The sequence below is a fragment of the Strongylocentrotus purpuratus genome, unplaced genomic scaffold (genome assembly GCF_000002235.5).
Source record: "Strongylocentrotus purpuratus isolate Spur 01 unplaced genomic scaffold, Spur_5.0 spur5_scaffold_12, whole genome shotgun sequence".
In the NCBI taxonomy this organism is placed as follows: Eukaryota; Metazoa; Echinodermata; class Echinoidea; order Camarodonta; family Strongylocentrotidae; genus Strongylocentrotus; species Strongylocentrotus purpuratus.
Window position 1 is genome coordinate 26156475 of NW_022145597.1, and position 55307 is coordinate 26211781.

At 37.3% G+C, this 55307-nt stretch overlaps 2 protein-coding genes across 3 annotated transcripts; both read right to left on the reverse strand.

Annotated features, from left to right (window-relative positions):
- Nucleotides 1-2632: 2632 nt before the first annotated feature.
- On the reverse strand, nucleotides 2633-17029 carry LOC100889064. Its single transcript, XM_003724326.3, has 11 exons — nucleotides 16772-17029; nucleotides 9733-12408; nucleotides 8693-8885; nucleotides 8143-8241; nucleotides 7403-7932; nucleotides 6865-6928; nucleotides 6179-6252; nucleotides 5050-5216; nucleotides 4192-4343; nucleotides 3653-3762; nucleotides 2633-2778 (listed from the first exon to the last, which is right to left on the reverse strand). The coding sequence occupies exons 2-10, from the start codon at nucleotides 12346-12348 to the stop codon at nucleotides 3674-3676; spliced, it is 3984 nt and encodes a 1327-aa protein (XP_003724374.2). The 5' UTR covers nucleotides 12349-12408; nucleotides 16772-17029; the 3' UTR covers nucleotides 2633-2778; nucleotides 3653-3673.
- Nucleotides 17030-20150: 3121 nt separating this feature from the next.
- Nucleotides 20151-33262, reverse strand: LOC115922729. Of its 2 annotated transcripts, XM_030982223.1 has the most exons (9): nucleotides 32338-33262; nucleotides 29430-29539; nucleotides 25883-26110; nucleotides 25127-25357; nucleotides 24112-24247; nucleotides 23726-23925; nucleotides 23256-23421; nucleotides 22575-22693; nucleotides 20151-21864 (listed from the first exon to the last, which is right to left on the reverse strand). In XM_030982223.1, exons 1-9 carry the CDS (start codon nucleotides 32471-32473, stop codon nucleotides 21550-21552), a joined length of 1641 nt encoding a protein of 546 aa, XP_030838083.1. In that variant the 5' UTR covers nucleotides 32474-33262; the 3' UTR covers nucleotides 20151-21549. The 2 variants fall into 2 exon arrangements, with proteins under 2 accessions (XP_030838083.1, XP_030838084.1); XM_030982224.1 differs by lacking the exon at nucleotides 32338-33262 and having other exon boundaries at nucleotides 26836-31984.
- Between the last annotated feature and the right edge of the window lie 22045 nt (nucleotides 33263-55307).

The window sequence follows — 55307 nt, forward strand, 5'->3', positions numbered from 1 at the left end:
GTACAATTTATGTTACAAATTGATGTTTGCTTTCGCTTGATACATAGATATTCGCATAGCAGGAATTACTGTAAATGATTTTACCAGTCACGACTTAGATGCCAAAGATTTTTTTTCTCTTTCCGAGTGATACTTATATTCATAACACCCATGCTTATATTTACAACCATGGAATTCGCTTGATATAAACCCGATATCGCAAACACGCGATAGATACGAGATCTTCCTTGGACTTTTTTTCCCTGTTTTTCCAAGGATATTGTTTAATACTCTTAAATAGAAAATGGCCACTCTCGCTTCTTTCTAGTCATTACTTCTCCACTTAAATTTCACAAATCTACCAGCAAGATTTGAAGTACATATACGTTTTCTTTTTTTCCATGTTCCACTTTTATTCATTTTCGTGTCATGTTTCTTCCTATATTACCCTTCATTATTATGGGTATATTATGTTACAGAGATCGATGTTCTTTCCTTGTATATTTTTATTTCCCAATGGCTACTAAATAAAGGATTAAAGCCGCATGGACCCTACTGTATTAGGTCCATGATTAAAGTAACATATGCACTCAATGAATAAAGCTATAGACTGTATATCTCACTCTCCCTTTCTTTCTCTCTGTCTCTCTGTCTCTCTCTCTCCCTCTCTCTCTCCCTCTCTTTCTCCCATGTTTCTTTCTACTCTTCATCATGTTGGGGATATTATGTTACAGAGATCGATGTACTTTCCTTGTATTTCCCAATGGCTTCTAAATAAAGGATTAAAGTAACATGCACTCAACGATTATAACAGCTTTAGACTGTATTTCTCTCTCTCTCTCTCTCTCTCTTTCTCTCCTTCTTTATCTCTCTCTCTCTCTCTCTCTCTTTCTCTCTCTTTTACTCATATTTTCCCCTACTCTTCATCTTGTTAGGGATATTAATTATTATGTTACAGAGATCGATGTTCTTTCCTTGTATTTCACAGTGGCTACTAAATAAAGGATTAAAATAAAGAACCAAACAATCAGCGATCAAGGCTCAAGACTGTATGTCTCCCTCCCTCCTCCCCCCCCCCTCTCTCTCTCCCATTATCACTCTCTCTCACTCTCTCTCTCTTCCCTCTCCATATTCTCTCTCTCTGTGTGTTATACTGCAAACTTGACACTAATGCATTCCCTTGTACTTCTTATTCTCTCTCTCTTTCTCTCTTTCTCTCCCTCTTACTTTTTTGTTTATCTCTCTCTTTCTCTCCCTCTTATTTTTTTTTGTTTCTCTCTCTCTCTCTCTCTCTCTTCCCGCTCTCTTATAATGTGAGCCTCTCGTCTAGTTCTCCAAAACGATACACAATATCTGGTTAAAACTCAAATTTTATTTTCTCAAATGAAAATATGAATATTGACAGTGTACAGAGTCATATTTATACAGAAATAATTGCAATACGATATCCCGCAAAATATAGATCAGACCTTCTATCAAAATTACTGCACAATAATACTTATTATATTGATAGGTGGACAGTTGAATATACACAAAAAACAAAAACAAAATCAATGACGCATATAACATAATGTATTTCTCGATAATATACAGACATGGTTTGGTACCAAATACCAGAAAACATTTACTATTGTCCATATTTCAAAAATTCTTTCATCTAGGAACATGGAAATGATATAAAGTTCATAAGGTTCCTATTTATTGTCCATTTAACAACGGAAATTCGTCGTGTTACATGGTATTGCGATTCACATATATATAACATATACCCTCATACACAAATCAGTAAAATAATTTGAATACTGATAGTCTTAGGCCCTTTGAATATAATAATATTTAAAAGACGATTTTTTTTTTCTTTTGGAAATAAGTGTGCAAAGCATGAACCGAAAAAATGGAATATGTACATCGACCCACATTTCTTTGTTCGAAGCATATTTAGCGAAAAATTGCACGTACAAAATTCGTGGTTTGAGCTGATGTTTCGTGATTCATACACCGGTTTGGAAATGGTCTTCAAAAGACTTTAAAGAGTATACTTTTAAAATTTCCTTTGCCTCTAATGAATATTTGTCCGTGAGAATACTTCGCAGGATAATAATAATATTCAGTTCTTGTATGGCGCATAATACGTTATGAAATAACATCTCTATGCGCTTCCAAAGAGCTTTTGGAAATTATTACCCTAGCTCTAGGATAACTCCAAGTTGACAGATCGCCTCTTACAAAATAATTCTCTGTTCCTATTGTGTTAAAAAAATCGTGCGTATGTTTGTTTGACAAGATAAGATATGAAGGAAAATGATGAAGAGGAATCAAGTCCGTTCCTATCCTTCTTGTGTCGAATCAATTTCATGAAACCATTTGGCATAATCTATACCTCTTCGTGAAGAACGGACATAACAATAATAATAATATTCCGGTTATAAAAATAGCGCTTAATACAATATCTCTCAGCGCTTTACAGATATACTATTACACCGGTTATTATATTCAGTGCTTGCCCGCACACACAGTGTGCACAATCTCCACTCCCTGGGAAGCATTCCAGCCAGGCGTTACTTGACGCACAAAAACTGTTTGACCAACAATGACGGTCGCATCCTACCGGGTACCCATTTAACACCTGGGTGGAGAGTAGCAAGTGCAGGTTAATATCTTGCCAAGGGATTTCAGTGCCGTGTCGGGATTCGAACCCTCGGCCTTCGCATCAGTCAAGCGCCTTAAACCACTCGGCCACGACACTCCCACGGGCGTTCAGGGGTGTGAATCACCATCATCCTGCAGTTCTGGTGGAACCTACGAGAGAAAAAACAGGAAAAGATTTAAGATTTTAGATATTTTTCATTCAGGATCAATTCATCTACTGTGGAGTTTTCTACAAAAGTACCATAGTCCTGGAAGTGAAGGATAAGGCTCAATTTCGTTTAAAGAAATAAAATCCAAAATGTAATCGATATAGCGCTTTTACCTTGCAGTTACAAAGAACCGCAAATGAATAAATAAATAAATAAATAACTGCACACAGTTCTCCACGCTTTTGGGCCACGATGCAAATTGTTTCATCGGTATAAACAAGAGGTAATGACATCAGAGGTTAGAGTAAAAAGGCTGTTTATTCAAAGGTCTGTCACTGATATACATAACATCTCTTTTCAAAAAAGAATGAGGAAATCATGGAATAGTTTAGATGATGATAAAGTTAATGCACCCAGTGTTTACAATTTCGAAAACGGCCGGGTCTGGACAAATACTGGAGAAGTGGACCTGCCAACTTCAAATTCGACGCCGACCCACCCGGTCATGATCCGGCAAACTTAACAAGAAGAGGGGATTTGTAACTAACTTTAGAGGTTTAAGCCTGCATTGAGAAGATTCCATAAGTATCGATAAGTATCACTTAAAAAAACAGGTGAGTCAGTGTACTGCAATATCCTCGAACAAAATAAATGGGACTCTAGAAGTTTCTTGAGCTGGTCAACAGAAGAAGCAGTCTCCTCAATAGTAGCCGGTTCCACAACTTTTCTGCAACTGTAAAAATGTTACTTTCTTTGATAATCAATATCATTCTAAATCATAACTTATTATTGTAAAGATACTACAAATCACTATTCTGTTAACTTCATATTTAAAGGCGTGGTGTGAATATAGCACACTCTTCGTGTCTGCTTACCTTATCATCGGCTGAGCAGGTTCAAGCTCGTTGTTGCTCCACAGAGAGAAGAGAATCCATAAACTCATCTTCTAGATTACACCTCTCTACTTTCATGTCTTCAAGATAGCCTGCGAAAAAAGCAGAGACCTACGATAAAACCACGATCCAATCAAAAGATATCTTCAGCTACAAAGACAGGAAGACAAGTTAGTAACATTTACAATAGAGGACTAACACTTTGTGGCAATTTGTTTAATGTTTTAACCCCTTTGATATTGGCCACTACCTACAAACAGGACAATTAAGATTTCTTTTTTACATTATCGGTCTACTTTTCAACACGACTGTTTTCTTCTTTTAACGAACAAATTGCGGAATTTTAGATGATGATATTGATCAATTTCTTTTTCTCACACATCTCCTCATAGTCGCCTCATCCCCCTATTTCCCTGTATCTCTATGTATCTATCTACATTCTAATCATACAGAGTTATTTAACCCTTTTCAGCTGAAATTTCTAAAATATCAAAAATATCCCATCAAGATATCCATCTTACCAAATATAAGGCTCTTCATTTCGCTGCTCTGGTCCAATGCTTGTTGAATACATGTTTGCCCTGTAGCTTTAGGTAGAAAGGGATCAGCGCCGTGGGACAACAGAAGGCGCACAAGATCAGTGTGGTTATTTTCTACGGCATCGTTGATTGGTCTAAATGAGATAGAGAGAGCATTGGTCCGTTATACAATGAGTATTGGGCAGCTTGGGAAGCTTAAACGTGTAGCGAGAAGGCGACTTGTTGAGTTGTTCAAGTCGGGAGGGCGAGACGGCGACTTGGCGCCTTTTCGTCTTCTCGTCTTAAACATGGCGAGTTTTAATTACTCGCATTCTCGCCTCTCCGTCTAAAATAGGCGACTTGGCTTTCGTTTAATTACAAGCTTTCGTATGCAACTGAGAGAAACGGTGCACGCATAAAAAAGCTGAAACCTTCTTGCCGATAAACTGATAGAAAAGTAAAGGAAGTCTCTGTGGAATTAATTAACATTGTCCATTATTTGACCATATTAATTCACGCATTCTGTCAAAAATATCTAGGCTTTCAGAGATTCAATATTACACCAAACTTAAATGAAAAATGCATCTATTACTAAATTATCATAACTTAAATTGCCGTTACCATTCACGTAAAATAAGACACAGAATGAATAAGAGAATGAAAGCAAAGGAGAGAGAGGGAGAGGGAGGGAGGGAGGGAGGGAGGGAGGGAGAGAGAGAGAGAGAGAGGGAGAGAGAGAGAGAGAGGGAGAGAGAGAGAGAGAGAGAGAGGGAGAGAGGGGGAGAGAGGGGGGGGGGGGGGGGGGGGGAAAATAAAGAGAGGGGAAAGACGAGGTTCAAAGACTACAGAGTGCTCCCTGACCTTGTCCCGTCGTTAGCTTGTGCGTTCACGTCAGCGCCATGATTGAGTAGAAACATGGCGACATTGAGATGTCCTGGTACACAGCTATCATGTAGAGACGTGTAGCCTGCCTTGTCACGAACGTTCACGTCCTCCACGCTATTAGCAATGCAGTAATGTAGTATCTCCTGTGTATGAACGGTGACAAGAATTAACATCTTTAAAGCCTCACTGCACTATTTAAAGCTACTTGCGCCCTCTATATAGCTAACAATGCCTAAGCGGTGACCGGTCCCCCATGGTCCCTATTTTCTTATGTTATTTGAGAGGTGATTTGATGAGATAACCGCCTGTCAGTGACCATGCATGGAGGTCTAATCCCTCCTGGCCTAACTAGTGCGGATAGGCTTGAAGACAGACTGTTTTGATCCTTACATAACGATCGCAAAAGATTCTCCAAAAACCAAGCCAATAAACAACCTTGTCTATCACGTTTTTTGCAATGTGTCATCAGTTAAATGACGTTTTGCGTAATTAAGCCGAACGTGCTTTCTATGGGGTATAGAAAAGGGTTTTGCCCGTGAGTTGATTTCTCGATGACTTTGCGTTCCATTTCAAATAACAATCACATTACTTCCTGTTGAACTGACATTTTAGACAAAAATCATATTCCCATAACAGTATGGCTATGATGTGGGTTACATCTACTTCCAACACCGCGCTTTAATTGAGAAAAAGAAAATTGGGGTGAAAAGATAATTGCCTTAGAATATAGCAAAATACTCGTGGCAGATTACTCTTTGCTGGGTGAAAATGTCTTTTCGTCATTCTTCTTGTTTTAAAATAAAGATCCATTATATAACACTGTATTGTACAAGGTTAAATCTATGTTTAAACAATATATTGTTTGTCTAAGGTTCACCTAATGTAAAATCATTTACGGAAACATTCATTTCTCTGTCCTGAATTGTATATTTGAAACAGTTCAGAAGTCAAAAGAGTTAAGAGGTCGAAACATTCATGAGTTTCTCCATGAAAACGAAAAGAGAAAGACGGGAAAGGGGAGTAGTAAACAAGTTACAAGATTTTCAATTTATGAATCCATAAGCAGATCTATTTATATTCATGGAGACAAAACGTATATTCTTACCATATTTCCAAGTTTAGCGGCTCGATGGAGTAAGGTTTCACCGCGTTTCCTGTTGATAACGACTTTAGTCATTCCTGTGAACGGATGTTAAAAAAAAACGAAAAAAAAAAAACGAGTAGACTTGTTTTACTTGTATCATGTTTGATAAAAAACTAACCTGAAATATGTCAAGCGTGATAAGAATCTTGGTGAACAAGAAATATGCATTTGGCAGTTCAGCAGAAATAGACATATTCACAAAGTTTATACATATTTTTTAAACAAAATCATTCTCGACAACTGAAAAGGCTTGTTCGACATGGTCACAACTAATGTATGAAAAGTGAATTCCATTCATGTGGGTGTCATTTTGCCTAGCCGGTGAATCAAAAAGTTGGTAACCAAGGGTGTGGGGAAAAAACATGCATAAATTGAAATAAACATGTCTATTGGTTTGCAATCCATTTCCTCCACGAAACGTATTCCTGATTCCACCTCTAGACCAAACACCATACATAATCCTAACCCTAATCCTAGGCCTAGCCTACAATCAAACGTTAACTCTAACCCTAACCATACATCGTTGACGATGTATATAGCCTGGGGAAGATCTTGCCAGAGCAAATGTTGGTTCACCAATTTGGGAAGTGAGATTAAATATCCAATGAGAACGAGATTAAAATAAATCTGTATGTTGATATCATTACCTAATGGCAGAACGGATGAATCAGTATCCACTTCTCTTGGCTTCATCTTACTTGTGGTATCAGCCTGGGTACAAAAGGAAATGAAAGCGACACTATTTATTAATAATAGCTATATATGTTTATTACCCACATATCCATCCAAGGTAATGCACAAAGCATCTACTATCAAAGGAACGAAATCATGTATGAATGCCGCCCTTTGTGTATATTTAGGAAAGAATATAATGAAAAGATATTCTCCAGGAAAACATTTCTGCGATTTATTATCATTAAACGTCCGCTGCTGTTGGCAGTTTTTGTATTTTTGAAAAATGGTAAGCATTTACTGTCGTAATGAAAAAACTTACCATACACATCAATGAAATTTCATAATTAAGGTCAGGCAAACTTTATCAATAACTTTCTTCGGTTATCGTAACATACGATAACCGAAGTTAGTTATTGATAACGTTTGCATTAATCAATGTCCTCAGTTTACTTCTTAAACATTATTGTGCCGTCGTCAACCATCCTATAACTGCTTGAATTACGTTCTCACCTCAATACTGCCACTGACTTCTTCCCTTGCTTGCAGTTCATCTTCACGTGGAGGGTTTGTATCGGCCTGGTGCTCTGCAGATGAAGCAGAGGCCTTTGTCCTATCCCTGTGCTTATGTTTGGTCTTTCGAGCTCGGTTACGTTTCCGGTGTGACAGGATGCCATCGCTGCTGCAGTTTCCATGATGGTGGATGTTCCGAACGTTGACGAACTTCAACTTGATATGATTCTGGGAATTCTCTCCTATCTCGACCCTCAGAGGTTGATGCGAACCAAGGCTGGACTTGGGTTTGGACCCGGGTGACCCGGATGTAGCCTGTGCTTCTGAGATCGTATCCAATTCCCCGCCACTTGGGTCAGAGTACGTTGCCTTTTTTCTTCTAGCCTGATGATGATGCACATGTTTGCTTCGTGGAGAGTAGTCCTCATCACGGTCGTTGTCGACATCGTCTTCTGTTTCGTCATCGATGGCATCATCCAGGTCGTGTTGTAACAGCTCCATGACCAAAGCGTGACTTGACTGGTCTTGACCTGCATTTAAAACAAGAACAAACTGACTATAAAATGTCTTCATGGTTGTATTGTGCAATATTAGAGTGATACCGAAGTGACATTAGATAATGGAAACTGATGAATAAAGACATTTCTTTGCGAATGAACTAACTGCCTCTACTATCTGACTCTACTCTTGGCAAAGGTAATCACGCGGTCAAAATGGTGCCTGTGTGCAACATGCATTACCTGATGAAGCAGTTCTTGTTCTGGTAGGCAGTATGGTAGGCACGAAGTCTTTGAAAACATAGTGTCTGGATGGTGACGAAGAACGGGAGCGTTTGTCACCTGAAATCAAGAAATATTTACACAGTTAGATTTATATTGCGAGGGTGCAGATAAACGTCATACTCCAATCAAAGGAAGATTCACATTTATTTTATGAGAAACAGGGATTACGGTTATAATACCATGTGATACTCGTGCTTTCTATGGAGTAGTAAAAAACATGATGACGTGTTCATCACTGAAAGTTCCCTCATCTTATTCAAAGACGGTCTAATATACCAAGTGCGTTACATTTTATTTAGTCTTACTGAACGTTCATTGGGGTTAGATGATCAAGACTGTGATCCATACATGAAGACATCCAGACACGTCAAACCAAGCTAGGAGTATAAGCAATAGTCGTCCCGACCCTTATCATAGATTTAAGAACTACGCATTATGTGGCCCTAAATTGTATACATCAGCAGATATTCCAAAGAGTATAGCACTCAGATATGAAAACAATCCTTACATCGATCTTGACTACCTGACGTTGAAGGGGACTTTCTTCGTCTTTTCCTTGACTGCCGTCCATTGGTGTTGATTCGTCGTTTTTGTTTTCGTCTGCAGCTCTTGATATTCAAGCAAGAGTCTTTCTTGTCATCTACCCTCTCTTTCCTCCGAATGATTTGCTTCCTAATGTCTTCTATGCGGACTACAGCGTTCTATAATAAGGAAATGAGAACATCAATCAAAGACGGTTCTAGGACACCTATGACATCCACCCAGGATAACCACCCCCAGTCAACTACCCATAGGACAGCTACCCCCTAGGACAACTACCCCCCCCCCAGATAACTACCCCTATGACAACCATCCTCTAGGACAACTACCCCCGGACAACTATCCTAGGGGGTAGTTGTCTGGGGATAGTTGTCCGGGGTGTAGTTGTCCTAGGGGGTAGTTGTCCTGGGTAGTTGTCCTAGGGGGTAGTTTTCTGGGGTAGTTTTCCGGTGGTAGTTGACTGGGGATGGTGACCCGGGGGTACTTGTCCGAGGGTAGTTGTCCAAGGGGGTAGTTGTCCTCTAGGGTAGTTGTCTGGGGGTAGTTTTCTGGGGGTAGTTGACTGGGGGTGGTGATCCGGGTTGGATGTCCAGGGGGTAGGTGTCCGGATACGATCAAAGACAAAAACACAATGCTCTCATATAATAATCTGAACTGAGCACAACGATTTTCAATCATTCAAGCATTGTTCCATCAGTCAGTTAGTAAATGCTCAAATGATAAGGTAATGTCGACAGTCAAAGGTAAAATATAATTATTGGAGAGCTTAATTTATTTAATATTTAATGTCATTTATCGGTCTACTCATGAATCCGCCTTTAGATGATAAAAAGTCAATTTCATTTGTAACTCAATTAAGTTGCGAGTATAGTATGTTTTCCTTTTACCCATCTTATGCAGGGCTTTCTACTTGAATAAACTGCATGATAGTAATTGTTGATTGGATAGGTATAAACGTTTTCTATAATGTTGAGTTTTGTTTTGTTTTGTTTTCAGAATGAAACTCACCTTTAGAGTATGCTTTTCCTTGCACAGGTATTCTATGTCCGTCTTAGCATTGGCATCATGCGCCTTGGTTGAAGGGCAGTCTGTCTCGTTGGCTTTCCTGCTTGATACGTCACGGAGACGAGATGGTGATTCTGCCTCATCCTCGAAAATAAAATCACTCTTCTTCATCACCTCCTCAGAAGAAGTCTTGGCCTCGGTGCAGAGTTCCACTCTCTTTATCGAAGTGTCGCTTAAACATGGCACTGGACAGTCCAGCTTTAGAGGGTTGTGCGTTTGTGATGGGGCATCGGTAGCCCTACTGTGTTCTTTAGTAACTTGGGGTAACACATTTGCAGAATGAACAGTAGGTTGTGACAGTTCCAAAGCTTTAGATGCGAACTGACGCTCCTGATGAATTGAATGCATTTCGAAGGTCGTAACAGCTTGGGGACCTTTGGCAGATTCTTTAGGTTCGGGTTGTGTCTCATGTTCATTAGATGATACCAAAGAGGCTGTTGTCGAGTTTTCCGTTAAGTTTTTTTCCGTCCGTTTGGTCTCGCCGTGCAATGTCTCTCCACATGTTTCGGCTGGTGTGTGAAAGTTGTTGAAAAAATCATGGCTGGATGATAAGAGACGTCTAGCAACTGAAGAAATTGAATCTGTAGAAGGCTTGTCCGGTGCTCCCTTCGTTTTCGCCTCAACTGCTTCTTTGTAGGAGGGTAATCGGCTGTTACGTCTTCCTGACGGTATCTCTTCGGGGAGTTGTTGGTCGTCTTTGTCTATGGAACAGGGTGAACTACTTCCAGTCAGATCAATGACAATGTCTTCGTTGTTCTTATATCCAATATCATCTTTCAACGAAGTTGTTGCTCTTGATTTCGCACGAGCAGGAGTATTACGCCTCGATACCTGCTGAGTACACTTGACCATTTTCGTAGGCCGGGGAGGGCAATTGACCTTTGTCATCTTTGATAGAGTTCGAAGCTCGTGAGACACATTACTCATCTTTCTGAGTGCGATCTTATACTTTGGGCCAAACACCTGCAGCTGTCTACGTCTGCGTTTCAGCAACTTATCATATTTCTCACGAAGAAATGCTGCCTTTTCGTTTCCGTCCAACGAATTGAAATGTTGTAAGTTTTTTCGTCTCGTGACTTCTTGTTTACTGCCATTGTAGCGTGAGCTATGTCTTCCACCTTCTTGCGGACTACTACCTATGTTGTAAGGTGCGTTTACATTTTGGTCTTTATGTTCATTGATTTGGTGGTGTGGAAAGTTAGGAAGATGCATGTTTCTGGGGGTTGGCCTGTCTGGTGGAGGCTGTTCATGAGGTTGCCTGGTAGCAAGGGTAAGCGGAACACCTGAATCACGTTGGCGTACCATATTCATAACAGGGTAAAAGGGATCGGGTAAAAAAGTCGGACGTTGGTGCATACCAGAAAATGTTTGTTCATTCGGGTTGATGTGCTGTCCATGACTATCATGAACTGTTCTTCCTGATATTTGGGCATTCGGGTTGGACCTGGCAAATGGGTTCATTGAATATTGCAATTCTTGTATGTCGATCTGCATCATAGCCTGTCTTTGTATCTCATTCGAAGGCATCATATTCCGTCCATTTGCATCACCCTTCTTTTCAGCCGGGTGGTGCCTTTGGTGAGTCAAGTACGCTTCATACCCTTGTACTTCATTAACTGAACTGTTATGATGCACCACACCTGTCACCTGCATTTGTTGATTGTAGGACAATGCCTTCACCGCATCTTCCACCGTAGCCATGTCTAGGTCCCCGAATCCACCCATTTGCTGATCAACCGACAATGGCAGTCTGCCGTGGTTGGAAAGCTCGTGTAATCTGTTGACATGCAGCTGGGGATTTGTTACTTGAATTTTCTTTGTGACAGTATGGTCGATCTGATCGCAGGACATGGAGTTGAAGCTGGTCTGGTCTAGATGTGAAATAGGTATAGCATGCCCATTTCCTGCGTGATCGACAACCTGGTCCGGAGCAACTACTGCTGCGGATACTAAGCAACCTAAAAGTTGCTTAACATTCTGAACGGTAATATTCTGAAGGGACGACTGTACCACGATGCCAGTATCTAAGTAATTACCCTCTTGACTGGTAGCTATTGGCAATGTCTGTTCTGTCATATTGTGAATTGCTTGACTATCTAAAGATTGGGCTCCCGGTAATGTATTTGCTCGCAGATGCGATGCAGTGGCATTCCCCCTGGGTATGGTTGATCTTAGAAAGGAGGGTTGCTTCCTAGCTCTTGGTTTGACAGTTTTAACTTCACCCTTCTGGTGACTATCACAGCCTTGGGTATTGATGTTCTGCCCCCTTTGGGGTTGTACATGGGCAACTCTCCTCCTATCAAGCCCAAGCGAAGATGACATATGCTTTGACGTCCCGTTCGTAGAATTTGTCAGCCGATTATCAGGAAAGGATGAATGATATAAAGGACCATGTCTCGCCTGTTCATTTCCAATGTGATGAATTCCAGCTTCTTGAGTCATCCATGAATTGAGTTGTGGGGTCAGATCAAGTGGTTCGGGCTGACCCATGGTCAACAATCTCTTGCGCGACCTGCTCTCTCCTTGTGTCCCATTTCCCATTGACCCGTCCATGTCCATGTAATCTTAGACAGTGCGCAGTCCATACAGGTTCGTCCAACACTCAGACGTCACGAAATTCTGCGAATACAAAGGGACGAGGATAAATTACGAAGGATAAACATGGCAGAAATGAATGCGGCTCAAAGTACACATTTTGCATTATTTTACGAATATTATGTTTACATTCCAGACTTGCGATTTCAACCCAGATATACACAAGATAACGGTACGTCCAGCCTTTTGTATTTATTAGTTTTGGTAATAGAGATACTATCAACTATAATATCAATGAGGTGGGTGGACCCCTCACCCCCCCCCCCCCCCCCCCCAACTCCGGAGTCGGAGGGACCGTATGCATGTTCCCCAAATCTCCGGTAAAGGGGTACTTCGCGCAACAAAGTCAGGCCCGTATTGACTTATACACACCGAACTTAGGGGGTGCTTTCGAAGGGAGCAACATGGATACGTGTACCCCTTAATAACAACGAGTGGGGCGAGGGTGGACTGCGTTATGCAAATCTGGACATGTTAAGCACGGCAGAGAATTTTTCGCATACAGAGCGATGTCCCTTATACAAAACCATTTTGATACGCATGAAAAATTCCCATTCTTCTGCACAATATGAAGCTCATAATATAATGGAGGAGATGGTGACGTGGCCAATGAAAAGAATGTGGGTTAAATACCTCCGACGGCACAATAAGAAAAAAAATTCAATGAGACGCATGAATATTGTTTACAGTTTTGACGAAAGGGGGGCCCCCTCGGTGCTACGGTAAACTCATTCACTGTCCAAGAGTGAAATAGTGTGGTAGCTTGTCCCGAAATTGTCACCTGATTTCACTGTTAAGATTTGACCCCAAAACTGTCTTTATAGATCAATAATATGAAACTCATTTCTTTTTAAATACTTTTTTTTATTTTTTATTTTTTTTTAATTTTTACTATTCAGTCTTTTTCTGAAAAAAGCATTGTTTTGTTCTAGTTTTGGGGTTGAAATAACTGTGTAGTGCGGTAATATCTTTCTATTATGTTATTGTGATATATTTTCGTCCTATACATTCTGAAATACTGAACAAGGACTTGTGTTGTATTTATTTTTGTTTATCAAATGGTTAAAAAAAGCTTTGTTACAATTATGTTGCAGTTTTGTATAAGCTATGTTATTTACGAAAAAGAATTGGGGTTTTGTGAGATAAAATCAATGAATACAACAACAAAAGTGCAGGTGTTTAATGGAATGTGTACATAATCCTGTATGTTATTGTTTGGCTACGTTTAAGAGAAAGAAGTACAATCGTTTTACAATTTAATAAAATACTAATGAAATTGTCACTTTACACCACATTCCTGACAAGCTTTTCAAACATCAACTAAAAAATGAACATCTCAAAATATTTTACCACGAATTTGTGGCACGGAATTCCAGTTTCATTAATCTTCTTATCAATAACAACTGCCACAGATCTATGACAAATCTGCTCACAGCCAATCAAATGCAAGAATGTCTCTAGCTTATAACAATACACCCTTTTATGGTTACAAGAGTGCGCACGAGCAGACAAGGGCGCCATTTTAAACTGCGAGTACAAGCTTCACCATAAAAAAAAGAGAGAACAATTAATGATGAGAGCCCGATGAGAGTAGTTAATGGTTATTTAAAGCAGAAGCGCATGTGTCACTATGACGTGAGCGCACAGTGCAGGCAGTGACGCAACAATACATGCATGGGTGTCGATCCGGGGGGGGGGTGGGGGATATATCCCCCCCCCCAATATTTCAGGTGGAGGGGATGGCCTGTACAATCATCCCCCCCCCCCCCAATAATTCACCATAAAAAAAAGAGAGAACAATTAATGATGAGAGCCCGATGAGAGTAGTTAATGGTTATTACTCGCAAGATGACCATCAATATACACATTTTGCTATCTCATTTTCATAATACATACATATATAAATAGAAAACGAAGTAAATGAGACGACCGTATATGAGACAAGTATAAATTTAATAGATTGAATAAAAAATAAAAAATTTATTCAGCATCATAGAAATGCAGTGCGCCAAATGCAAAGCCGCAGCGTTAAAAAGCAACGAGCTTAGTAAATGTTAAGCGCGAAGCGCAAAAGTGCAAAAAAGCAGAAGAGAGTGGGAGAGAGAGATAATGAGAGACAGAGAGGATACAGGCGCGTAGCCAGGGGGTGGTGGGGGCGGTCACCCCCCCCCCCCCCCAAAAAAAAAAGAGAGAGAAAGAGGATAGGAAGATGACGTAGGAAGAAAAAGGATTAAGAGTCGAGAATGGTACAACGAATCGTCTTCTTTCTCTAGTAATTTAATGAAACGCCAAAGCTTCCGCGCTTTGCGCGGGAAGGGGGGGGGGGGGAAACTGAATTCAGCAAGGATTAAGAGTCGAGAATGGTACAAGAATCGTCTTCTTTCTCTAATAATTTAATGAAACGTCGAAGCTTCCGCGCTTTGCGCGGGAAGGGGGGGGAACTGAATTCAGCAAGGATTAAGAGTCGAGGATGGTACAACGAATCGTCTTCTTTCTCTAATAATTTAATGAAACGCCAAAGCTTCCGCGCTTCGCGCGGGAAGTGGGAACTGAATTCAGCAAGGATTAAGAGTTGAGAATGGTACAAGAAGCATCTTCTTTCTCTAATAATTTAATGAAATGTCAAAGCTTCTGCGCTTCGCGCGGGAGAGGGGGGGGGAACTGAATTCAGACAAGGATGAAGAGTCGAGAATGGTACAACGAATCGTCTTCTTTCTTTAATAATTTAATGAAACGTCAGTGCTTCCGCGCTTTGCGCGGGAAGGGGAAAACTTTCCCTCCCCGAACCCACCCACCCCCTAGGAGGTGCTCACTACCGCCCCCCCCCTAAATTAAAATCCTGCCTATATGCTTGAGAGGATAATAACCCAGGTAGCAAGCCCATGTGGGACTCACATGGGTCCCATATTCTCTAAAATGTTATCTTTATTGAGGGTGATTTGGAAAAGTTAATAACTTGGAAGGAAGGGGGTGCAAACTGCCACACGCCTCTACCTCTTGGTTGCTTTGATCCATTGCCGAAAACATTGTGGCACCTATCATCCCCCCCAACCGAGGATAGAAATCTACACCCTTGAATACATGCGCGTCTGAAAACATTGATGACGCAATGTTAACTCGCAAATCAAAATGGCGGCTAAAGAAAAAAAAATGCCGTCTGGGCTCTGGCTTAATGGAGCGGAAATGATCTTTAAAGAAATCTTTTACAAAGAGTAACTTAGGCCACATTACTCCTGCTGTGTTCTTTGACGTGTAAATGAATGGCAACTGCACTCCTACACGAATTCACCTAGCCCTGTTTAAAGAGATTTATACATTTGAAGCGTAGTGCACTTTAAATAATCACACACACACAAGCCTAAAAAAAGTGGTTTACCGTGGGATATCTGAACAAGGCTTTAAGCGGGCCTGCACTACTTACTACTTGCGCCCTCTATATAGCAAACAATGCGTAAGCGGTACCCGTTGGTCCCCCATGCTCCCCTTCTTCTTATGTTAATTTAGAGCTGATTAGATGAGATAACGACCTGTCAGTGACCACGCAGGGAGGTCTAATCCCTCCTGGCCAAACTAGTACAGACAGGCTTTAAGTGATGAATGATTCAACCTTCAACGTGGGAGGCTGCAATCAATTCAGGTGATTGAGACAAAACCGCGCGACATCTGTAAAACATGAGTTGCTGGTAGACTGTGCTTATACAACGGGATTTCATGCCATCCTTTCAACCACCAACGATTACCAACTCTTGATTAAAGGGTTTTCCAATGATATACAGCTTCCACCAACTCAAACCACGTTTACATTTACTCTGACAATGCAGTGTCATGCATGCTACACAGTTACTTCGATAAATAGCTTTAATGACTGTTCAAATTCGTGAATGTTTCCCGGAATGTTTCTTTCCCAAACCCATGACCGAGAACTACATATTTGTAATAGACCTGTGTACTCGTTTTTTGTGTTTTTTTTGGAAAAAAAAAGCTTCTCTCGATGACTGGATGGAAAGCTTGTTGAAGGCTTGCCTGACTTAGCAACAACTGACGTAAGCAAAGTTAATTCCAGAAGTATGGATGCAATTTTGCATATCAGGTGAATCAAATCTCTGGTAACCATGGGGTTCGGGAGAAAAACATGCCTAAAATGAAATTAATAAACACGTTTATTCCCCTGCTAATTAAGCATCTCCGTAGAGGAAATGCTCTTTGCAGGCATTGTATACTGCTACGTCAGGCAAGCCTACTATGTATACGCTTGGGGTCGTTTCGTTTTAAAGTATACATAACAGCTCAAGAGTTTAGTAAAAAGATCTCTTCACATCACACAACCATTACATTACATTCCAATAAGCGTAACAATGTAAAATAAATCACCAATATCAATATTTACCGCTAAATGGTATCCAGACAGAGTAGCAAAATAAATGAAGAAGGGGAGTGTAGTTGGTTCACTTTGTTAGCTCTGTCTGCCTTCTCCAACAAACTGACGTAGACAGACCCCGTTTCGAAACTTTGGAAATTATCTGATTGATAAACGTCGGTAAACACCCAAACACACGCGCACCACACATTTACACACACACCACACGATCCAAGGCAGAAGGTACGAAATATCTCAGCGTTATGATCCAGATGCATTGAAGTGAACAACAATACAAGATACCAGCAATACCACTACTATGCACAGAATTCGTTTCACCTTGTCAATAAAAAGCCGTACGTCGAACAAAGGGTAAAAATATGGTAGCGGTGATGATTCAACTGGACTCCATATAAGGTAGAAACAAGTGGGCGTTTCAATAAAATAACTAGGGAGGTGCTCCCTCGTAAGTAAATACCAGGCAGGTTAGACAAGCCATACAGGTTCGCGTGAGTTGCCACGTGATTCATTGAAATACATCACTCGCAAAATATGCAGTAAATTAACCCGCGCCCATTACATTATTTACTTGATTTTATTTTATTTGATATGATAATGATTCGTTTTGATTTCATTTGATTTGATATTGTTCGATTTTTTTTATTCGATATTAATTCATTGGATGACATTCGATCCATTTGATCTGGTCTGATTGGATTAGATTGGATTGGATTGGATTGGATTTAATATTCGATTCCATATATAGTTATATCTTTACAATGTGTTTTAGACTGTTTAGACATGTGTAATGATATCAATAAAGATGTCTTCATATGTAAGACTGGGATGGAAATCATCATAATAAATACATATCATATGACAATTTATAAGTAATGACAAAACTACTTACTACTGCATGCTACGTATTAAATTTCACTTCAGCATTTTACTTTTGTAAGATACCATCAGAGTTATATTTCCATATAAAAAACCGTCAGGCGTGTATAAAGTAAAAGTAAAACGTTGGAAGCATTATTATTTCCATTACATTTTGTTTCCAAAAAAACTGAAACTGGTCAATAAATACGACCTATTTACTAAAACATTTCTCTCCTGAAGCCTTGCATTTCGATCCACCTGCAATAGATAATTGTATATATCTTTATAGGTGGAATGCCTTGTTAAACACGTGTTGCGTTATGTCATCAGGAGGCCTTTGTTCAAAAAAGCATAAAATTAGTAAACACATCTATATTACCACGATTCGATTAGAGTGGGGTCAGTGTGAAGTCGGCTGGCGGTGTGACTGAGGTATGAACAACTAAACTATATATTAAACATGATTGATGTTTAGTGATTAATCAATTTTTTATTTTTTTTTGGTTTAAAGTTTGAAATAAATCGGAGTAATGTTAAAAATCTTAATATCATACAAACTTTCCTGGAGCTCTGGTACTCCCCCAGGCAGACCGACGATATCGAGATGAGACCGACAATCGAATCTGTCTATTTTCTATGGCCAAGAATCGCTTGATTTGAAGGTTTGAGGTTGAGGTTTATCCGCGCTATTGAAGAATTATGGAACTGCATTCCAGAAATTCGACTAGATTGATTCTAAATTGGTTGTCACGCGCTTGATGGGTGATTTAAACCATTAAGGTTCGCAAAAACTGTCAATAAATCAACTTAAGGCTCGTTCAGATATAAATCGGTAAACTGCCGCAAAAAAGCCGTCGCGGTTTTGTTTGTTTGTTTCGTGTATATTAAGTTTTCGTTGACTCCATGAGAATCTTTCTGATGTTGATCTGGCATGCTTAACAAAAACAAAAGTACAAAACTTACCCCTTACGGATAATAAAAAGGTAAATTTCTCTTTTGGATAGGGCCATAAAACAGCACTTCACAGTACCAATGGAAGCTCCATCTGTTTGCGTCTCATGCAGCATATGCTTTGCAGGGCAAACCATATTGCCATATCTCCGCCAAAATGATAATAATAAACAAATATACCATGCATTAAGAGGCTCTAGTTGAAATAATGGATCGAGGTGACAGAAATAGCACTTTTTTCTAAGGGGCGTTGTCCGGAAGAATATAGTGCCATTTCTGTCGCTGATGAATCCATAATTTCACTAGTGGCTTGACCTTCAAAAACCAACCTTCCCCCTCAAAAAAATATAGTAATAATCTTGATCGATCGCATATCTATGACATCATCCATGGTATAGTCACTATGACATGACTGACAAAGAAAGCGGACAAAATATACAGTTCCTCTGGTAGACAAAGGAACATCCCTTCACTGCTTTTATGTAAAAATGTGTAGAACAGGTGTCACATGCACACTTAAAATAGTTGGGCCAAAAAATGCCCAACTTTTAACCAACACTGAGCAACATACGGTCCACACAACTATTGGTTAAAATCTGCCCAACTGATGTTGGGTAATCAGTTTGCTATGTGGTTGGGCAAATTGAATTGCCCATCAGTTGGTGACCCATCATATTTTACCCAACTCTACAATTGCCTAACAGTTGGTTATATTTTCAGTTGGGTAATTTCTTGCCCAACCAATTTTACCCAGTTAGATATTGCCCAACCTTCTATTTGCCCAACTTTTGAGTAAGTTTAATGTTGGTTAATTAAATGCCCAACCAGTTTTTACCCAACTCCCAGTCTGCCCAACTATCAAAACGCCCATCTATTGGGTAATAATTGCTCAACAATTTCTCTGCAACATCCATTTGCCCAACTCTCAAAACACCCATCTATTGAGTAATAATTGCTCAACAATTTCTCCACAATATCCATTTGCCCAACTATCAAAACACCCATCTATTGGGTAATAATTGCTCAACTATTTCTCCACAATATCCATTTGCCCAACTATCAAAACACCCATCTATTGGGTAATAATTGCTCAACTATTTCTCCACAATATCCATTTGCCCAACTCCCAAAACACCCATCTATTGGGTAATAATTGCTCAACAATTTCTTCGCAATATCCAGTTGCCCAACTCTCAAAACACCCATCTATTGGGTAATAATTGCTCAACAATTTCTCCGCAATATCCATTTGCCCAACTCTCAAAACACCCATCTATTGGGTAATAATTGCTCAACAATTTCTCCGCAATATCCATTTGCCCAACTCTCAAAACACCCATCTATTGGGTAATAATTGCTCAACTATTTCTCCACAATATCCATTTGCCCAACTCTCAAAACACCCATCTATTGGGTAATAATTGCTCAACTATTTCTCCACAATATCCATTTGCCCAACTATCAAAACACCCATCTATTGGGTAATAATTGCTCAACTATTTCTCCACAATATCCATTTGCCCAACTATCAAAACAACCATCTATTGGGTAATAATTGCTCAACTATTTCTCCACAATATCCATTTGCCCAACTCTTTAATTCGTCTGTTGGATAATCATTGCTCAACATTTTTTCCATAACATCTATTGGCTCAACTCTTTTTCTCATCTAAAGGGTAATAATTGCTTAACTGAAACACAAATAACATACACAGTAAACACATGTTGTTGTTTTCATCAGAAACGTAAAAACAAAACTTGTTAACATCAACTACAACATTACAATTTTTGGTGAAAAAAATACAACCTTTTAAAAAAAGTAAATGCAAATATAGCCCCTGTTTGGTGCAGCATGACAACTTTGATGTACACTGTATGTATTCCATGTACTCTGATTTCATACATGAATATGTGCATCATATATATTTTGTGGGTGTGGCATAGTGTTCATTTATCCTGACACACCAATACTCTGCCTTAGAGTGTTACACATGAACACATTTTTTTGAAGTAAAAAAAAAGAGGAAATAAATTCAAATCCCTCTAGATTATTTGACATGTGCAGAAGTACCACATGAAAGTTTGGCTATCTGTGATGGTGAACAGGTACTGATCAAATAACAAGGATACACACTGCCTACTATAACTTTTTGATTAGATTAAAGACAACAAAAATCAATTGACCCTACCTGCTATACTCAGTTTGATTGATTTTATTGATATTATCAATAATATCAATACAATTTTGCAAAATGTAGATAAAAATGTTGACTTCTCTACTTCTGCTTTGCGCGATGTAAATTAATGCATGCAGTCCATTCAGCAGAGAGTTCAGCGTAGGGTCAATGGACGATACACATTACATGAAAATTAATGGTATATGTAATTTACAATCATATACCCCACTTGCTTTTTTAAACGCAGAAAATATCATAGCTCATGTTTTATGAAGAAATATATCATTTTGATGTACGAGTTATGAAACAGTACTCTTGGGATTAAGACCAAACACGATAAGCATTTGTATACGCCAGTGCAAAAGATTTATAGCCAATAATATGTTTTGTATTTATACTTGGCATATATTCATTTGTTTTCTTAAACTTTCAAGGTGGGGATGTTAAGCAATGATTGGGATAAAACAATTAGGCCTTTATCATTTTTAAAATGTACACAAAGACTTCTGCTGTGTATAAATTCACTCTTTTTTTTAATATTATTCAGCGATCCTCACCCCACCCTCAAATCTTCAGTCTTACACAAACATGTCTAAATTATGTAAAATAATGTGCTGAATCCAACTCATAACAGTTTGTCTTTAAGGTTATTTTGTCCAAAATAATACTTTTTTCCAGTTTTTTTTCTCCCAAAATAAACTGGTTCAAGTAGCCAAAATGTGCTAAACGATGATGTGTCAGTTTCATCTGTAGGAAATATATCACCAGTAATCATCCTTGGCGTGAACACATCATGATGGCTTATGGCATGTTCATGAAGGCTCGGACCTCCCGCAGCTTTGGTGTAAGATGCTCCCCATCGGTAAACTGGAACACCACAATCTGGAGAAATTTCCAAACAGAACAGCTTTGCGGCTGATATTCGATATCCATCACATAAAGTGCCTTAAAGCACAAGTCGACTGCTTTAAGCAGTGTTGCGGCAGGAAGTATCCTCCTCTCTACTACGACGTACGCCTGTATTGGTGTGAGAATGTTCCCACGCACAACAACAAATGGCTGTGACCTGACTGCTTCATCAATGTTATCAACATAAGTCTGGATGTCGAGAACCTCCTGTAGTCCAAAGAGAAATCAAGAAGAAATCATTTGTAATTATATGGATTGATATATATATATTTGATGCTTGTCGAATGCTTCTGCTTATGAATCCACAATCACCTACAGGACACCCAAATTTGTTTATGCATGTTCATCCCTGTCCCATCAAAACATTACTGGGTATTCTTAAATATCCCTGCGGCAAAGGTCAACTGTACCCAAACTGGTCACGTTCAGAGCATTACATCAACTAAGCTGGAAGGCATATACAGCCTGTTAATATAAGCATGCATTTTTCACATGTCATTTGCAGGTTAAAGGACTTGCTTGCATTCATGAGTGAAATGCGATGTGATGACAAATCTGAGGCCATTTGTAGTTGTACCACAGATAATGACGAACTGACTTATTAAGATTAAAGCGCCTAGTGTTGCCCCTGCAGGGCCTCCTTGGGGACCAGCGTGCCCATTACTAGGAACTTGAAAATGGTTGCTTTTCAAGTTTTACACAAATAAAATGTTATGGCAATGCCTTATCTGGTAAGAACATAGGTATTGCATTTCAACCTCAATTTCATCAGTTGTCCTAGGTTTGAAACTCTTAACAAATTAACTATTGAATTTGTTTGTAATGAAATATGATTACTATGGCAAGATTTTAAACGCAAACCAAAATATATGCCTTACATGTCATTACTTTACCACCTCCCCAGCACATATACTTACTGGTTGAACGTCAATGAAGGACGACAATGTTTCTGCAGTGGTGTACGTTCCTCTCTTGGAATCTTTCCTTCCTCGGAACAAGACTGGGAGCATGTAGAATCCAAGATTGCTCTTTTCCTCTAAAAAGAGGGAAACAATGAAAGAGTTAAGTAATTAAGTCCCAATTACATATGAAGAAAAGGTGCAACAGCAAACAGGTCAATTATGGAACATCTTACAAAATGTACAGTTATATACAGCAAATTAAAAATAACGGTCGAATACAACAATTATTTTCTACAAATATGGGTAAAATCACTCAACGTAAATGTCAGTCAGTAATTTGGAGCTCAGCTTTCTGAGTAAAGAAAATCAAAATTGCACAAACTTCAGCATAGCCTTCCCAATGAGCTTTAAACCACCATCCCCACCCCAAAAAGCAAACAAACAAAACAAGCAAGTAAAAGTATGCTAAACCTTTGTCATGGAATCATGTTTTTATCATATGTTGTACATGTATTATATGTTTCAGAGCACTTTTATTTATTTCAGTTCAATTCCTTACAGGGGGGATATTAGACTCAATGTTTGGTCCTGGCCACAAAAATAAACATCATATAGTGTAATTGAAATAAATTCTTTTGACTTTCTCTCAAGTCATTTTCACTAATACTGTCAAATGTGTGTTCTGACACCACATACCAAGACTGAGTTTCCCAGGGTCATGAATGTTTTCGAATTCGGCTCTTGCACTTCTCCAGTTGCCAGTTTTCTCGGTGAAGTCCACTACTTTGTTACAGAATGTGGGCCACTTCTGGTACAGTGCGTTTGCTTTCTCTGGGAACAATTCTGCAAAATCTCCTTCAATCTGTAATTGTTAGGATAGTTATAGAAGCCAGATGAAAGGTAGGATATCTTTCATTTGCATCTTCTCTTTACCATTTTGCAAGGATTTGAATGGTACACACTAACAATTATCGGTTCAATAGGGATGCACGATTTCTGTAGGACCGTGTATCTCAGATTGTTAAACGATCCCTTTAAGGAGACTGCTAAAGTAAACCTGCCCATGCAACCAAAAAACAAAAAAGTTACTTCTCAAAACATGCGACTCTAGTTTAATTTAATGTCCTTTCTTGTCACATGCAGAAGAAAAATCAAGGTCCACATACCATTCCAGCATCGAGAAGTCTGGGATATGTGGTAAGAATGTTCTTCACACAACAGTCACTTCTCTTGATCCAGTCATGTCTTTTTGTTGCTGTTTGTTTCATGTAGTCCTTCACCATGTCCTCTGGCTCCTTGTTGTTACGCAGCCATTCTTCCATTGTCGTGATGTTATCATCGTTCACAGACTCAAGATCGGTATCTCCTGGATATAATGCAACAGAACAATCAACAATTAGCATGTATCAACAAGTTTTTGATGATTGTATTGGAAGGGGGGTTTTAGTTGGCATTGCTCATGCCCCACCAGTTTGTTATGGCACAGCATGACTTCATCAGACGGATCTGAATAACTCAAAACTTTAACTATATGAAAAAGTAGCCAGAATACCTTGCTTTTGAGACTCTGCCTCGTCTTCAGCTACTGGTACCCTCAGGGACTTCTCCTTTTTTCTGACATACCTCAGATGCTCCTCCAGGTAGCCTGTTGCTGGCCGTCCCTTGGCCCCCACGCAGTACCAGGCCTCCTGCTCAAATAAATTAAAATTCCTTCATAATTCAACTTCAAAAACAGTAATGCTCAACAACATTTGTTAAACATTAATAATAATCAAATAAAAGCACAATAAAATTCCAGTGTAAACTGTACATTTACATATTTTGTTACATATGTCAGTGTTTGCAATAACAAGGTTTGTCCTCTTAAGTACCTATTTCTAACTGCACACTGTTATATTCCAGCAATGTCATCAAGTCATTGCAAAAACAAAGTGAATGATGGATAATTCTGTGAATATCCATTACTCAATGGCATGCAGACAAAAGTCTAAATATTAAGAGATGTGTCATTACTGGATAATATAACTTATAAACAAGTGGTAAAAATAAACAAAAATATTGCACGATTTAGTGATTGATGCCATATTAGCTTTTCATTATTTGTAAGCTTTTCAGGCCTGTCTACTGTCAAATTTACTATTGCCAGAGATGCTCTTACAATGCTTGTGATAATGTGATACAACATGCAATTGATTGAGCATCTCCAATATAATAAATACAAGAATAACAAAATTGAGGAAGCTTCATAGCAAGTTACACAAAATAATATGATCCAGTATTCCAAAAGTTATTGCATAAACACATAATTTATTTGATTTAGACCTTAAAGTAGCTTATTGCTTCTGGCTCAAACAGAAACTTCTCATAAAATTTCACTTTCTTGTAAATGGGGTCTGTGGGGTAGGGACAGATGGAGGTATGGATGGACAACCTAAGAATTAAGGCACCTCCAAGTAATAAATGCCCGCTGTGGTAAGAATCAATCCATAAATCAGTCCAGAAAAAAGTGGTGATCTGAGCCATACCTGAGGTCACATTAAGGAAAGCAATTCATGGACAGGACTTACATAGCCAAGTGGAGATTCTGGATCTTTTAAGAAAGGAAAGCTTGTCACAATGGCATGGGCCATTGATGCCTTCACAAATGAGCTTGGCTTGGTACCATACTCCCGTATCAGGTACTGAGTCAACATATCCACAACAGTATGCCGGTCCCTTTTGCTGCAGAGATTTGTAGCATTGATGTTCCTTAATGCTGCTCTTCCCATGGTGGTCTCTCTCAATATACAAGCAATGTTCTGCAACAGATAAAGGATTTTTTGTTTAAAGATCAGTAAATTCAGAATAAACAAGTGAAATGTGACAGCATGCAGTCGGTGGGTATATCTCTGGCTGTCCGACCTCCTACAATAAGCCCATCATAAATCACTCACTGGGCATTCCTTGCAAACTTTGTTCTGATAAAAAATTTCAATGAAACCTTGAAACTGACCTTAGACTAGCTTAAAACCCATAACCCCAACCAAACATTTTCCATAACATTCCTTTATTCATTCATACCAAAATGTACCTACCAAATCATATCACTAGCCATTCTGCAGATGTAGAAATAAAATGGTATTTTTAGTAAAAACTTGAATAACCTTTGAACTGACCTTTCACCTTTGAGCCCTGCTGCTTGTCAGAAATACTGACAGACAGATAACTCCAAGACATAATGCCTCTGGCACCCTTATGTGTTGGAGGCATAAAAACTGATGAATGATGGTGACTCGACATGCCCACGCTTCAATTGTATCAGCCCACTATATACATAAACTTACGAAATGCACTTTCTTGACCCGTTTCAGGGGAGGATGTTGATCAGGACTCTTGGATTCTGGGGAGTCGTAAAGTGGCGTATCCAAACTGGGCTGGGAAGGGCTTTGTCTGGGACTCCACTCACTTCCTGTTACACAAGAGAGATCTGAGCAGTCATCTAAGGAGAACACTGATGGGCTTCTTGTCGACGTTGATGCTTGTTCCATGCTTTGTTGATTTGCAGCATGATACTACAATAAATAAATGAAAAATAATTGAACTTTCAATGTACATGTAAATGACTGATTATTCTTTACATTATTAATGACACAAACAGCCCCAGGTTAGACTTTAGTATCAAGTTTATTCCTTGAAGGGGAAAATCATTCTCACTGTTTCTGTACCCTTGTCCTATTTAAAGCAAACCCATAATTGAAAAGTGGTCACTCATGAGCCGAAGCTTCTTCAGTACATCTATAATATAATAATATCCAGTTAGGAACTTTCACTTTAGGCAGGAACATGCATTGGTAAAAAATAGCACATGTCCGGGGCCTCAATGAAGTACATATGCTAGAAAAACTTGGCATGAGTCATGGTACATTTAAGAAATTACAACATAATATGAATGAATGCAAATATAACAGACACATTTTCAGATACAGAAACAATGAAGTTAATAACGAGTTAAAAAATTCAAACCAGATATTTACTGTAAAAATTGTCATTGGAATAATCAAATTTGTTAGCAAGTCAGTACAGATCGATCAAGGTTAGCTTCTTAGCTATTTTTTCAATCAAAATGTGTAGAATGATACACTAAGAACTGATTCATAGATATAATTGTAATTGGAATAACAGTTTCTTTCTTTTGCTTTGTTTTGGTTCTGTTCTCTAAGACAAAATTTGCAAGTGCACCTGTAATGTCTAGTTGTAAAAATATATCACTTGCTTGCAACGGGTTGCCTACACGTACCTTCTTGTTCCTAGATGAATGAATGGTGCACCACAATATACAAGCAGCGCCCTCTTCCACTATAGGACTGGACAGCATTGACTGGCCTGTGATCAAACAGGTCACACCATTCAACAGCAGCTTGTGATTCCTCTCTGCCCACCTGTACTGCAAATGCTTCAACATGTCTGTTGAAGTACAAGGTCTGATACAGCCGAAGGAGCAGATACAACTTTTCTTGCACCACTACAATATGCTGAACACGTCCAAACGTGGGTCCATCATCATCAGTCCAATATAGAAGTACATCAACACCTGCCCGGAACTCATATCCATGAATGTCCACTTTCCCAGCAACTGTAACTTCGGTTCCCCTTCCACAGTTAATTTTTTTGCAAAGTGCCTCATCATCAAGTAGATCACCAAGCATTGCTGCAGCTTGCTGTGACACATTGATATCTTGGCTATCCAGTGACTGATTTGATACTGACCTGTAGCACCGTGCCATTTGGTATCTGTTAGCCAATGTTTTGACAATGTTTTGGTAGTTGCAAGATACACTGGCAATCTGCTTGAAAGGTCTGTGCATTGCTTCAAAACGCAATGCTGAATACTGGGTCAGTGGCCCAAGGTGTTTCAGTGCACGTGGGTAATGCACAAGAAAGTGCTGCTTCGGAGTTAGACTAGCTTCAGGGAAGAGCTGCATGAAGAGCCTGTGGTGATCATCAATCATTGCCTTCAGGACATAGATGGCAGACTTACTGATACTGGGACTCATAATGATTTTGAAGATGTCAATGATTGACAGTAAGAGTTCCCACTCATCACACATCTCATCAATCTTGTCTCCTAACATGAGAGGGATGTTGTATGCAAGGCACGTCATCTGTGCTGATGTCTGTCCACTGGCAGAATATGGATTCTTCAGTGATGCCTGCCTGATTGGGCTTGGTCTGTTTTTGCGGTCCACAAAGCCAAAATTGAATGAGGATATTCTACTGTTCACCTCATCCAGTGTTATGAAACCCTTCTGAACAAGTTTACTCAAAACAAGGTGCATTTCCAGGGGCAAGACTCCCTCTGTAAAATCATGCATTACATCTGGACATAAGTTTTGGGTGGAATGGTAGTAAGGCAATTCATTCAAAACTGTTGCATGCTTCAAGCCAGATTCTGACAAGGGCTTTTGAAGATCTGTATCATAGTTTATTTCATCACGGAGATATTGGGCATCCTCTTTTGGCTGTTTCTGAAGCAACGAGCGATGGCCTCTACAGAATCTACAGTAATAGTTGGCACGGAAACAGGTTGTACATCCCAGCATGGCATGAATGCCAAGATTGTCCCCTACAACTTGGAATAAGTAGGGTTTGACCCTACCCTCAAACTCTTTGCACTTGATAGTGAGTCCATCAGTCCACATCTGCTGCAGATCATCCTTGATTACCTTCAAAACTTCTGAGATGCCATATTTACTCAAAAGCGGAGATGTGATCATAGCTGTGAGCATGATATTTTCTAGCCTAGCCTGGTATTTCCTGGGAAGGGATAACACACTTGTATAAAAGGCACTTACCTTGTGTTTGCCGCGTTTTGACCCAAGCGGATTGGCTGTCTCAAACTCATCATTGTACAACAACAGAGGCACTAAGAATTCACAGTCTTGTCTAGCAGTAGCTTCCTGCCTTTTATAATAGTGACCATCTTTGAATGAATACAAAACATCATTATCTTTTGATCCTTTTTGAGACAGTATGGCGTTCATTACTCCTGGTCGCTCTAAGTATTGTTTAATAGTGTCAGCTAGTGGTATATATTGAAAGGTTTCTTTTTGTGTGCTTTGCAGTGGATCACCTGTCTTTTGATCAATTTTTGGTTTTAAGCAAGTTCCCAACAACACCTCACAAGGCTGAATGAAATCACCTTTCTCAGAGAAATATTTTTTCTGTTGAGTATCTGACATGAGCTCTGAAAATGGATTCTTTGAATTCTCGAATACATCTTGTATATCAGATCTCAGCTCACTGTTAGCTGCATATTGTGGCTCACTTAAGATATCCATCACATCCTGTTGCACAGTTTGTAACACAGAAATAACCAAATCTTGTGCGGTTTGAATGACCTTGTTGGTGTGTGAAGCAGGCACATTAGTCCTTGCCCTGAGTTCTGCTACAAACTTTGCTGCAATATCAGGTAGTCTCTCTGTTTGCGTTTCAAAAGAGACATCTTCCTGCTCACTGCTTTCTCCAACAAACAATGCCTTTTCCTGGTGCAGTTGTTCCAAATTCCCTTCAGTGTTGTTATTCTTTCCTAGAACAGATCCTTCATAACAGGTTTCACTTTGGTGATCTGGAACTGCTTTTGTAGTTGTGCTTGACGTCTTTATCCGTGCAGCGTGCTTTGAAATGAGATGTTTTCTATATCCCGATAATGTACGAAATGTTAGTCTACATGCCCCTTGCATGCATGTTATACTTACATTTTTCCCCCTGGTTGTTGTATGTGTGTATTTTAAATGATGGAATAGGCAAGAAATATCCCCCCTAATTAAATCAAGACACTGAAAGCATCTGTAACTATCCATAGTGAGATATTGTGCCACATCTAGGGCCTACCTCTGCACGCCACCCAGCGAGAAACTTCAATCGAGGTCCAATCTTGGGTATGAAGGATGTGATTATACTTTCACTTAGAAGGGGAAGGGTTTCCACATCAACTTCATTTTCTGGAGAAGAAGAGGGAGAGATTGATAAATAAGGCTTAGTGCAGCATAAACTGATTGTTTTCATATAATACCACAAACACACGTATGGTTGCGCAAATTAAACAAAAGTATATGTTTTAGATAATGATAAGCTGTAAACATTTGCTCATGTTCCAGCTAAAATATCTTCCATTTTGAATAAATCGCATAATCAATGTTTTTTGTTATTCCACAAGAGTCTATGAAAATCTGAATTTTCAAATGCGATTTTCTCGAAAATTTGGTCTTCGTATAGAAAACTTACTTTTAGATCATACTAGCGAATTGTATCAACTAATTGCTATTTATTTTCAGGTGATGTTACTAACATCCACACAATCAAATTAAGAATGGAAACCTTTTCTAAAGTCATACTAGTAATCACCTTAGTTTAGTCAAATTGTGCCTAATTTTTAACAATGTAGGGGCCTATTTAAAGTATAAAGATTAGTTGCATCAGCAATGAATTTGATTTCAAAGAAAGTCATTCAACTTACCAAATGAATCAGAATGATTTGAGAGTTAGCATAGCGGTCAATATATGCTGATTGGTTAATTAACATTACTAATTCATTGATAATCATATGTGTCTTCTCCATGTGCACTGTCATGCCTATTACTTCAACTTTAAACTGCCATACCGGTAATTGTTTTGTTCAACCTTTTGCGGCTGCCATGATATTGTCTGCATTAGTAGCCATGTTTCTCAGCTTTAGTATGACAAATAACCTAGCTTTATCTGACCAGGGTTTCTCAAAAAGTCTAGCACTCAAGCCTTTCACAGGCCACTTACAGTACCATACAACCATATATAAATTATAGTGTGTTACCTTGAATAGAGGCAACTGACAATTGTTTATCCTAGAAAAGATAATTTGTGGTGTTTAATAATTCTTTTGTACAGCTTATTGTTCAGTGGTGTGAAACATTAAAAAAAATGCATGTGCTGGAACATTTCACTGATATGAAGCAAAATAGGACAGTTAATCCTGTACTAACGAATGTCCTTCCTCCATGTGCACCTCCATCCCAAAATCGAATCAGTTCGTTGGCTTTGCAACTTGCAAGATACATGTACATGTCCCAAGTTTGGATGGTAATCCGTCCATCGGTTCTAATGATTTCATTGAAATCTGGACATGTAGTAAAATAGTGTACAATTTTGTGGGCATAATTTGGTGGCTTAAGCATCTGTAATTTTTCCATATTTAAAAATTATTTTCAGAAAAAGATTTTTTTAAATGAGAAAAAATGTACCCATGTTAAAAATTGTGCCCATTCGTGTACTACAGCGAGGTCACTGCAATTTCGAAAACCACCACAGCCTCTTGGTTTTGAATTAGGCTATTAATATGGGCTAAAATGTGGGTCAACTGCCTTTTAGTTATGACAAGGAATATCGCAATAGCACATAATTAATAGCCCCATTTAAAACCAAGAGGATGTAGAGTCTATGCTCTGTAAAACAAAGTTAGGCAGATGTTACTGGGCAAATCAAAGTTTGGCGCGTTTTTGTCAAATAATTTCTCCCAACCATTTACTGTATGAAGTTACCTAATAAAAGGTCAGAAATAAGTTGGGTAGGTGTTACTTGGTAAAACTGATGTTGGGCAAATTTTGTCCAACAATTGGGTTATTTTCTACCAACCATGTAGTTACCGATGAAATAATTGGGTAATATTTTTGGGCAAATTAAAGTTGGTCATTTTTGTCCAATAATTGGGTTATTTTCTACCAACCATGTTACTGATGAAATAATTTGCCCAACTAGTGTCGAATATACTACACATTATGGTGAGAATTGGGTGAATTTCCTATTGGGGTAAATTTTGTTGGTTAAAAGTTGGGTATTTTCTTTTCATCCAACACTGGGTAAATCATGCAAAATCTTTAATTTACCCAATAGTTAGTCGGACACATAAGTGCCCTCATGTTGGGTAAAAATTGGGCACTTGCCCAACATTTTTTTAGAGTGTTTGAATTTCAAAGTCCTGTAGAAAATGAAAGGGCAAAATCCTTAACATGGCAATGGGCAAGACAAATTGTCTCACTTTTTGAAATCTAGACTTCTAGATCTACAGGAAAATGAAAGATGATCTTCCACAAAATAATGTTCATAAAATTGTACATTATTTGACAACTTCAATTTTCTGATGAATCATTCAGTTCAGTGTTGATTATTAAATATAAGTAGGCCTAGATCTAGATCTAGACCTAGACTAGATCTAGTATAGTAATACCAATTTCAGATAACAGAGATAATTGTTCAAAATTACACCAGTCCCACGTACTGTATTACTATCTGGGTACACACCTACAAGTATGTGGTCCAATGTATTGGACCCACAGAACTCTTAAATACGTATTAAAGAGTTCTGTGATTGGACCCCATACAACCCATGATCCATAGAAAATGGAGGGTATTGTGTTATGTATGTATTGTAGCAGTTTTTGGCCTTTGGGTTTTGTAAAATCTTGAACAAAATATTTTTAAATATTCATTTGTGATCTAAAATTCATGGAAACAGTACAATTTGAATTTGATATCTAGACCTATATCAATCAAATATTAGTTTGGATTAGTAACACATGCATTAAAAGAGCAAATTTGAGGCAAAGTTTAATAGACCAATTGAATTGAAGCGTATTCATTAACCATTGCTGAGGCATATAGAACTAGTCTACATGTTGCTCATGTGTTATGGATATGGGAACAAGTCTACAGCAAGTACCTGTTGATCATGTTCTAAACTTCTAATCTCAATAAGATGTGAACGTACCTTCTAGTATCTTTAACACTGACGGACATCCCCACCTTTGAACGATTTTGGTGAGAGGGTCTATGAACCCATCTTCACTTGAACTATCTCCGCAGCAGTTGTCGAGCTCCATTTTTAGACCCTCAGGCTCTAGCATGCAAGACTCCGATATGATGCGTATATACGTACGTACGTACGTACAGTACAGGCTGCTAGTTACGTTGGTGCATCATATAGCTCGAGCTCCCGGGCCGGGACGGCCGCGCCGGCTATACCGAGTAAATAGAAATAGTACTGCGCATGGCATGCTGATCGCGAGCGACCAGGCCATGTGCGCGCTACCCCAAGACCAATACCAGGCAAACTTTACCCAAGTCTGGTTAAACGTAAGTCTAGTCCCCATCGAAGGTTTCCACTGCCATTTACGCATGCGCGTAATTGACGATGATAGCGTGTACGTTCCATGATCATTACTTACGTAGATTATGTAACTCTATAGGCCTACATGGTTAAGATGGCTCAGTTTTCACAAAAGATAAATCTTGGACTCTTTCAGCATCAAACTCGCACAAATTCATCGTCGCTTCAACACTCTGTTATTATAATTTTAAAATAGTCTAGAAGTAAATGGTTACAATTACAGGAGAGATAATTTCAATTTTTCATAGCAATATTTACACAGCATATTGTGAGCTAAAGAAAATTGAGCTAAATATATTTGGTAAAAGGCGGTGGTCAATTACTACCCTATATAAGCAAACAAAAAAAGGCGCAAAGTGAAATTGGGTAAGTGGTGATGGGTAATTATTACTCAGCATATGAGCAAACACAAATATGGGCAAAATAAATTGGGTAAGGGGCGGTGGTCAAATAGTACTCAATGTATGAGCAAACAAAAATTGAGCAAAGTAAAATTCGGTAAGTGGTGATGGGTAATTATTACTCAGCATATGAGCAAACACAAATATGGGCAAAATAAATTGGGTAAGGGGCGGTGGTCAATTATTACCCAATTATGAGCAAACAAAAATTTGAGCAAAGTAAAATCGGGTAAGTGGTGATGGGTAATTATTACTCAGCATATGAGCAAACAAAAATTTGGGCAAAGTAAAATTGGGTAAGAGGCGGTGGTCATTTATTACCCAATATATGAGCAAACAAAAATTTGAGCAAAGTAAAATTGGGTAAGTGGTGATGGGTAAATATTACTCAGCATATGAGCAAACACAAATTTGAGCAAAGTAAAATTGGGTAAGAGGCGGTGGTCAATTATTACCCAATTATGCGCAAACACAATTTGAGCAAAGTAAAATTGGGTAAGTGGTGATGGGTAATTATTACTCAGCATATGAGCAAACAAAAATTTGGGCAAAGTAAAATTGGGTAAGAGGCGGTGGTCATTTATTACCCAATATATGAGCAAACAAAAATTTGAGCAAAGTAAAATCGGGTAAGTGGTGATGGGTAATTATTACTCAGCATAAGAGCAAACACAAATATGGGCAAAGTAAAATTGGGTAAGAGGCGGTGGTCATTTATTACCCAATATATGAGCAAACAAAAATTTGAGCAAAGTAAAATTGGGTAAGTGGTGATGGGTAATTATTACTCAGCATAATTATGAGCAAACAAAAATTTGAGCAAAGTAAAATTGGGTAAGAGGCGGTGGTCAATTATTACCCAATATATGAGCAAACAAAAATTTGAGCAAAGTAAAATTGGATAAGAGGCGGTGGTCATTTATTACCCAATATATGAGCAAACAAAAATTTGAGCAAAGTAAAATTGGGTAAGAGGCGGTGGTCAATTATTACCCAAATATGAGCAAACAAAATTTGAGCAAAGTCAAATTGGGTAAGTGGTGATGAGTAATATTCCTCAGCATCTAACAATTACCCAACTACTTGGTAAATTGCTCTCAACTCCTTGGAACGATGTTGTTGCTAAATGTATAATAATTGGGTAAATATAATGCCCTGAAACAGATTGGGATAAAAATTACCCAACTTTGGAAACGATTTCTCGACCAACCATCAGTTGCCCAACGAAATTTACCCAACTCGCAGTGGGAATGTGCCAAAATTACACAACTACAGGCAAAAATTACTCAATCCTAATTTGCAAAATAATGTTGGTAAATTTCTAGGCGAATTTCTACCCAACCATCAGTTGCCCAACAAAATTTACCCAACTCGCAAAGGAAATGTGGCAAAATTACACAACTACGGGGCAACTGGTTCCCAACCCTCATTTACCAATACTGTTGGTAAATATCCGCCCAATAATTAAGTAAAAATAATTGCCCAATATTGGTTAAAACACTTAAATGTTTAAATGGGTAATAATAGCCCAGAATAACGAATTTTTTTAACCAACCAACAATTACCCAACTAAATTTACCCAACATTTTAAGAGTGTGCATATTCACCTTTTTACATAATAGCAGTGAAGGGATGTTCCTTTGTCTACCTGAGGAACTGTATATTTTGTCCGCTTTCTTTGTCTGTCATATTCATAGTGAGTGCACTATACCATGGATGACGTCACGGTATAGCACATTTTTCTTATATGTAACATCATAGCAATGTTATGTTTGGTCACATTATGTTATGTTGACCAATCACAGGATTTCATTAATCAAAAATATAATAAGAATTTTAAAAATTATGATAATACTTATAATAGTAGTACACATTTTTAATAATGATAATTATAAATAGTATTACCAATATTATTACTGAAAATAACAATAAAAATGATGATAATAATAATAATGATGATAGTATATATATTAATCATAATGATAATAGTAATGATAAAAATACTAATAATAATGATAATAATGATGATAATAATAATAATTGTAGTAGTAATAATAATTTAATAACAATGATAGTAGTAATAATGATAATGATAACAATAATAATTTTTAATTTGCATTCGACATGTCAAGTGAGATATAAGAGCTTTACGATTCAAATTTGATAGTCATATGAACATTAAACTCAAAATTTCATCGACTAAGAGTCCTAGGTAGTTCGTAGGTACAATCTGAGCATGCGCGGATTGATCTGCGCATGCGCAGATAAAGGTCACTTGAACAAAATTGTACAAACCCACCGAGACTAATACTGGATACATGCTCACGACAGTTATGTTATCATTATTCATCCATGCACCTGTGATGCATTCTATTGAACACAGGTGGAGTAATCTTTTTAAGAGGGCAAACAAAGAGTCACGTCCATGACTTCAGCTGTGAAGTTGGATTTATCTATGGTTAAAAGATATGTGGATATTTGGGGTGATATGACCCATTTGCTAACCACGAACTGGTCTATTCAGTCGTGCGACTGTTTACGATTTAAAGCCGATTGACCTATTATGACGTAGCCATTCAATCACAGTTAGTTATAAATTGTATCAATTTTTACAAGATACTAAAAAATGTGAAGTGCAGTGTGCTTTGAATTGCACTGCGCTTTTTATTTTGTATAGGCAAGCTATCGCGTGGTGTGGGAACAAAGCTCCAAATGTCAATACCAGTTACCACTTGGTGCTATTTTTTATTTGTAGATCAAAACATAATAAATATAATTCAAAATGCTATTTTACCAAAATATAAGATGCGAAATGTCATTTCCTTTCTTAATTCATTTTCACGACAAATAGTCGTTTTTTAGACACAGCTTCGAGTGATTCTCTACGTAATAGCAATGACGTAGTGATTTCCATGGTAACTAGATGTAATAATCGATAGTCAATTGGATGTTGGTGGGAAGTAAATACATTAATTGAAATCTGTTCCTATCAAATTGAAAGGCAAACGTATTTTTTACATCAACGAAGCCTTTTCTTACGACAAAAAAAAGCTCTTGAGAAGAGTAATTTTCAAATTACTGAAAGTGATTTCGAATATTCCTGATTTAAATTGCGATGGCTCAGTAGTTGAACAGTGGTCTCTTAACCGAGAGGTCTCGGGTTCGAAACCGAGTAAGTTCGCTAGTGCCCTTTGGGTTAGGCATTCATTCTCATTACCAACTCCCTCGGAGAGAACTTAAAGCCGTCAGTCGATTCCTAGTTGCTCAACTACTGACATACTCATGCCTTTTTATCAGCCTGGGAAAACAAACCAACGAGTCAAATTCAACCAAATGATAAAATTGTCAGGGGGTTACTCCATGGCAGTGTTTTACGAAAGTAATTGTCTGAACTAGGGCCAACAACAACATTTTGGAGCAAAAAAGTATATATTTCGTCGTCAGCAAAATGGAGAAAATTGGATTAAAGATTTATGTCAATAGTTTGTTTCAATTTTTGTCGTTGTTTAGTATGTTTTGGGTTGGGGTTTCCTCCTTGCCAGGGTTGATTTCCTATCTAAAGAGCATTAAGAATTTCAATTAAAACGAGAAAATTTCATCATAGAATCGAGTTTATTGAAACGGAAAACCTAAGAATATATTAATTACGAAACATTGACTACTTCCATTGATTTTCACGTATAACGTATAACGTTGAGAAATAGATTAAAAACATACAAATTTAGGTTATATATATTTTCATGAGAACTTACCAAAATAAAGTGATGATAACACAACACAACAACCTTTATTCTTCTATCAAACTGGACGACGCCCATGCCTTTATTTCATAAATATATGATGACTATAAAACTAGTAGACAACACCCATGTTGCTCAGTCGTTATTATTTACTAAACGCGAATTCCTATTGTTACGATCAGCATGATTAGTTTTCATTCATTGGTTTGGGCTTTTCCGTCTAGCCCTGTATGAATCAATCGGACTTTGCACTGTAAATAGGGCGAGGTTCTTCGTAGAATACTATATTTCATTCCAATCCTAAGCGTAATAATTTTTTTACACCGGCCGTAACGGCGGCACCGTCTGTGGCGGCAAATCGAGGTATCGACTTAACCCACTTATCATTGGCCTTTGTTCTGTGTGTTGTCTGTCTTACACTATGAATATGACTGACAAAGAAAGCGGACAAAATAAACAGTTCCTCAGGTTGACAAAGGAACATCCCTTCACTGCTATTATGTAAAAATGTGTAGAACAGATGTCACATGCATATTCACCTTTTTACATAATAGCAGTGAAGGAATGTTCTTTTGTCTACCTGAAGAACTGTATATTTTGTCCGCTTTCTTTGTCAGTCATATTCATAGTGTTAGCAGAGGAGGTCACTCGGGTGGGGAGGGCTGGGGAGCACAGTGCCCCTCACTTTTTCGAGTATCATTTTCCCTTCATTAGAAGTGCCCCTTTTTAACTCTGATGAGTGCCCCTTTTTGGGTATAATAAAATCCTCCTTTTCAATTTAATAAATGCCACTCTACTTTGACATGTGCCCTTTTTTTAAAAAATAAGTGCCTTTTCCAAGTTTGATAATTGCGCATTTTCCCTTTGCAATAAGTGCCCCTTTTCACCTCTGACATGTGACCTTTCAAGGTATAATAAGATCCTTTGTTACTTTTGATAAGTGCCCCTTTTTAGTTATGATAATAGTGATCCCACTGTCGCTTACAATATTTGCCCTTTTGCAGTTATCTTTCCAATTCAAATTAACATTTATTCTCTTCCAGTCAATTTGAGAACATATCTGACATCTGTTCAAACATCTGTTTAAACAATGCAATTTATATGTAGGAACATAAATATAATTTGAGAACTTGTATTACAAGTGAGAAGGCGCGAATCCCAGGCAGCATAGCTTGTATTGTGTACGCCCGATTCACAAATTCAAAATATACATTATGAATAGGACAAGAAGAAAGGGATAGGCAAGGAGGAGAAGAGGATAGAGAGTTTAGAGAAAGAGAAAGGAAGAGGACTGCAACATAGAAGCAATGGATTGTATGGCATGTATCAGCAACACAATGGCAATGTAGGTGAATGGTACAATGTGAAGATATTTGACTGAATTTTTATAGAATAATACTGGATTTATCACCCCTCCTTCTGTATAGGTATAGATATAACAGTAATCAAAGACATAATTATTGAAGAGTAAGATTTGTATTGTTTTAGAAGATGAAGATGAATTTTTGATATGTTTTAACAAGTGTCTTTGAAATTAGTAGGATATTTTCATACACATTATATATATATATATATATATATATATATATATATATATATATATATATAGCCTATACTGTATATTTACATGTAGGACTATATATATTTCGCTACAAGTTCATACATTAATACAATACATACATATACATATATATTTTTACATACTTAAACACATGCATAAAACTCTCTCTCTCTCTCTCTCTCTATATATATATATATAATACCATACACATCTAATTATACAATATACGCACAATCTTCACCCTAATCGGGTATAGGGCTAATACTTATTAACTGTATTTAAAAATCATACATTTTTTAAGCTTAAAGGCGTCGTTTAACAATGTTAAATCTGAGAAGCATGGCCCTACGTGTTCTCAGTGTCTTTGATATGGCGTAGCCGCGTAATATTGAAGCCCTAACAAAATTGCGCTTCAAAATGAAACATGAAGTGCCTTAATGAGTAAAAAATCTTTGAGTGACCGGTTTTACCATACTCGTTTTCCCGAGTAGACTGTAATGTTATGAAAACCGTTAGGAAAACGCAAAATTTGATTTCGATTTCCAATCATAAATATCTTGATAATCAGACAGGCGATCGGCTTGTATAAATCATGGGGTTCCTGACTGACCTAAATGTTTACTTATGGACATCTGAAACACGTAGGAATTGGCCGCAGAACTGAGAAGGTACTTTTGAGTTTAGACATTTATATAGTGATGTACATTGTTGAAGGTTTATTTATTGCTTCAATACGAAGCAACTTAAGAGATTTAAATAAAAGATCGCTACTGGATCGTGGGTGAGAAACTGATATTATACGTAAAACCTTATTTTGCAGTGCTTTTTTTTAGACTTGTTCGATATATATTTGCCCATATAATATTACAATTGGATGGGGATGAGAGGATCAAAGACAGTACAAAGTAAGTAATATCCTTTTGGGTACAAACATACTTAGGCAGTAACTAACACCTATGTTTTGAGCTATATATTTTGTTGTCAAGTGCATGCATATGATTTTTCCATGTTAATTTACTGTCTATTAAAATACCACAAAACTTAGTAGAATCCACTTTGGGTAGAATATTACGTTTCTTGAGTTTATTGGTAATTTATTAGCAGTAAACCAATTGCAGACATTTATTAATTCGGTGTTAACAGTTTTACCAAGGAGTTTTAAGAGACGGAGTCATATCTAGCTTATTCCCTTTATACCATCTCCGGTGCCCGCTAGGAGAAAATATGTCAGGCATGTGCTTAACTGGATCTTTTTTTGCAGATACGTAGACAAAAGTTTCCTGCCTATAGCTGCAAACTAACGGGCCACTTTCAAAGGGAAATATGCTTTTGTAATGCTAATTACGTTCGTTTCTCTACCACTCGTCTCATAAGACGAGCAGTACACAATGCTAACCTTTACAGGAGGCAAGCGAAAGGAAATGGAGCCAAATTTCATGAAATATCAATCAAAATTACTCGACTGGCACGTGTGGGCACTACTCTGTCATTATAACATCATAAAGAACTGTACAAGAAAAGATTTTTTAATTTTTTTTTGGTGTACCGGAAGTAATCGGAAATCGTCAAATTGCAGGTTTTAGGATAGTAACATTTTCCTATTTTTAGAAAATAATAATGCTATTATACGATGTATGCAAATTCCTTGAAACAATTATGCTTTTGTAATCATATTTTATCATCTGCTCGATTTTCTCCTTATTACTTCAAATAAAAAGTGAAATATTAACGATATTTCTTTGTGAAAAAAAATCACTACTCAAGCTTTCCAATTATATTGGCGGCTTCGAGCCTCAGATATCAAAGGTAACAGAACACTTGACAAGTATTCTATTTTGCAACCTTAGATAACGACAGTTGCTTTGAATAATTTGTTTCCAGTTGGGTCTTTAGCTTTTAAAACTCCTTGGTTGTACATATTTAACGATATTTTTGTGAGAATATAATAAGTTTGTAACATCAGCGTAAAGAATAAAAGAAAGTAGGCTAGATGATCGGTAAATATCATTTACAAACAGTATGAAAAATAAGGGGCCTAAAACTGACCCTGGGAGACCCCCCCCCCCCCCCCCCCCCCAAGTAATTTATTTTAAGTCATACAGTTTAGAATCATAAATGGTACATTGACGACGATTATTAAGGTAACTAGAAAAAATATCATGTGCAATTCCACGAATGTGGTAGTAAATAAGTTTAGGTAATAAAATATTATGGTTGATTGTGTCAAAGGCCTTTAAAAGATCAATAAACACACCGATAGCGAGTGAATTATCTTCGAATGCATCAACTATTTTGTTGGTAAATTCCAAAAGTGAGACTTGAGTTGAGTGGTTTTTCCGGAAGCCAAATTGATTTACAATTAGCCATATCTAGTTTGAAGGAATCAAAGAAGTTTTGTTTAATACCAGGAACATTTTATCTATACCTCCACAATGAAAGGAAATGATCGGGGAGTGAAAGGGCCGGGGCAGAATGCCATAAATATCATATATTTTCCACCGTGTGCACCCACACCTTCAATTCAAATGTTTAAGGTCCCTTTTCTTTATTAAATCGCAAATATGGGCCCACCGATCAAAGGTATTATTGTTCTTGCTCGAGTAATGTAGTGATCATTAATAATATTAAATATGATTACATTAAAACAAAATGTGTATAATAAGGCGTGATAAAAGCTGTGGTTTGCGTGGGCGTATAGATGTGAGTGTGGGTTTGTGGATTTGCGTGTAATTCATTATTCCGTAACAAAAACCACTCTTTTATTTTCGCTCTTGAATTCGTGTGTTAGGCGTCGTCAACATGTCTTCATACGGAGAATTTCAAATGTCAACCGTAATCGATTTGATCTATCATACAAAAAAAGAAGTTTAAGAATATTATCGAATGTCAAATTTGAAGAAAAAACCCCGCAAACAAGTCATGAATAGAACGTCTGCACAGAAGAATGAATCCCTATATGAAAGAATTTCAGTCATTAGCTCATTGGAAGTAGATTACATTCAATAGCGAAGTATACTTTAGATTCTACTCCACAAAATGCTATGACGTAAATCCTGACGATCATTATTGACTCCAATTTCATTTATCTCTTATATCCCAGTAGTTCTTTTTTCCAGGAGTGTTATAGGCATTTCAATTTCAGTTTTGATTCGTGCATCATTGAAAGATGATCTAAATGGATTCGTTGTTTTGTGCTTCTTCCATTGTAAAACACACCACCGTCTGGTGTATTTCAGGACAATAAAATATTTTATTGAGATGTATTGGTTATTTTGTTGAAGTATTTCTCGAATTATTGCTAGTTGGTTCTCAAGTCTTCATTCAGATCTGTATAGGTCAGATCTAAAAATAAGCTGTTTTTCAAGAGTTAGTGATGTTCGAATTTGGAATGAGTGATCAAGTAGCTCGATCGTTCATTCTACATCTTATTTCGATTAATCACTTAGTAGAGAGACTTTCATATTCGGTGGCACAGCAAGAAATCAATGTATAAAAAGTATATACTTAAAAAAAAGAGCGAAATTACCCAAGTCCTCAGTCCAGCATAATGATCAGGGCTACATTTCATCAAGGTTATACAGTTGCTGTTAAGATTGCATTGGAGCTTTAGGTTAGGTTTAGGGAAGGATATGATAATACAAATTAAAATGATAATAACAATAATAAGAATTATAATACTGATAATTATGATAAGTTGATAATATATATAACCCTAAATGTTGTATTAACAGGATATCTACATATTACCCTAAATGGTACATAAACAGGACATCATAAAACAACTGGTATATTACCCTAACCCTAACCCTTACCCAAACGCTAAATTCGAAACAATACTGATGACTAATGATTAAACCTATTGTATATTCGGAGGCCTTTAACCTTCCTCTGCCTGTAAACGTACGTAGAGCTAGGGCAGTGATTATATTGTTCAATCGATAACAAGACACGAAAATGTCCTGCTAATGACCATGTCTACTTAATGACTTATTTTTCCACTACATTATGTCCGTCTAATGACGCTGTAAGATGTATAATAATAATATTAACAATAATACTGAAAAGTTTGATTTTTGTGAAAGTGTGTTAAAAAAAAATGAAGTAAAGAAGGACGCAAAGGGCAAGAGAGGGAGAGAGTGAGAGAGAGAGAGAGAGAGAGAGAGAGAGAGAGGGAAAGAGAGAGAGAGAGAGAGAGAGAGAGAGAGGGAGAGATGGAGGGGTGATAAGTGTTTCTTTTTTGTTAAACCATGTTACAATACAAGAAGAAACAATCATATCGTTCTTTTTATAGAATTTCTTATTTTATCATGCTAAGAATTATTAAAGTGAGAGGGAAAAAGAGAGAAAAGAGTGATAATGGAGAGAAAAAGGAAGAGAGCTGTTTGTATTGTGAAGCAAGAGTGACATTTAGAAGGTAAAGGGGGTACCTCAACAGTGTAGGAGTACAGGATAGTCACATAATAACATCATTAACAGCCGAAGATAGAAGAAGAACAAAAATACTGGGGCATTAAAGGCTCGTTCAAATATGGCGCGGCGGTTCTGTATTTTATGAATCAAATACGGAGCTCAATCAATACACGCAAGTCTATTTGTTGCGCGCAGCTGCCTTTAATTTTCACACTTAAACAAAACAGCGGCTTTTTTTCCGGCGGCTTACTGTGCCATACCCGAAAAAGCCTTCAGAAAAGCACGTTCTTCACGTGGACGGACAATACAAGTTCAAAAGTATTACACATTTTTTACCAAATCGATTTGACATTTTTAAAATCCTATTCATGAAGAGGCTATGTCCACATTTTCGATACGCATTGCATATTGTTATTATTTTAAGTGGTCTACGGATCAAAGATTTTGCATGGGGCTCCTTTAACAAAATAAATTAAGATAATAATGATTAAAAAAATTAAAAAATCATGATGATAACTAAAATAGTAATAATAACGTGAACATAAAATGTGACAACCAAAATGAAAGGGCGAGGCAGCCACATTTTTAGATGCCTTTTCAGTCAAACATCTGATAAAGGGCATGAAATATGTTAAGGGGAAGGGCAAGGGTTGATTGTGCCCCCCTCCCGACCCCAAAAATCCACCTGTATTTATATTTCTATCATACTGCACAGTACATGGTTCATCATCCATTTTCTTTTCAGATATACATGTACAGTTTAAATGTAAAATTTCATTATCAACGCAATATGATTAACTATACAAAGCCAAATACTTAATTAAGATTGCTTTCTGAAAGCATTATACAGAATCATGAGGATATATCTTGGCCGCAATCCAATCTGAAACAAAGAAGTATTCGTTCTCATTTTTTCAAGTAAAGATACAAATTAAGTTCTCAGAGCGTAACTTATTATGTAGAGGTAAGAACTTTGCTCATAAATCATGGCTCGTTCTTTTATTTCCCGATATGGGGTTCGAACATCAAAAGCCGGACTGAATAGGAAATATGTGCCATGGAATATGAAAATTCCTTTCATTATCAAAAATATGTAGAGCATGAAAATAGCCAGAGTCCTTTGCAAGCGCATAGAGACAGTATATTCACGGTGCGGCGTGTACAATAAAAGAACATATAGTATTTTCCTCACAGAGTGAATAACTTGTTTCTGTGGTAACTGTTCAAATGATTGAACTGATTTAAGGATAAAGTTGAGTTCTGGTCATGCAATTGCATTGTGTAAAAACGGTGTGGAATAGAGCAGACAAGTTTGATCATATAGCATATAATTATTGGTGTGTACTGCAAGGTTCTGAAATCATCAAAATGATAACAAAAATTGGCCCTGTCTTGGTAAAGTTACAAGCACTGTGCACATCAAGATGAATATGGGGCTACACGAACATGTTGCATACAAATTTGTCCAGATTTTTATGCTGTTACATGCCATATTTAGTATAATAAAGCACTTGAAGAGCCATGCTTTTCAGGGAACATTTTTTATCTGATGTTCTTCCACACCTGCATAATAACAATGATAACGCTCACAAATTATTTTGCATCTCTTCCTTGAACTCAACCTTCTCTTTAAGATATATGAGAAGATGGAGAAGAAGAAAAAAACAAGAGAGGTAAGAGGAATAAGTAAATTCGTATAGCGCATATTAATACTAACAGAGGTATTTATGCGCTTTACATAGTACTGTAGAATTTTAAGAGATAATTACGATTTCAAATATGGAAATGTATAGTATACTACAAATAAGTGAAAACATACACAATATACACAGTATACTTCTACAGGAAAAAGATGTAGAAGAGAACCTGTAGAAGAGAAAGAACAAGAAGGAACACGAGAAAATGATTTCAGAAAGAATACAAAAATGAGGCAAACATGGTATTTAGAGTAAGATACGGCTAGTGATAATATTACCATGGAGATATAAGAAGAGATATCTCCATGATATTACACACAAGAACATTTATGTTTTATATAAAGGAACGTTATACTTAGAAAAAATGCAAGATTACTTGCAGAGACAATAATTGCAAAGCACCTCAAAAATTGAATTACGCATTTGTCCACTATATTGGCAAAAACAATAAATACTCTGTGTTTTTTTGGCAAATATTTACATACACTTATACAGAAGCAACATGTCAAATATTGCTCATGTTAAATATACAATGCAATTAGTATTGGCATAAGGTGCCAGGAAAACATATGTTATTGTGAGAATGTGGTTGTATTTTTCAATACCGTATCGTCATGCATGAATTGGATATTAAAATATTGTCAAACAATTTTCTCACACACTAACACACACACACGCACCCACACACAGAGTTTTCAAGGAAGTATGATGCACGGGTTGAGTGGGTCGGTAGGAAATGTACCTTTGAATGGTTTTGAACCAACGAGGCGCAAATATAAAGGTACCGTTCACACATAAGCCAGTTCACGGTTGCAGTCTGAGCATGAGCAGATAGAGGTCATTATAGACCACATCGTAATATACACGGAGACAAAATACTGGATACGTGCTCATGAAAGTTATGTTATCATTATTCATTTATGCACAAGCAGGCACTCCATGATACACAGGTGGAAGTATTCTTTGGAAAGGGGAAACAAAGGCTATTTAAATGTAGCACCTTATCGCTGTATAAGTAATTATTTCGAAATGTACAAAGTGGGACTTCTTTTTGTTTTGAAGATGTGTGGATATTCGGGGTCATTTGGGACATGTGCTAAACGTGAACTGGTCTATTCCACCGACCCACGAATTAAACCTGTGCATTATCTGTTTTAAAAAATGGGGGGGGGGGGGGATCTTACCGGCTGCATGGCAAATTGCAGGGATTCTTCTAACCATTAAATAATACACTATAAACCAAACGTAAAAATGCATTATTTCACGTAACTGGTATACAAATATATGCTGTCATGAGAGGCTGATTAAAACTGCGCCCCTTAGCAAAATAGCACTATTGCAACCCTTTGCAGTCACCAAGGGAAAACATAGTTTTAATTTAATCCAGAGACTCGAATGAAAGCAGTATATATTTGCAATATATACTTCACTCATATATTCATTGTTCATTGATTGGTTTAAAGGTTTTGCTGTAAAAATCAAAGCATTTTCGCTCGTGGGAACTGCCCGATATGACAGCTGCATTATCGATCGTTCAGTCAATTATAGTCTATCGTCTGCTTGTAGGGTCAAATCACACGACCGACATTTTCTAGCCGTAAGGGTGCGTTTACACTTTTTCACCCTAGAATCACGGTTTCTAAATACGTTTAGTTTAAAACGCAATGCGTTCAAGCGATTTTTTCGTCGGTCGTAAAAATAAACGTGTTTGAAAACACAAACATGAAACGCTGAAAAAGATGCGTTTTGTATCATGATTCTGCAGAATCACGGTCGCTAAAATTCGATTGAACGGACGGAGTTCTCAATCATGATTGTATGACGGAGCCTGTTCCGGTTTGGGCAAAAACCGCGCGCCTGCTTTTCATGCAATTTGCGTTTACTATACCATGCTCTTTATCGTGGCCTGTTCCGTTATGTTATACCTTGTTTTCCTTCTATCTTTCCTAATGTTATTCTTTGTTTCTTCCTTCTATTCTTATGTAATTCTTTGTTTTTTTTCTTCTATCACCTTCTCTTATGTTATCCTTTATTTTTTATAATTCTATCACTTTCTCTTTTGTTATTCTTTGTTTCTTCCTTCTATTCTTATGTTAATCTTTGTTCTTTTCCTTCTATCAGCTTTCCTTATGTAATTCTTTGTTTTTATAATTCTATCACTTTCTCTTTTGTTATTCTTTGTTTCTTCTTTCTATTCTTATGTTAATCTTTGTTTTTTCCCTTCACTCACATTCTCTTATGTTATTCTTTGTTTTAATCATGCTATCACTTTCTCTTTCTGTCTTTGCTTATGTTATTCTTTGTTTCTTCCTTGTATCACATTCTCTTTCTGTCTTTCCTTATGTTATTCTTTGTTTCTTCCTTTTATCACTTTCTCTTTTTGTCATTCCTCATGTTATTCTTTGTTTTTATAATTCTATCACTTTCTCTTATGTTATTCTTTGTTTCTATCATTCTATCACTTTCTCTTTCTGTCTTTCCTTATGTTATTCTTTGTTTCTTCCTTATATCACTTTCTCTTATGTTATGCGTTGTTTTAATCATTCTTTCACGATCTGTCTTTCCTTATGTCATTCTTTGTTTCTTCCTTGCATCACATTCTCTTATTGTCTTTCATTATGTTATTCTTTGTTTTTATAATTATTCTATCACTTTCTCTTTTGTTATTCTTTGTTTCTTTCTTCTATTCTTATGTTATTCTTTTTCTTTTTTTTTTTTCTTTTTTACTTCTATCACCTTTTCTTATGTAATTCTTTGTTTTAAGCATTCTATCACTTTCTCTTTCTGCCTTTCCTTATGTCATTCTTTGTTTCTTCCTTATATCACCTTCTCTTACGTTATTCTTTGTTTTAATAAACTCTATCACTTTCTCTTTCTGTCTTTCCTTATGTTATTTTTTGTTTCTTCCTTCCATCACCTTCTCATTCTTTGTTTTATTATTGCGATCTATGCTCAAAACAGCAGTCGACAGTCGGCCGTAAACAATTCCAAAAAGCGCGCGCCGAAGTTGACCTATACTTCCTGGGTCAAACTGCGAAGTATGATGAGCAGTGGTTGGGCTCGAAATGAGCTAGAATCAGCGTTGATGAAAAATCGCTTGAACGCTAACCGCAGTGACCTTGTTTTTTGTAACGGCGTTTTGATTTGTGATTCATGTTCGTGATTCTAGCTTTGAAAATTCGATTGAACGCACCCATAAAGTCGTTGAGTACATGTTACTTTAATCCTTTATTTAGTAGCCATTGGGAAATAAAAATGTACAAGGAAAGAACATCGATCTCTGTAACATAATATACCCATAATAATGAAGGGTAATATAGAAAGAAACATGACACGAAAATGAATAAAAGTGGAACATGGAAAAAATGAAAACGTATATGTACTTCAAATCTTGCTGGTAGATTTGTGAAATTTAAGTGGAGAAGTACTGACTAGAAAGAAGCGAGAGTGGCCATTTTCTATTTAAGAGTATTAAACAATATCCTTGGAAAAACAGGGAAAAAAGGTCCAAGGATGATCTCGTATCTATCGCGTGTTTGCGATATCGGGTTTATATCAAGCGAATTCCATGGTTGTAAATATAAGCATGGGTGTTATGAATATAAGTATCACTCGGAAAGAAAAAAAAATCTTTGGCATCTAAGTCGTGACTGGTAAAATCATTTACAGTAATTCCTGCTATGCGAATATCTATGTATCAAGCGAAAGCAAACATCAATTTGTAACATAAATTGTACCGATTTTTAATACATTTTTTTCTTCTCACTTCAATTTTAAAACAATGTAAACAAAGAAGGAACAGAAGAATAAAGCGAGAGATTTGCTATTAAAAGTTCTATTTTTCCAATACTAGAGTGATTACAAAAAATGATTAAAAATGTGCGCGTAGAAGAATCTTTCTTTCTCCATCTTAGTGCCCGCCTCCTGTCTACAAAGACGTCATTTTTTCTTTCCCTTGAAAATGGTTTCGCATTGAAACATGTACTAAAGGAACCTGTACATAAAGACCCCCTGCCTATAAAGACCACCTGTCTATAAAGACCATTTTCTTGTCTCCCTTGGGTGGTCTTTATAGACAGGTTTTACAATATCATCATATCAACAGAAGCGGTTAACGATGAGGAGACAAGGGGATATTAAAACAGCCTGAAAATTCTCTCTTCCGAATCATTACGATTACCATTAAATTGATTAATTTCTCTCCCGCCTTTTCATCGCCCCCAATGGACGATTCACACCATTGGTGAATATATATAGATTCGTGCATATATTATATTCCTCATTGTATTTCTCTTTAACGCTATGAAAATAAAATCGTTAGTCTTATAGATGGGAAAATAGTTTGTTTATTTGTGATCATGTGACACACTTTTAACCAATCACTGAACAAGAATAAATGAATGGCGTTTAGAATTGAACATTATCTTTTTGCTTGTTCAATGCATATAACAGCATATTGAAACGTATAATGCTGTGACACGCGCGTCTCCGGGCGCGTCTACGCGTACGCGAGATGGGTCATAGGTTAAATCATGTCGCTCCACATAGTTCCCTCCCGCGTACAATCTCCATGGGAGGGAACAATTTTGGAGATTCATGAAATGACTAACCAATCAGAAGCAACATCCTGTCATGTAACTATCTCGATCTCTCGAGTATCTAAAGAAAAACATGCTCTGCAATTTTCAACAACCTTGATAATGGCCTTTTTTACTTTACATTCCGATGAATCAAGGCATACTATAAGAAAACAGTGACAATACAGCGTGATGTTTGAGTTGACTTATTCATACTAAAATATGAAATTTGCAATGTAAAGTAAATCCTTTAATAACTTCTCCCAGCAAATACACATGTAGGGCAGTATTTATAATACATATCCAGTATAGACTAGGTTTATAAAACATCAACCACTTTATCCCACACAAAAATGCTCAACATAACCAGGGGCCTGTTAAACAAAGCTTATTATATAATGGGTTCAAGAATGCAGCCAATGAGAAGCGTCGAAATGGATCACGTGTGCGTGCGATAATTTTTACCATTTGCACGGGGAGCATATTTTCGTGATAACAACCATCCATTTCTCGACTTGATACTCATATTGTAGGCCAATCTAAGAAAACAAATGATACATGTTGTAGCTTGTGCATTGGTGATTATGCACTGCACTTGGTTAAGTCACAATGAAAAGGATAATGAACTCGAAAAGCCTCGTTCATTATCCTACTGTGACTTACCCTGCGGGCAACTGCATATTCACTAATGCACTTGCAAACATGTATTATTTGTATAGCAATTAATCGCACAATTGATTTTTGTGACTGATTGTACTTAATGACCAATGCAATCAGTTGCAGAAATCAAATGTCCAATCAATTGAAACGTTTGTATTAAGGCACTGTATGTTTGTTCTTGCCTGTAAAAATATTTTTCAATGTAACATTGAAAATATTCTGCTCTCTGCAGCCTCTTTTGATATTGTTTTTGTTAGCAATTCAGGTAAAGAAAGCATTTCCTTGTATCTATAAATGCATGTTTGTAATGTTACTCTCATACGACATAAAAATAATGATAATAATGATAATAATAATGACGATGATGATGAATATACTTTGTGTTGTTGGGAATTTCACAAAAACAAGCTATTTTTTAAGCTGTTGATGTAAGTATAAGTGCTTGAGAACTTGTCAGCCGCGGCAAGGAACAGGTGTTATCATATTTAAAGTGAAAGGTTATGAATGTGATTCCAAGCTATTAAGCTACATATTTTACTGATCTAGCTCATGCTTTTACTTAAAGCTTTTACTAGTTAGTAATTACTTATTTTTTTATGAATACTGCTTAATGTTTGTGAGTTCATTTTTATGGACCTTTATTTGCCCTGGGCTGTCAACAATACAGTAATGCACAGACTTTTTAAATGTATATTTTATTTGAAAAATTAAACGATAACACAGAAAACATTTAGAAATGCATAATCAGTATTTGCGATTGTATTTCATTTGTAGATTAGGATATACATGATATGAAATACAATTTAGCCTTCACTTAAGGAACATATCACGAATTCGTAGATATATTGATCAATCAACTTGTCATCATGCTGTAAGGTCTTTAATTCTCTCTAGACTTGTTATTGTAATGGACTTCTTTCCTCTCTTCCAAAGTTACATGTAAACCGTCTCCAGCGCCTACAAAACTGGGCAGCACGTCTTGTGTTTGAGGTCGGTAGAAGTCATTCAGCTCAACCATTAATTAATTCCCTTCACTGGCTTCCAATTCAACAGCGAATCATTTTTAAGTTACTCTTATATGTCTATAAATCATTGCACCACCTAGCTCCTAATTACTTGTCTAATTGTTTAACTTTATATACACCAAGCAGAAATCTCAGATCTTCAAATGATAACCTCCGTGTAAATTATCCAATTACACGTGTCCAAGCCGGGGATAGGACTTTCACGGTAGCAGCATCCAAAGGGTGGAATAATCTCCCCACGTCCATCAGACAATCTGCCTCTATCGATATTTTTAAGAAGGCTCTGAAAACTCATCTCTTTACATGAATTCTCCTCTATGTTTAATTATTTAATTTAATTAATTGAATTTAATATTTTATATGGAATATCTAATTGTAGCCTTTAATTACTACATGTAGTAAAGACCAATAATATTATTTGATGTTAGCGCTCTGAGCCTTATGGGAATGGCGCCCTAAATGTTTATTGTATTGTATTGTATTGATATCTCAAGTTGTCACTGCCATAGATAGGTCAAAGCCGTACATTGCACTTTAAAAGAAGTCTTGATTTATTTCATGTTTATGTGTGTGTGTGTGTGTTTTTTGTGTAGACATTCAATTAACGATACATGGAATGTTATATACTAGCCGGCATGGTAAACGGAATGTTACCTTGTATATTATTGTGAGATTGTTCAGAGTTACCATAATATGCAATATTTATATAGTCACCTATTACTCACTAACTTACAACCATTTTATTTATACTTTATATAATATTTTATACAGTTTCATTTTTTTTTTCAAATCACAGCCATGACTTACAAGTTGCCTTTTTTATTTTGTCTTACACAGTGTCAGAATGGATGGACACTCAATATATGACGAAAGTGATGCAACAAATATCTTAAATATACCAAAAACAGTGTCCCAAAACGTTATGTTTATAGTGATAATGGGTAACAAGACAGGTATTTGTAGAAAATAATTTTAAACCTAACTGTTGTTATCAAGATACTCCATGGAATCATAACGACAATAATAAAGCTTGTATACCAAATATGTCTCCGAGTCTTTGTAATAGTGACATGAGATATTCCCCTTTCAGGAAGAAAAATACCCATTGGAATCTATTTAATGATTTTCAGTCAAATATTACTAGAAAGTATGCACCAAATCTTTCAACTTCTGAGGGGGTCCATTCCCCCTCAGACACCCTGCGGTCTGCGCAAGTGCGGAACGTGGCGTGTCAGCGCCACTTCATAATTACTCGATTGTGTCCCACCCCCACATTTTATAAAGGATTGACGCCCCTGGGCTCAGCTACAGCCAGGGTATCTTTGTGATACTTTGTCCCAGGGGTCTCAGTCATGTAGAAATACTGTAAGCATGCGTGACCTCAGGTTTTCCAGACACCCCCTAAACGAGGATTTCTTCCGAGGGCCAAAATACAGGTGGACATGTCATATAAAAAAAACTTAATATACCCATGCTCTTCTAGTTGACTGGCACATATTATTTCAGTTCACAATAGAATGGCTTTACGCAAACAGTTCCATGAAAATGAAAGCACCCGCGACATTCGCCTCTGACAAACACCTCTTGAGATACTGCGTATTATGATAAAAAATTTCGAATAAACAAGGTTTGCATAGTTTGTATGTTAGTGGCAGACTACTAAAAAAATAATCATGATATATGACGTTGGCCGTCTGCTTAGCCGTAACATATCGGCGGATCTGTATCTTATGACGCAGACGCAGTGGATACGCGCAAGTCCTTTGTTGCGCGCAATTGCCATTCATTTCATTTCACACTTTAAAGGGATCGTTTAACAATGTTAAATCTGAGATACACGGCCCTACGTGTTATCACTGTTTGTGATATGGTGTAATATTGAAGCCCTAAAAAAATTGCGCTTCAAAATGATCAAGAAGTGCCTCAAAAAAGTAAAAATCTTTGAGTGACCGGTTTTACCAAACTCGTTTTCCACAATAGACTGTAGTGTTATGAAAACCGTCAGGCGAACGGTTTTCAAAATTTGTAATTCCAATCATAAATATCTTGATAATCAGACAGGCGATCGGCTTGTAAAAGTCATGGGGTTCCTGACTGACCTAAAGGTTTATAATTATCATTGCATTCAAAATCTTGATGTTGATGCCATAACAAAGTTTAAGTTTGCAGACCTGAAATGACATTTGACCTCGAATTTGTCACCTAAAAGGACAATCACATGATTGATGATACTTAATCCAAAATTATATTAAAAATTCAAAAACTTAGTTGACTCTATGCATGCATCGCCGTCACCGCAGCCGTCAATGGAAAAGCGGGGCCTATGTCTCGTTTTTGCTATGCAAGCCAGACAAAAAGTGAACATATCCATGCTCTTCTAGTTGAGTGGGCACATCAAAAATATTATTTTAGTTCACAACAACCCAAGTCAACAATGGGATTTTGAATGGCTTTACGCAAACAGTTTCATGAAATGAAAGCGCCCCCGTGACATTCACCTCTGACAAACACCTCTTCAGATATTGCGTATTATGATAAAAAAAATTCGAATAAACAAGGTTTGCGTAGTTTGTTTGTTATTAGCAGACTACTAAAAGACTAATCACGATATTTGACTTTGCCCTATGCTTAGCCGTAAAACATTGGCGGTTCTGATGACGCAGACGCAGACCACCGTCGATACGCGCAAATCATTTGTTGCGCGCAATTGTCACTCATTTCAAATTCACACTTTTACAAAAATCGTGCTTTTCTTTTTTTTTCACCGCGCCATATCCGAACAAACCTTCAGAAAAACAGGGTTTTGACGTGAATGGCCATTACAAGTTCAAAAGTATTAACAATCTCTCACCAAATCGATTTGTCTTTTAAAAATCTTATTCAACAAAAGGCCATATCCACATCGTTGTATGCATGCAAAATGAAATTACTTTTATATGATGGACGGATCAAAGATGTTGCATGGGGCACCTTTAAAACAAGAAATTCATGATATAATAATGGGGGGAAAAAGCAATAATAGTGCTGATAATAATAACATCAAAATTAAAAGTACTACTAATAATGATAATAACGTGGCAAGAAAAATGAAAGTGGGGAAGCACGACACATTTTCAGATAAAAATCGAAAATTTGAAAAGGGAATATTTTCGAACTTTAAGGATGCTGTCTAGGTTTTAATGGAACAAAGATCGGTTGTGTTAAGAGATAACTAGATATTCAAATATGGAGATGTTTATTGAGACAAATTTTACTACAAAAAGGTGGGAACATACCCAATATGCACAGTATACTTCAACAGGAAAAAGATGTAGAGGAGAAAGAACAAGAAAGAATGAGAGAAAATAAGATGACAGGAAAGCTGGATTTCAGAAAGAATACAATAACGAAGGAAACATGGTATTAACAGTTATATACGGCTAGTAGATATGATACCCCTTATCGTAAGATTGTTGCATTAGGAGTGTACACAACAACAAGAAAATAATAATTTTACTAGAAAAAGCTATTCACCCCCCCCCCCCCCCCCCCAGTGGCAAAATTCGGCGAGCGTACGGGATTTTAAATGCCTCCAGTGGGCAACTCCCAAGGTGTCACGGCGTTTACGCCATGCAATTTACGCTATGCAGTAACTGCACTACTGCAGTACCTGTTTAGCGCCAGCTAATTATATTTGCATCCTTAAATGTACATGTTATTAATACAAAAGTGTCATAGGAATGATATATATATGGAAGGGATATAATATAAACAAATATACAATGACTTATTCTCAGAACATTATTAGGCTAAAACTTTTCGCACTCAGGAACATCAATAGTACTATTCTCCCTCGAGCCGAAAACCCTCGGGAAAATGATACTATTTGATGTTCCTTCGATGCGAATAGTATAGATATAATGACTGCTATGAGAGGAATAGTTGTGCTATAGGCTAAAGGGGACGTTGCATCCTGATATCATCCAGAGGCGAATATTAAAGGTACTATGTCCCTTTTGCAGCCAACCTCAAATACTGTAGAACTTTGCAGGAATTATGAACATGTCATGTATGTCCTATCTATATATATATATTAAGTCACAGAATACATGTGCGACTTACCAATCATGGGGTCCACACCATCACATGCAGAACTATGCTCCAGTAGAACAGGAAAAGCAGAAGTAATGACTAGTTATTAATCATGGGGTCCTCACATTTAAAAATCAGCATCAAACTGTGCTCCAGTAGAACAGGGAAAGCAGAATCGTGCTCCAGTAGAACAGGAGAAGCAGAAGTAATGAATAGTTAACTCAAACAGTAACTTTTGTCACAAAAATCCATAAAACTCATAATTCGCAAAATATGTACACAGACTGCGAGAGTCTATAGACTACTTATTGTAGATGTTTACAACGCAGTTCTGGATATTGAATGTAGGGGCTTGGACCTGCTGGCTTGAAACGAGGTCTGTGTTCAAAAATAGCAAGTAGGGCCTAGATCTAGTCTTCGCATATTTTT

What these genes read in the sequence shown, in the direction of transcription:
- LOC100889064 (XM_003724326.3), bottom strand. Translation starts at nt 12,348, where the DNA reads ATGGACATGGACGGGTCAATGGGAAATGGGACACAAGGAGAGAGCAGG. An exon ending in AGGAAAAGCATACTCTAAAG is followed by an intron (nt 8,886 to 9,732) that starts GTGAGTTTCATT and finishes TCCTTATTATAG; the next exon opens with AACGCTGTAGTCCGCATAGA. An exon ending in AACAAGAACTGCTTCATCAG is followed by an intron (nt 7,933 to 8,142) that starts GTAATGCATGTT and finishes TTTTAAATGCAG; the next exon opens with GTCAAGACCAGTCAAGTCAC.
- LOC115922729 (XM_030982223.1), bottom strand. Translation starts at nt 32,473, where the DNA reads ATGCTAGAGCCTGAGGGTCTAAAAATGGAGCTCGACAACTGCTGCGGA. An exon ending in CAGAATCTCCACTTGGCTAT is followed by an intron (nt 24,248 to 25,126) that starts GTAAGTCCTGTC and finishes TTATTTGAGCAG; the next exon opens with GAGGCCTGGTACTGCGTGGG. An exon ending in CCCTGGGAAACTCAGTCTTG is followed by an intron (nt 22,694 to 23,255) that starts GTATGTGGTGTC and finishes CCCTCTTTTTAG; the next exon opens with AGGAAAAGAGCAATCTTGGA.